Consider the following 72,089-nt stretch of genomic DNA (forward strand, 5'->3'; position numbering starts at 1 on the left):
AAATTATATTTTGTAGAAGGAACGTAGACCGGTAAGCAATATTATTCAAAAATATCTCTGTAAATACAGATGCGAATTTTACGCTAGCTAACGTTTGCTACGACTTGATAATGGTTTGCTAGCGTCATGACACGTCATGATATTTTGAATCTACGTTAGCTAAATTAGCAAACCTAAAGCGTTAACTACCTAGCCAGTAACGGCTTTGTCCATTGCGATTGTCTTTAACACCAGCAGTTTTGTCTATTTCTAAATAGCTAATTAAATAGGTGAGTTTTTCAATCTGGATCAATGGCTCTACCAACCCTCTCTGCCCACATTGGCCGAGTCGAGTTCGTTCTCTGGAAAGCCAGATGGTGCGGCAGGGGGAACAGGAGGCACGTTGGCGGCAACACTGGGAGCTGCACGCAATGCACTAAAGACAACAACAGAACATTGTAAGCATTAAGCAGGCACACTGGAGTTCTCGTCAATCATACCAGATGAGGCAGGCTAATTAACAACGCAACTGCATTTTCTGTCCACTGTTTCGTTGATACTTTTGAAACTGATCATTCCCTGAGACACTATGATGGGAACTAGTATGTTATTGCTAGTGTGTGTGTATTATATGTGTATGTATATATATGTGTATGTATATATATGTGTGTACAGTTGAAGTCAGAAGTTTACATACACTTAGGTTGGAGTCATTAAAACTCGTTTTTCAACCACTCCACAAATTTGGCTGATTTCTTTTTGCATGACATCAAAGTAAATCAGCCATATTTGTTGAGTGGCTGAAAAACGAGTTTTAATGACTCCAACCTAAGTGTATGTAAACTTCCGACTTCAACTGTGTGTGTGTGTATATATATATATATACACACACACACACGGGGTGGCAGAAAGCCTAGTGGTTAGAGTGTTGGACTAGTAACCGAAAGGTTGCAAGATCGAATTCCGGAGCTGACCATGTAAAATCTGTGGTTCTGCCCCTGAACAAGGCAGTTAACCCACTGTTCCTAGGCCGTCATTGAAAATAAGAATTTGTTCTTAAATGACTTGCCTAGTTAAATAAAAAAATCTCTCTCTCTATATATATATATATATACACACACACACACACAGTTGAAGTCGGAGGTTTACATACACCTTAGCCAAATGCATTTAAACTCCGTTTTTCACAATTCCTGACATTTAATCCCAGTAGAAATTCCCTGTTTTAGGTCAGTTAGGATCACCACTTTATTTTAAGACTGAAATGTCAGAATAATAGCAGAAAGAATGATTTATTTCAGCTTTTATTTCTTTCATCATATTCCCAGTGGGTCAGAAGTTTACATACACTCAATTAGTATTTGGTAGTATTGCCTTTAAATTGTTTAACTTGGGTCAAATGTTTCGGGTAGCCTTCCGCAAGCTTCCCACAATAAGTTGAGTGAATTTTGGCCCATTCCTCCTGACAGAGTTGGTGTAACTGAGTCAGGTTTGTAGGCCTCCTTGCTCGCACACGCTTTTTCAGTTCTGCCCACAAATTTTCGATAGGATTGAGGTCAGGCTTTGTGATGGCCACTCCAATACCTTGACTTTATTGTCCTTAAGCCATAACTTTGGAAGTATGCTTGGGGTCATTGTCCATTTGGAAGACCCATTTGCGACCAAGCTTTAACTTCCTGACTGATGTCTTGACGTTGCTTCAATATATCCACATAGTTGTCCTACCTCATGATGCCATCTATTTTGTGAAGTGCACCAGTCCCTCCTGCAGCAAAGCACCCCACAACATGATGCAGACACCCCCGTGCTTCACGGTTGGGATGGTGTTCTTCGGGTTGCAAGCCTCCCACTTTTTCCTCCAAACATAACGATGATCATTATTGCCAAACAGTTTTATTTTTGTTTCATCAGATCAGAGGACATTTCTACATAAAGTACAATCTTTGTCCCCATGTGCAGTTGCAAACCGTAGTCTGGCTTTTTTATGGCGGTTTTGGAGCAGTGGCTTCTTCCTTGCTGAGCGGCCTTTCAGGTAAATGTCGATATAGGACTCATTTTACTGTGGATATAGATACTTTTGTACCCGTTTCCTCCAGTATCTTAACAAGGTCCTTTGCTGTTGTTCTGGGATTGATTTGCACTTTTCGCACCACAGTACGTTCATCTCTAGGAGACAGAACGCATCTCCTTCCTGAGTGGTATGACAGCTGCGTGGTCCCATGGTGTTTATACCTGCGTACTATTGTTTGTACAGATGAACGTGGTACCTTCAGACATTTGGAAATTGCTCCCAAGGATGAACCAGACTTGTGGAGGTCTACAATTGTTTTTTCTTAGGTATTGGCTGATTTCTTTTGATTTTCCCATGGTGTCAGGCACTGAGTTTGAAGGTAGGCCTTGAAATACATCCACAGGGACACCTCCAATTGACTCAAATGATGTCAATTAGCCTATCAGAAGCTTCTAAAGCCATGACATCATTTTCTGGAATTTTCCAAGCTGTTTAAAGGCACAGTCAACTTAGTGTATGTAAACTTCTGACCCACTGGAATTGTGATACAGTGAATTATATGTGAAATAATGTCTGTAAACAATTGTTGGAAAAATTACTTGAGTCATGCACAAAGTAAATGTCCTGACTGACTTGCCAAAATTAACAAGAAATTTGTGGAGTGGTTGAAAAACGAGTTTTAATGACTCCAACCTAAGTGTATGTAAACTTCTGACTTCAACTGTACATATATATATACACACACACACACACATATATATATAGATCTATATACACACAGTTGAAGTTGGAAGTTTACATACACCTTAGCCAAATACATTTAAACTCAGTTAACAAGCAAGGGAGTCCACACGTTGGCAGCTATTTATTAAATAAAGTATTAAACTACAAAGGAAAACTAACCTGTGACGTGTGAAAGTAGGCATGTGAGGGGTGTAATGGAGATATAGGTCAAATGTGTGTAAGTGTTGAAGGGTGCACCTAATCAAAAAACAATCAACCAAATCACAAAACAAAATGGTGCTTATGGAGAGAGCCAGGACTGGGCACCAGGAACTTTTATATCGTAGATGATCCCAAACCCAGGCGCAACTTGTCACCTTAATGACCCAATCAGCTCCACCTGTCCCCAATCTGCAAAGAAGAAGAGTCAAGGGACACAAGCCTCATTTGAGGCTATTGCACTGTCCAACTAAAGAGAGCCCAGGATGAGCTCTCATGTCCCCCTTGTTTTTTTTAACTGCATGTGAATTGACACAATGGGATCATCCCCCTTCACCAAAGGGACCTCTGCTTGTAATGTCTGTGTTGTCCACCAGGAGGAGTACTGCAGACTCCTGCCAGACCTGTTGTAGTAGGAGCAGGGGGACCAGAGGCTGGAGAGGGCGGTGGCAGACGCCGCCAGGAAGAAGCATGTCATCGAGGAATAGCTCCAGTTGGAGAGGTGGTGGGAGGCTGTTTGCTGTCCTGTACAGGTTAGTAGTATCACCACTTATGACTCCCGCTGCCAGTCTAGGTCTGACTAAGGGGTGGAGATCTGCATTTGTGTTGCAAAGTGAATTGAATGTCTTGTCCTACCAGGGAGAAGTCCCAGCGTGTTTGGGAGAAGTTGGAGGCAGAGTAGGAGAGGAGAGCCAGGGAGAGGCTCATGCAGGAGGTGAGTGGACTTGAGGGGAGTGCATGTGCAACACACCAAGGAGTGCCAAGCTTGTCTTTGTAGTGACAGCAGACTAGAGAATCCCAGCTCTCTCCCTTTGCTCCCTGAAACCGTCAGGCTCAGAATGAGTCTCTGAGGAGGCGGGGGGAGGGCTGATCCAGGAGCTGGAGAGGCAGACCAGACGCCGAGAGGGAGGAGGAAGAGGGCCAAAAGACGGCTCGGATACAGGAATAGCCTGTGTTGACCGGGGTCAGTTGGCCGGGTTAGATGGAGTGGAGGGAGGCCCAATGATGTAGCTCATTGTTCTCTCTCCCCTGCAGGTGGCGCAGTGGGAGGAGCAGCGCCAGAGGGGGCAGGTGAAGGAGAGGGATGCTCTAAGGCTGCAGGAGGAAAAGCGGAGGCTGGAGACTCGTAGGATGGCCCAGCAGGGCTACCAGGACATGGTACTGGTCCAGTTCCATTAGGGCAAGCAAAGCCAACGTTTTTACCTGGTAGCTAAACAGATGACAATCAATTTGGCAAATATACATGCCCCTCCATATGTATTTGGAGGTAAAAATGGCTCATTTCTAAACAGTAAATCAGATATGCATGAAAATACCTTAATAAAAGGTGACATTGTGTACTGTTGTCTTATGACACATTTGATCTTAAATCCAAAATGCTGGAGTATAGAGCCAAATCTTGCATCACTGTCCAAATGCATGCGGAGTGGGATGTAAGCCTATTGCAGTCGATTTGCATTGCTATGTTTTTTTTGTGTTAATTGCTGAAGCATTGGATTCGTTTTGTCCCCTGTATTTACTCTTGCCTTCCTCCGCTCATAGATTTTTAGCAGACCTGATCAGCCTGGACATGAGGATACCGTGAGGCCAAAAGACAATCCTATCATGTTTTTATACACAATTATTCTTAACGGGTTTAAGATGTGTCAAGTATTCCTACACCATGCTTATATCAGCTGCTGCATGTGGTGGTTGTAAGGTATGTTACATATTTAGCAAACTGGTTTAAGGGTGTTGTAATCCTGGTGTGGTTTTATGTTTTTCTGATGGAATAGTTTTTCACATTAACATAATTTCTTTGCACGTTTCTCTACACATCACAGTTGCACAGTACGTGGCCAAATACGACATGGCATGAGGTTACAATTATAAATTAAGTTTATATAAAAAAAAAAATAAGGCTTCCCCCCCAACTGTAGCTATGTTTACTGCACAACTGACACCTGTTATGAAGTCCATTCAGAACATGAGTCAAGCAGAGGGACATTTCCTTGATTACATTTCAAGTATAACACAGCTCTGAACCATATGCTGACGACAACCAGCCACTTGTGGAAATATCTACAATCCAATTAGTTGCACATGTCATAAAGCTAGCAGCATTATAGAACGGAGCACAAACACACATGGAAGAGGGCAAATGATTATTTGCGCTGCAAATCTATCCACTGTCACAGTACTAACACTGTTCTAGCACAAGACTGTGTCTAGCATCTTAGCTTATAAATAAAAAATTCACTAGAACTCAATACAAGTACAACATATTGCTGGTGAAGAGCATCATTTGCCCCCCTGAACTAGTGTTGAAATGCAATAATAGATGGTTCTAGTAGATGCAGTTTGAAATGAAAGCAATTACGCTTGGACGGGGGAGACATGGGCATTGCAGGGATACAAAAATGTGCACAGATGAGTGATGGTTCATCAGATCCAACTCTCCCAACATTCCTCCCTACGCTTGCTGGAATTGTATTAAATCATACATTAGAATTCCATAGTTATGTAGCTCCAAGGGGAGTAAAGTTTGTTATACACTTACGGCTTATTCATAGCGTTCACCACATCCTTAACCATGTGGAATACTATACTGGATCGCATTTGGCCTGGGGGCTGCCAGTGTGAGACCCCTGGTTCTGAGAAGGCGCATCAAAGTGGATGAAAGGCATTTCTCAGGAGGAGGGTATAGGTGTTAGGGAGCTAAAAAAAAAATGGCTTCTTCGTTGGTGTGAGAAATACTGTATCTGGACGTATGTAGAACCACAAAACTAAGAAGTGTGGTTAGGAAACTGCATATTAGCAACAAAGGATCTCCTGGAAATGCCCAATCATCTTGTCAGTATTTGGCTGTACTGTGGATTCCTGTAGTAGCTCACAACAAACAGCTTCTCCCTTCCAGTTAGTAGAGCTACGGATGATTTCCCATAGCTGTTCAGTCTTTTTGTCCCAATATTTATACTCTCATTTTGTACATTTTGTATTTAAATAAATTACATGCAAATATCAAACACAGATTTTTTTTTAAACAACCACAGTAAAACAATGCATAAAAAAAAAACATAAGTTAATGGATGAACAATACATTAACAAAATGGAGACGTTACAGGGCCATACGGTATCTAAAAGCCCTGCGACGGTGGCCATGATGGTCAGTTGCTGTTCTCCTTGGTGGTGATGGTGACAAGCTGCTTGGCAGCTTTGGCAATGTCATAGGCACACTGGATAACCTGCTGGGTGACCAGCTGCAGGTCGGGCCCTGGGCCTTCCTCGGGGGGCGCTGCCTTCCGACACTCACCCTGGAGCCGGAAAGAGCTAGACGTCAACAGGCGCAGGGGGCCTCTCACCATCTCCGAATGGGGCCTCTGGAAAGCGTAAGGTGAGATGAGGTTAAACACATCATGCGACTATGAGCTGGGTTGTGTTCATTAGGCAATAAAACAGAAGAGAAAGTTATTTTCCGTTGCAAAACATTTTTAAATACCTTTGCATGTGAGTGATGGAACCATGGAGGATTTGTAAGCTTACCTTGGGAAAGAGAGCGGCCATCTCTGTCACGGCCACATATATTCTTTCGGAGCATGGTATAAAGCTGTAAAAGAAAAGGCATCAGGAGAGTGGTTAATAAGACAGTCTCTTAACATAATTATTTCATGGAGGAAATCCAAAACTTGGATTAAAAAGTTACCTTTTGCGATCCCAAAACAACACTATTCAAAACAAGTCACAAATAAAAACTTTTTAGTCTGGGTGAGGAGGGGAGGCAAAACACAACACTGGCCAAGCTACATGCTGGAATACAAACCGCAGTCCCAGGTTAATGCTTGGTTAATCTATTTTACTATTCCAAATATTGCATTCTGACATGGTCAGACAGCAGCTGCCACAATTCTTGTAGCCTGGATGCCAATCTGTTTCTGCACTATGGAGTAGGCAAGAGGCAGTGGCAACCAAGCTACTGTATAATTCACGGTTAAACAATAGGAGTGAGGGATTAGAGCTGATCATGTGATGAACTATCAGCTACACCAAAACAAGAAAATATATATATTTTTAATAATTGCTCATATGGATATTAGACTACAGGGCACAATTCCTTAACCTAAACGCATACATAAATGATCTAAAATTGATAAGACTGCTTATATTCATTATGCACTTGGTGATGGACTACTATGGATGCAACTAGCTCCAGCTCCACTCTAAACACAAGGAATACCACACATGGGTACCTTGAATATCAAAGCTCTTTGATGGGTTGTCTGAGTTTAGTTGAGGTAGTGGTGTTTGCGCTGATGTTTGCAACAGAAGAAATGAAGAGAGTAGGTGAGTGAGAGTTCATTAAGATCAGTCTTTCACTCTAATGCCTAGCAGACAACACACCATAGCAAAAGGAGGAAATCATCGGAATTGGGAAACAGCAGGGGCAGGAGAGAGAGAGAGAAAAGACACTGTGCCTGGGAGGCAGGGACAGAGGCTAGTAGAGTACCGGGAGGCAGGATCAGGGAAGCACAGGCTGAGGGGCTGCATGGGAGAGGGGGCCTTCTCAGCCCAGGGCACCAGGGTGCTGAAACAGCCCAGACTGTGCCTGAGCCGGCGCACACCCTCACAAGGTCTGCTTACAGGAATATGATAGGGGAGGGGGGAAGAGTCACCCCCACCCCCGAAAGAATGAAATGCCAGCACGAGGAGGGGAGAACACAGAAAGTGGAAGAGGTGAAATCATAGGGAAGATTATTATTATTTTTAAACTGAACCGAGAAGAACACATACTGTAAAAATGCAATAAACAGCGACAGTGGGGGAACTGAAGAAGAATCTAGAAAGTGGAAGTACTTTGAATACAAAAAAGGGAAAAGGCGACGCTGCTATAATGAATTCGGTTAAACAAAAGGGGGGGGTGACTATCTGGAACTTTTCAAGAAACACAGAAAAAGCCTTGTTTTATCTCCATAGAGATAGTTACAACAGAGTTTTATTTAATTCGGCTTCATTGTTCGAGCTTGTGGCCTGTCACTTCTTCCTCACCTGTCGTGCTTGTTCTCCTGCGCGGCACGGAGCAGCTCCTGGATGTTCTTGGTGATCTGCTCCGTCTTGCGGATGACATCCTCAGTGCTGGGGAGCGCTGAGTCGGGTTCTGCCCCCAGGTCATCCAGCTCAGGGATGGAGCTGCCCTCCCCCAGCCAGCCACTGCTCCTCAGCCTCCCACGTCTACTAAGGGGTAGACAGGATCATCCAGGATGTTACTACAACCTCTGCACCCCTACATCCAGCCCTAACTGTCCACCTGATGTGCAACACAGAAAGCAGTGGCAACTTCAAAGTGACACAGTGTGTGTTCCTACCCAGAGTCCTTCATCTCATGGTCATTGGTTGTGTTGTCATAGTCACTGTCTGGCATGCTGCTCTGCTTGTCCAGCTTGGAGGCCTAACATGAGGGAGAGAAAACGAGAGTAACAAAAATGTGTCACAGTGACAAATGCCAATGATAATGCAAGCAGAAAGAGGATATAGATTTCTAGATAAAATCCCAATTTCAATGCACTGCATCATACTCACAACATACAAAATAGTTTCTAGCAGTGTAGCCCAACCATTGCATTATATCTATCTCTAAAACGTAAATAGGAGCTGACAGAAATTTGACTTTGAAACAGTTTTACATCGTTGTATGGCAGTGACAAATGAAACGAACTAAAACCACGGGAAAGCAACATGGAGAACGACAACGCATTAAACAAGTCAACAAGCAAAAGCATGGAAGCACAACAGAAAATCATCGTAAAGCCTTTTCAATTTCATTGCCAGGGTTAGTAAAAATAGGTTATCCGGGGGTTAAAAACATGTTTTTCTACCCTCACACAATTGGAAAAAGTTGCAAGTTCAATGTCTATAAGCTAGTGTGACAGAAACCACACTGGACAAATGGAATGGCTGATTGATTGGTACCATGCCAAGTGGAGATGCAAGGCTGGTTCAATGTCTATTGCGTGTAAAAGATGGAGACTTTTGGACGATATTAAACCATGGCGATGAATCAAGGGCCAAATGCATAGTCCAGGAAAAGCTTCAAACACTGCCACGCTGGCTGCACCCCTTTTTAAAGCCATATGCCAAGACAGATGAAGTCAGGGATGTTTGAGGAGAGAGAAATCGCTGGATAGCTATCACACAGAAAGAAACAACCGCTACTGAATTACATCAGAACCATGATCCATTCCAGATCTCTGATCCAAGACTTTCATTAAGAGTCATAATAACTTTCATGACATGGAATCAAGGTTCCGATGAATTCGGGTCAAAAGTCAAGAGGGGGGAAAAAAAAGCACTGTGACAATGGACAATTGTGTGGCACAAATTCAACGTAAGTCATTGGCTAAGACGATGCTGATGGAGATACTGCTTAACAAACGTGTATTTGACCATCTAAAGTTGGCTGTACTCAATACGCAATACTGTGTGGTGCTCCACCCAGCCTGTAAGCGTTTGTGCTGCGTCACAAGACTGGTGCACAATATCGCTTGAGCTGTACTCTAATATCAGATAGGAAGCTTTGGGTGCACAGCACTGACCCCGCACTGTCACATCCGCGCAGATCCCGCCCTCTTTCTGCACAGAAGAGAAACTATGTAGGAGGAGGTGCGTTTTCAAAGAAAGGAGCAGAGACAAACACCAAGAGGGACACAGGCCACATACCGTACAGTTACATACCCTTTCCAGCCTAGCCCAATAGACCCGCTCAAACAACATCCTCTTCCTGTCTGCAGGACAAGATGCCAAGACCCACACAAACTACAGCAAACTGCCGAAAGTGGGATTAGCTCATACAGGTGTTTTGTTGATTTCTCTCCCACTGGGCTTGCAGTTCTGCGCATGTCAGTCAAAGGCCCAGTCCAGAAACAACCCCTAGCCCCTACCCCCTAGACACTTGTGGAGCTTTGATAGGTTTGAGCAATATGGTGATAGCTCCACCTTGCCCTCTGATAGGTTCGGTGGAATTGTTATCATATTGCTTTAAATCTTCTAAATCCTCTCAGATCTTCGACATGATTTCAGCAAGTGTCTAGGGGGTAGGGGCTAGGGGTTGTTTGCTTCTGGAAAGGTCCACAGTCTCAGTGAGGAACAGACTCCTGGATAACCGGAGAGTTTGGGTGTTACTAGAGGGGAGGGAGGGCGTGCTGGATGAAGCTCACTGGGCGACAGCCGTGTGCTGATTAGAGATGGAGAAAAGATGTCATCAATAAAAAATATATATAAAAAAAAGTACAGCAAAATGTTGGCTATGGAGGTGGAAGGAGCCCAAGGCTTTTTTTTGGTTAAAATTAACAGCATGAGGAATTTGGGAAAATGTAAGAAAGAAAAATCTCAATAGGCTGAGCGCTTAACCTGGCAGCTGGTCTCACGGAGAGTAGGCAAACCTTTACATCGAGATGGGTGTGTGATCTTGATGCATTGAAAACCTTCTAGCTGATTGTAACAGGCATGAGGATGAGGACAGTGATGGTGGAGATGCGTGTGGGTGGTGGTGCTTAAGAAAAGGCAGCCCATGGGGAGGGGGGGGGCTCATGCAGCAGGACAGGTAGGGAGCAGCATATGGAGGGAGGGAGGGGCTCCCCCAGTAAATTTGCTGCGTCCCGAGAGGCACGGACCAAGTGAGGAGGTACTTAACCCTTAGAGCACTTTTGTCCCGAGACCAGGACATGAAGGAGGGGAGGGATAAAGAGGCCACAAAAGCACCCCTTCCCATCTAGAAAGGGGTTCAAATGATATGTTTTAAAGAAATAAAACAATGGGTTTTATAAAAACTAGTTAGTGCTCTCAAGAATAAAGTCTTGTTTAAACCACATCATGGAAATAACAGGGTTTGGGAACACTAAAATAAAAATATCATTCAAGAAAACAAAACCATAGTAAGAATGAAGAACACCATAAATTGTGATTATGAAAAGGAATTACACTTAAATGACTGCATTTCAATTCCTTGTTGGATCTGAGCATACTGTACATCAAATCCCATACCTTGAACGTTATAAACATCTAGACAATGAACATATTTTATAATTTGATATCGCATAGTACACGTTTGTTTCATAGACATTGAAAGGTGCAATCCGGGATTCGAACGGCAACAAAGCGTTACCCACCACCTGTTTTGGTGAACAGCTGAGGGAATGGGGCTGGAGAAATGCAAACCCTCAAATTCACAGAGCTACAGATGAAAGGACAGACCATCCATGAGATTGCAGGGTAAAGTTTTTTATTTTATTTTAAGCTATAGACTATTGTTTACAATTACATTGTTAACAAACAATGGCGTGAAACAATCTTACACTTTGAGTTCTGACCGTGTAGAACAAATATATGTGCCAATCCCGAATTGCTCCTCTTGAAATACTGTACCAGAACTAAGAGATTCGTTACAATTAGAAAAACACAAAATTCCCATATATGTTTAAAAGAGAAATGACAATGCACCTGGATTTAGAACCAGAAATTATCTTGTTAGTCAGAGACAGAATCAAATAAACACTGAACAAATTTGAATGGGATGTTTAATTCTTATTTGAAGTTACATGAAAACCTACAAAATATTTCAGATTCAACCTTGAAATAACATTTGTCTATTGTCTACCTGAGAAAATGTTTGAACAGAGTACTCCGAATACCTTCAAATGCACCCGGCCTTTTCTTTGAGGAAATCGCTGATCTAAACACATTAACATTGGTGAAAGCAACAGAGTGGAAATGTTTGCACACGTCCATTCACGTAAAGATCAGGGATTATCTCAAGGAAGAGAGAGGAAGGATGCATGTTAAAGGTATTGGAACAGGGGCCAGGTGAACATTGTGGAAACCAACAGCCCTGAGAAGAATCCTATGAGACTGCAGCCATTCAGAGCAGACACCGAGTTGAGAGTGGCTATGTGTGACCTGTGTGACCTGTGTGACCTGTGTGCTTGGCATTATATTGGCTGATTATCACCATCAGGTTCCAAATAACAGCTACAGGCAAACACTACCAGTACACCAAAGAACAGATTTGAGTAAAAGTAGAAAGGAAAGGGAACAATCAGAGAGAAAAAAAGGACTGCAGAAACAGACACAATGAGAAAAAAAAGGAGGAGGAAGAGGAGAAGACACCTAAAAGATGGAAATGGGAGAGGAAATAGCAAAGGCTGGATGCGTGATTTTTACTTACATGAGGTGGGAGGAAGGGTTGCAGGGTGGGGACACCCTCCTCTGGGTAGGGGGTGTCCCCCTTAGGGAGGTGGGGCTTCAGACCTGAGCCAGTCTCATAAATAGACATGGACATGGGCCGGCTGGCCCGCGCCGACTGCCGGCGCTTCATGGCCGAGGGACTGGAGGAAGAAGGGTCAGTGTACTCTGACCCGCTGCTGATGGGGACCTGATAGATATGGGTGGTTGGGCCCTGCCGCCTGAGAGACGTGTTCTCGCTTTGCAGAGAATGCAGCTGGAAGAGACGAGTCAGCAAATACACTAAGAGGACGCTTTTCTTATCAGCGAGCAAGGTGACTTGTTTTTCTTGCTTTATTCTCTACTTGCTAAATGCTTTATTCTCTACAGGGCGAATCCTGACTTTCACTTAAGTTGAATTTCACTTGTCATGAATTGATGTCAATAGAAGACTAAGTGAAAATGTAACTAAAGCGGATGTTAGGATTTGTCCCCATTTCCCCTTCCTCTAAATGTTTACTTCAGGTGTTGGGAACTGTCAGCATCCATCTGTACGAAGCTAAGGCCAACGCTACTACTCATGTCTTTAGAACATCGTCTTGTTAAGCATTTCCCCGCTGGTGTTACTCATGCTAGGCATCCGAAAACTCCACTCAAAAAGCAAGGGGTAAGAGCAAGTAGAAAGTGTTGCAGGCAAGCCAAACAGTTCAGATAGATTAGACAGAGACGAGCTATCTGAACTAGATAGATAGATAGGACAGACAGGATAGATATATAGGACAGATAGAAAGCCCTCAATGGCGCCCTCTATCCAACTCTATGGTCTGTGCTATTTATTCAGAGAGGGCAACAGGGAAGTTCTCTGACGGCTAAGAAAGACAATCGAATGTGCCATCAGTTCAATCAATGCCAGCCCACACAGCTAAATCACATACTGTACACGTCCACCACTGAGGAATGCCAGTTTGACTTCTACTGTCTGTTCCATAGAATATTATTGAGAGCATTTTTTTTCTTTCTTTAAAAGGATGCACGACCCAGGATAAAGAAGGGGTTCAAATGCACGATCCGGAGCCTACATGTCTGCAACAACAGCTGTTCAAACCACGACAAGAGCATCTCACCACCTTGTAGAGTCATACCCTATATTTCTATGGTTACTCAATCGTTCTCGTAAAAGGCGTTTGTCACCATTTATGCCTTTTAGGTTGAACAGAGGCTGTTGATTGGGGCAACGACAGTTTGGTCTATTGCCAAATCAAGTGGTGGACCTGCTGTTGGGCTGAAACACACACTCCGGATTGTGACTTGAAAATCATTAGGGATTCCGTATGATAAATCATAGGGGTCATATGGATAAGAAGACTCCAATTTAGAGTCAAACGATAGTGTAACACTTTGTGTGGACCGACTGTGGAGGAGAACTCTGGAAGTGACAGTACTCCTGAGCATTTAAGATTATTATGAATGGACACAGGGGCCCTGATCCTAAATCAGCACTCCTACTCTGAGACGCTTTATAAATACAGCTTTGTTAGGAAACAATCAGACGTAAAGAGTCTTACTAAAACCACAGCAGAGGACCATTGGAATGTTTTCGAATGACAAAGGCAAATGCTGCGCCTGTGTAGCAATAAGAGCTGTGCTATCGAACACCTTCAAGGAGGAGTCTTCTGATGAGCGAACATCAAGGTTAAGAAGAAAATCCCGTATAATTGATAAGCTTGTTGAAATCACAATGCAGGGTCACACAGATAGAACACAAGATAACAACAATGCTATGCTTACTATGTTAGTCACCATACAAACGACTAGAGGAGGGAAATTCACAGTGCGAGTGATGTCATGCTGTTTACTTGAGCATGCCTGTTAGTCGTACCATAAGAAAGAACACCGCTTTCAGTGTATGATACACTGTATCCAGGGGGAGGGAGATAGTTTCCCACAATAGAGTGGAGCAAGAATGCATCTCTTGAACACAAGTAAAAAAAATAAAAATGCGAAGAATTTGTCAAGCCATAGAAGCCATTGTCTGAACATGGACTGAAACATGCTGGCCCAAATAGTGGAGCTAGATGGAGAGCAGTCTTGCCTTGCAGGAGAACCTTCCCAGCAGCCTGGTGGTTACCGGTTAGGATCCTCACTCGAACCAGTGTGTGAAGGGAGGTTACCGTGAGGGGAGGGACCAGAGCTCAGCTGACCAACCGCTGTGCCCCCCTCAGTCCAGCCCTCCGTCCCATTGGTCGAGTGGCAGACGGACCGAACGGTGTTAGTGATCTGATTGGTGGATCTCTGCAGTGGGCGGTACCTTTTTCTGCATCAGCCGCAGCTCGTCGCTCAGGTTGCTGTTGACCTTCATCAGCTGCTGGATCTTGGCCTCCGAGGCCGACAGGGCGTTCTTCACCTCCAGGAACTCCTGCACCGTGACAGGCCCGTCTGACAGGTCCGAGTCCAGACTCTGTAGGGGGAAAAGTCAGAGAGGGTGGGCTTTAGGACTTGTCTGAGTCCAGACTGCGGGCGCTCATTTTCAGGTTAAGTAAGTACTACTTCAAACCCTTTACTAGGTTTGCGTGCCAAGAGATCACATTAGTCACCTTGGTCCGGTCCTTGCCCGAGAGTGTCTCCTTATCCGTGTCCTCGTCAGAGGCCACGCTGTCGTAGTCCGGTTGGTCGTTGTCCAGACCATCGCCACCACTCCGGCTTTTTAGGATGAGTTCAACGTTTTCTGTAACCACAAAGCAAATGACCCCTTTCTCATTTCATATAAAGACATGCAATTTTATTTATGACCATAAGCCATGTGTGTCTGAGATAGTAGGTCCATTATCTTCCAGTACTTTACCTTTGGGACGTATCGTAGAGTTCCCCAGCTGTCGACGTTTCGAGTCGCTTAATATGTCGATGACAAGAGTTGCAAATTCATGTGCGTTAAATCTCGCAAGCTTTTGCCGTCCCTGGAGAAAAAATAAAAAAGCCTAGCAAAATGCATCCTCTCCTACTGCATCTGTTGAAACGTCACTGAGGGAACCGAGAATCAGTCATATTTAAAGGGAGAGAGAAAACCAGCAAGGGGGAATGTATTTAACTAAAGCAATCAGTATCAAAGTGTTAACTAGGGAAGGAGTTATGCAGCAGACTTGCCTGGTTTCGTGTGGATGAGTACTCTGGGTTCACAGGAAGGAAAGGCACCACTGTGGTCTCTGTCACCAGGGTGCTGTGGTTCTGTGTCGCCAGCCATACTGTGCAGAACATAGAGGAGTGTTGCATCAGGGCCATATTCATTAGGAAACGCAAACGGAAAACGTTTTGCAACGGACAACAAAAATGTGTGTTTCTTATTGGATAAGTCTAGGTAGTCCCTCCCTGTTTCAGTCCGTTTGGTGCCAAATGAACGCCACCCAGATGTTTGACTGGACATGGTGGACCGAATGCTTAAAAAAACATGCACCGACCATTACTCCGCATCACTGTCTGTCCGTCTTACCAGCATCGGTCTCCCTTCGGTCCACTTCGTCAAACACGTCCATCGCCAGCTCCTCAAATAAATGATTACTGAGCTGAAATGAAATGTGTGATTTGTAGAAAAATCAACCCAGAACTAGTTGTATGAATACGTTTTTGATTACATAGGTCTCTAGATTGTAATATCATACAACTTATCCATTCAAATCTTAAAGTGAACACTTACAGACTGGAGTTTCTTCTTTGCCGCCTTTGCCAGTTCTGATAAATCTAAACTGCTATACATGGGGGAAAAATAAATCTGCTTAGCCTCTCATGTTGAATGGGAGGGGAAATGGTCAAACCTAATTATGATAAAATACTTACATGTTCCTTATCCATCAAGACAGCAATAAAAAAGAGAACATGTTTTGAGTTCAAATATCAGAACTATGCTATAATAAGTTAATAATATGCTGTAATAAGACCAACCAAACTGTAGCAATTTAGCTCAGATATGTATTATTAATATTATGGTGCAATAACAATACTGGGTACATTCACACTAGTCATATTAATAAAATAGTTTGACTAAAACGTTTACATGCTTTGCAAGAAGAACAATTTCCCTAATAATCCGGTTTACATGGACACATCTGAAATCAGGCTACCTGAAGGGACTTTGATAAATGCAGAAAATTGTCAATCAAAATAAATGTTCTACCACAGCGACCATGTTCTTTTTTGGAAGCCATTTTGATTCTGAGTTCGGACATATGAAGTATGTACGTCAAAACCATTTCTAAGATGTATACTTTCAGTTTTTCCCGAACTCACTTCCCTCGCGCAAAAGGAGGTAGGCTTGCGCTGCTGGTGCTAACACATTCCCAGACCAAATACACCGCTGGAACTCAGATTAAGGTGTTTATATGTCCTAATAATTACAACAATTTCCCAGAAAACCTAGTGTTTTAATTGGCGTATGCTTACTTAAATGATGACCTTACACCAATTAATATAAGCAGAGTAAGGTGTTTACATGACTAATGCCATACTCGGCCTACTGCCATAATCTAATTATTAGTGCGCATGTAAATGTACTCAATGATTTAAGGGGAAGATTATGATCTTGACAACATGTAACAATTGCTTCAGCCTGTTTCATCTCATGCCTGATACAAAAAGGCACAAAATATATGTCCTAGCAGGCTCTAGAGTTGGATTGCACTGTCAAACAGCTCACGTTTTCTTTGCCCCCCCCAAAACACATTTAAAACTTCACCCACTTTACTTATCCTAGAACAAGCCCCCCCAAAGTGCTATTTAATTAGTCTGGTCCCAGATTGGTTTAAGCCGTCTCGCCAACTCCTACGGTCATTGTCAGTTGGCAATGACAACGACGAAAGGGTTCGGCTATTTTTCATTATACCTTTATTTAACCAGGTAGGCAAGTTGAGAACAAGTTCTCATTTACAATTGCGACCTGGCCAAGATAAAGCAAAGCAGTTCGACACATACAACAACACAGAGTTGCACATGGAGTAAAACAAACATACAGTCAATAATACAGTAGAAAAATAAGTCTATATACAATGTGAGCAAATGAGGTGAGATAAGGGAGGTAAAGGCAAAAAAAAAGGCCATGGTGGCGAAGTAAATACAATATAGCAAGTAAAACACTGGAATGGTAGATTTGCAGTGGAAGAATGTGCAAAGTAGAGATATAAATAATGTGGTGCAAAGGAGCATAAATAAATACAGTAGGGGAAGAGGTAGTTGTTTGGGCTAAATTATAGATGGGCTATGTACAGGTGCAGTAATCTGTGAGCTGCTCTGACAGCTGGTGCTTAAAGCTAGTGAGGGAGATAAGTGTTTCCAGCACAAAGCCTGGGACCAGGCTACTATTTTATACATTGAGCCACACAATGCTTCCTTACCTGTCGGCCATCTGTGGGACGATGAAGTGTTGGCCATTTTTATGATCTGAAAGCAAGCACGGATGGGTTGTGGTGATAAGAAACCTCATGGGAGACACTGTATGCGATCAGTTGAGTAACCCCTGAAACTAGGCTGCAAGCGTTGCGTGTGCATTGTTTCTTGTCTGCTATACCAGAACCGTAGAGGCAAACATCTAAAACGCATGCCACTTCTGTGTGTGCTTCAGAGAGGCATGTCTCTGCCCTAGACGTGAAGCGGAAAAATGAAATGTTTAGCGACCCACGAGTTGCTTCGCTGACGTGCTGCTTCTGTGGCTGGTGTAGCATTTCTCACTGATTACTGTGGGTTTGTTTCAGCTGTGGCTGACGGACGCTAGGATAAGCGGACACGCAACACTTGCAGTCTAATTTGAGCAGGCGAAAGCCTCTCCTCACTTACTAGGCTTTCTCCCACAGAGATAGAAAGCCAGTCTGTCAGTAAGTTCATACTGGATCTCTACCAGCCTATCAGCCAGGTCATGGTAGCCAGCTTGCCTGAGAAAGAGACACACAATAGAAATCAGTTAGGCCTCTCTTCTTGCCCATTAAGCCTGCCTGGTCACACAGCCACTAAAACATGAAAAAAATGACTTTGATAAAATAAGTTAACATCCTAAATGTTAAACTATCCCTTTAAAAGGCTGGATGTTGCAGTACCTTGCATAGTTGATGGGGGTCTTGGCGTTGGAGTCGGGGGCGCCGGGGTCAGCCCCGTAGACGGTCAGCAGCTCTGCCTGAGACACCTGCCCTGCCTTTGCAGCCACATGCAGCGGCGTATTTCCTTTTTCCTGGAGAGAAGGTAAGACACCACCCATACGTGAACAATTAAAACTGGGGGGGGGGAAATACTAAAATACATAGATAGGGTATGAGAAAAGGTAAGGGTCGGTTCACACTGCTTGCGGACATTTAACTTGTTGTAGTACAAGGTTGCAATTAATCCAATGAAAAGGTTTCCTTTTTGGCATAGTTTTTTTCCATAAGCAGTGTGAACGGTCCTTCCCTCTTTCTATTAAGTTGCTCTCGTACCTGTGTGGCAAAGCGGTATTTATGGAAGTAACACTGTTGTATTAACATGTTGTTAAGGATATGTTTAGAAGCTGGATGGGGGAGAATTGAGATCTCTTACTGGGTCAAAGAAATTGGCCTGGGCTCCAAGAGAGAGTAACCTCAGACATGTCTCCAAGTTACCAGTGCGGACGCTGGAGTGAAGTTGCTGAGGAAAAATAAAATCAACATTTATTGGTAAAATATTGCTCATTCAAGCTTGATACACCTTCATTAGGGAGTTGTGTGGGCACAGAGTGGCAGATGTCTCACCTTGCTTAAGTCCTTGGCTGTGAAGCTGTCGTCATCTCGACAAGGCATCCGGTGGACAAAAGCCAGCATTTGGTATTTGGCCTTTATGAACTCTGTCTTGTTTGGGCTTTGGGAATAACATAAAACAGACGGGGGTTAACAGAACAGCAGAGCATTGTAGGAGGATTTCAATTGAAGCACTTCCAACTTCAAGCAACAATCACTCTTAGGTTCAGGTGAATTGACCCGACCATAAGTTAACTGAAGCAATTCAGGTTTCTCCAGCATTGTGTGTTCCTGCTGAAACCCATACACTTTTCATGCTATCATGCTGAACCAAACCAGTACTTTGGTGGATGTGTATCCAGGCCAGTGCAGTTCAGCCAGTTAATTTCTCATTTGGGTCTCGAGCTGAAAAAGCTTAAGAACCTATGTACTAGTGTAACTGGGCCAATTGCCTTTCCTTCACTAGTGAACAAGGCTGCACTCCTGGCTCACTCGGCAGCCATCAAAAATACATGACTCACTGCACTTTGTCCTGAGGGTTGGCCTTGCGTTTACCACTCATCATCGGGTCCAGTAGACAGTGCTCCCATATCGAATTTGCACCGTTGTTGTATAACGTCTGAACCATCTGATTAAAAGACAAAGAGATATTATCCATTAAATGAAATATACAGACAGCCTATTCTATCACAAAAGCAGAAAAGGGGATACCTTTGACCAAGGTAAAGAATAGTGTGTGTGTGTGTGTGTGTGTGTGGAGATCTTACTTGTAGCTGTGTAGGAGCCCATGGTGTGTGAGTCAGGTGACGCACTTGGGAGCTGTGTCTGCCCAGACTCCGATGAACACTACAGCACTCGTCGCAGATCAGCACGCCCCTGTTCACAGAGGCCCAGCGAGGCTCTAAGCATAAAGGAAACAAATACGTATACTAAATAAATACAAAGACATTCATCTGAATATTTCATCACCTCAATTGCAAAGCCTTATTTAGCTTTCGTTCATTCATTTGTAATGCCACGTAGTAAATATACTGCGACGGACATGTGGGAGTAAATACACTGACAGTGCGTGTAACCTATTCTTATAACCTATTGCTTAATAGTCACTCATTTTAATAACTGGGCAATTCCACAGTAACAGAATTGCAAAAAGACAAAAAGATATTTCACTTAAAATATATTCCAAACAAAAAAAACATTGATTTCAAAGTGTAACTCTACGCACAAGGAGTACTTTTAACAATTTACACTGAACATTTAACAAAAACACATTTACTGGAACAACTGTGCAGATGCAAAGTTTGGCAACAGAATATCTGTCAACTTCTCTTTTTTGTTGTTGTGTGTGTGTAAACAACAAACTCAAATATCTTCTCTGAATTAAGATTCAAATATGTCGGCAGAAAGAATGGGGCTATGACTTGACATGCTTGACTCTGAAAAAGTTTTACACCAGGTAACGGAATTGCAGTAACGGAATTTCGTTGTGGGTCCCTTATCTGTAAGACACATAAATTAATAATTATGGAAAGGAATGTCATTACCTGCATAGTAATGTCCTGTACTTTAAATAGATACACAAATGTAGAAATATGCAATATCCACATTTGCATATTATTCTACACACTGGCTATTATTTTAATGAGCTCTCCTCCAAACAAGACCAAATTTGGTTGGTCCGAACGAACCAAATCTGAACCAATCATAGACATCTATGTTTCACAAGTTTGGACATCAACGTACAGCACAGTAAGAGTTCAGTGGAGTACAGTACAGTAGAGTCAGGGTTTCCATTAGGAAAATGTTGCCTGTCAAATGTCCAGCGCCACATATTCATTTACAGGACTTTTGGCGTAAACTAATTAGGGCGTCCATCCACGGTGCTCAGAATTACATAATTTCCCATTTAGAATATGGTAGGCTAATTCATATTAACAGAACATGCAAGTCTAGGATGCAACCATTCTTACTGAATTGTGATGTGCACTTTGAACATGTTAGAATAACTGCCCACACTTACTTTTCCTCGAGTACCAAAAAGCAAAATCACTAGGCTACGTCAATCTACTATAGTAGAAAAGTTTAGGCTATTCTATTGGTCAGTTTGTCGTGAAAAAAATTGCCTATTCCAAACACTCTGGGAAAGTTGTGGGACGACAGATCCCAAATTCATACAACCTAGAACCATTAAAAAAATTCAAAAACACCTTTAAAATAAATAAGTTTGATGCAACAGATCAGAACGTTTAGCTTAACATGTTGATAAACTATTATTTCTTCACATTATATGCGCAGCAATGCACACAAGGCAGTATGTTACACATGAATGTTCGTTCTATAATGCAATTAGCGGGAAAACGCCGCTGTCAAAAGGGCACCGCACACGCGAGTGGTTTCACGTGACAGAGGTGAAAATATCTGTAAGAGATTTTGAAAGAGAGTAGACATAATAGGCATTCCTCATAATATGTATGAAAACGTTCAGGTTTCAAAACAATTAAGTATAGGCTATTTGTATGCTGTACGCTTCTGATTAATAAGATACATAACTAATATACTGTACACGCACGCCAATTTAATGCCACAAAATTATGCAAACTACCTAAAGACGGATAAGCATGACCTGTCAAATGTATTTCCATCGACTGGTATTTCCATCAATGAATAAGCTAAAAAGCATTATTTCGCAATGGGATTTATTCTTCTCCCAGACAGTTGGCCGGCGCCTATTTATTTAAATCGGCTTTTCTATATATCCTTTTTAATTTGTTAAAATCGGACAAAAGCCGGCTATTACCGGCTAATGGAAACCCTGAGTAGAGTATAGTACAGTATAGTAGATTTCAATACATTAGTGTACTCAACTCTAATGTGCTCTACTGTGTACTGTACTGAACTCTACAGTACTCTGCTTTAATTTACTGTACTCTACTGTGCTATCCAAACTTGTGAACGCAACCGCAGTTTGCAGACTACTATGATTTCCCATCCCCCCCATTTTCAAACAGTCCATTTATATTTTCCAACTGGCCTATACATTTGGGTGAGTTTTTTTTCTCTCGCCTGAGTAGCCTCGTTTCACTGCCAAAAATAAAATTAAACCATCTAGTGTTCAGCGAAATAACAAAAATGTTAAATACAGGTAAAGCCTAGTCAAATAATTAACATCCAATCACATTAACCGGTACTCTCGCGCAGGAATTCCACTAACGGTCTGTATGTAGCTGCTGCTCATTCCGTTTGCTCGAAAATTGATAAATGGTAAAAAAAAAAAAAGTAAGGCCCGCGTCCTGCTACTACCAGCAGTACTACACCTGCACCTGTTGACGACACAAGTTTTTCTGCTTCCACGAGCACATCCAATGCTAGCATCAGTAATTCTACATTTGTTGTTAGCCCAGCTAGCATGGACACTGACAGTTGTGAATCTGATGCAGCCGAAGAGCTACTGCCCCCTTACCCGGGAAAACACCGAACAACAGACAGGGACGTTGGACCATCGAAGAGGCGCAAATATGATGGGAACACATTGATTTGGGGTTTACTTGGAGTAGTGCCTTTCCTCAGGCACAGTGTGTTATGTGCAAAAGTACTCTCACAACTTGATGAAGCCTTCATTCTTGCGCAGACATTTAGAAACAAAACATGCCAATTTGAAAAATAAGCCACGGGAGTTTTTTGGGTGAGAATTAAGACGATTTTCGAGTAGTTAGACCTGTATAAAAGCAACAGATACCATTAATAAGTAGGGTCTAGAAGCGTCTTATATGGTGAGCTACCGAGTGGCTAGGACAGGCAAGCCCTATACTATTGTGGAGGACTTAATTCTTCCTGCTGCTGAGGATATGGCTGGGACAATGATGGGGTAAAAGGCCAAACGGGTAATGATTTAACAAGCGCATTCGCGATAAAAGCACTGTCGTTGCTCCAACGTGTACCTAACCATAAACATCAATGCCTTTCTTAAAATCAATACACAAGTATATATTTTTAAACCTGCTTATTTAGTTAATATTGCCTGCTAACATGAATTTATTTTAACTAGGGAAATTGTGTCACTTCTCGTGTTCTGTGAAAGCAGAGTCAGGGTATATGCAGCAGTTTCGGCCGCCTGGCTCGTTGCGAACTGTGTGAAGAACATTTCTCTCTAACAAAGACCGTAATGAATTTGCCAGAATTATACATAATTATGACATAACATTGTAGGTTGTGCAATGTAACAGTAATATTTAGACTTAGGGATGCCACCCGTTAGATAAAAATATTTTACTGAAAGAATAAACGTTTTGTTTTCGAAATGATAGTTTCCGGATTAGACCATATCAATGACCTAATGCTCGTATTTCTGTGTGTTATTATTTTATAATTAAGTCTATGATTTGATATTTGATAGAGCAGCCAGACTGAGCGGTGGTAGGCAGCAGCAGGCTCGTAAGCATTCATTCAAACAGCACTTTACTGCGTTTGCCATCAGCTCTTCGCTGTGCTTCAAGCATTGCGCTGTTTATGACTTCAAGCCTATCAACTCCCAAGATTAGGCTGGCAATACTATAGTGCCTATAAGAACATCCAATAGTCAAAGGTATATGAAATAAAAATGGTACAGAGAGAAATAGTCCTATAATTCCTATAATAACTACAACATAAAACTTCTTACCTGGGAATATTGAAGACTCATGTTAAAAGGAACCACCAGCTTTCATATGTTCTCATGTTCTGAGCAAGGAACTTAAACGTTAGCTTTTTTACATGGCACATATTGCACTTTTACTTTTTTTCTTTTCCAACACTTTGTTTTTGCATTATTTAAACCAAATTGAACATGTTTCATTATTTATTTGAGACTAAATAAATTATGTATTATATTCAGTTAAAATAAAGGTGTTCATTCAGTATTGTTGTAATCGTCATTATTACAAATATATTGAGAAGGGAAAAAAAAAATCGGTATTGGCGTTGAAAAATCATAGTCGGTCGACCTCTAATACAGACAATGCGTTCATCAAACAACACTGTTTCACGACACATCAGTGACAATGCAGGAGAAGTTTTGAAACAATTACTGCTTCGCATACAAGCCAGTGAACTCTATGCGTTACAGCTGGATGAGTCAGACGAGGCGGGCCTGGCACAGCTCCTGGTATATGTCCGTTACGTTTATGGGGGGTCAATTAAGGAAGACATCCTCTTCTGCAAACCACTGGAAACCAGGACAACAGGAGAGGATATTTTTTAAGTACTGGACAGCTTTGTGAGATCAAATGGACTTTGGTGGACTAGATGTGTTGGTATCTGTACTGATGGCGCAAAAGCCATGACAGGAAGACATAGTGGAGTGGTAACACGCGTGCAAGCAGTTGCTCCCGACGCCACTTGGGTACACCGCAGCATCCACCGAGAGGCTCTTGCTGCCAAGAGAATGCCTGACAGCTTGAAAGACGTTTTGGAAACTACAGTGAAAATGGTTAACTTTGTTAAAGCAAGGTCTTGAACTCTCGTGTATTTTCTGCATTATGCAATGATATGAGCAGCGACCATGTAACACTTTTACAACACACAGAAGTGCGCTGCTTATCAAGGAGCAAAGCATTGACATGTTTTGTTTTTTTAAATTGAGAGACGAGCTTAAAGTTCTTTACTGACCATCATTTTCACTTGTCTGACCGCTTGCATGATGACAAGTTTCTCACACGACTGGCCCATCTGGGTGATGTTTTTTCTCACCTGAATGATCAGAATCTAGGATTACAGGGACTCTCCGCAGTTATATTCAATGTGTGGACCAAAATTGAGGCTATGATTAAGAAGTTGGAACTCAAGCTTACAGACAATGTCAAATGTCATATAGAGCAGCACCTGAGTGAGTTTGGTACGCAATTACGCAGGTACTTTCCGGAAACGGATGGCACAAATAACTGGATTCGTTATCCTTTTCATGCCCTGCCTCCAGTCCACTTACCGATATCTGAACAAGAGAGCCTCATCGACATTACAACAAGCGGTTCTGTGAAAATTGAATTTAGATCAGAAGCTACTGCCAGATTTCTGGTTTGGGCTGCGCTCAGAGTATCCTGCCTTGGCAAATCACGCTGTTAAGACACTGATGCCCTTTGCAACCACGTACCTATGTGAGAGTGGATTCTCGGCCCTCACTAGCATGAAAACTAAATACAGGCACAGACTGTGTGTGGAAAATGATTTAAGACGGAGACTCTCTCCAATACAACCCAACATTGCAGAGTTATGTGCATCCTTTCAAGCACACCCTTCTCATTAACCTGTGGTGAGTTATTCACAATTTAATTTAAAAAATAAAGTTTTAAATGTAAGATGGTTAAATAAAAAGAGCAAAATTATTGATTATTATTTGTGCCCTGGTCCTATAAGAGCTCTTTGTCACTTCCCACGAGCCTGGTTGTGACAAAACCTCACACACATTTTTATGTTTAATAAATATCGTATATTGTGTGTGTGGCAGGCTAACAATGATGGCAAAAAACAACATTTGAGAGTGCGCTGACCCTGGTGCTAGAGGGGCTACGCAGCTGGAGGTTGAATGTTTGAAGGGGTACGGGACTATAAACAGTTTGGGAATCACTGCCTTAGACCTATCAATTAGTTAGTGTTTATCTTTACTTGTTACTTCTGTGAACTTTCATTATTCTCACTCATGAGGGAGAGAAATTAGAAAATATCTTAAAGATGTTGGTTTTGGTAACGGAATTTCATGTTTCTTAAAACTCACAGAAGGCAGACACATTTCTCCAAAAACAAATTGTTGATATTAGTTGGCAGGGGTCTATTTACTTCAACATTGTGTTTTGATGTATTTGTAAAACTTTTAAAGACTTAGTCCTGGTAGTTGTTTACCAAGACTCCTTTTCCATCTATTTGACCAGAAATCAAAGTATTTGCTTACTCCACATTTTTAGGATGGAAAATGGTTGAAAAATGTATATGCGCCTTAACTTCTCAAAACGTATAAACTCTTATCTTTCATTTGACACCAAATTTGACATGCACTTCATGTTAATGCTCATGGGTCCTTTTACATGGAAATGACCAAACTGCCACTTTTAATATCATCAATATTCTACAGTACATCAGCAGTCAAGCTTTAAAGGAATAATTTGGATATTGGTAATAAGGCCCTTTATCTACTTCCCCAGAGTCAGATGAACTCATGGATACCATTTTTATGTCTCTGTGTGAAGTTTGAAAGAAGGTGCTAACCAGCGCTAGCGCCATTGCTAACTAGCGCTAGCACAATGACTGGAAGTCTATGGGTATCTGTTAGAATGCTAACAGACACCCATAGACTTCCAGTCATTGTGCTAACGCTCAATAGCATTGGCTTGCAAAACTACCTCCAACTTCATACTGGACACAAACATAGAAATGGTCTCCACAAGTTCATCTGACTCTAGGGAAGTAGAATTAGGGCCCCATTGCCAAAATCCCAAAGTGTCCTTTTAAGTCCAGAGAAGTTTCTGAAATCCATCTTCAAGCTAACACTTAAGGCGTCCACATGCTTCCCAGCCGAAACAGTTCGGAAGTTTGTGCATATAGCATGACAACATTTTGTGGCTTTCTCATTAGTTTTTTTTAACTTCGGTAAGGGTTTTTTCGGGTTGTTCAGGCACAAAACATTTCTTGAGGCAAGCCGGAGTCGGTATCCGAAGTCTACACCCCTTCGTCAGTGATTGGTCAGCAGTAAGGATTCTTCAGTAAAGTCTTTGTCATTCAACGAGAGACGACTCGTTTTCATGCACGTTTTTTCATTGAGAAATACTGCACCAAACATCAGTCAACCGAGAGTTTGATGTTCTGAAACTGGGTATTTACAAAGTGTAGCAATGGGAATGGAAGGTTTTTGCTTTTGAGTCCTTACTAAAAAGACTAACAAGATAAACTAACGGAATATGATAAGTAAAATTGCGTGACTAAGATCTCCTCAGCAAAAACATTATAATTAGTGACATATTTCTTGAATTATCTTAGATTATTTCTGACTATTTTGAGGAAGTGTATACTGTCTATGGCGTTTCAAAATGAACAAACAGTGCAATTGCCACTTGAAAAAATATATATAGTTTTTCAAGCAAAGGTCTTTTAAGAAAGGATCCAAGCACACTTGTTTGGTTCGCCTAGCCGTCTTCGGCTAGCTGATCTGAAGCATGCTGATGTCTTTACACAATCACAGCTTATCTTGGTTTCTTACACCTTCCTTATGACTGGGTTTTTCCACTGCTCCTCACATTCATTATTCAAATTTCTGGCATGCCGCCTTTGGCATCTAGGCCACTTCACGTCTCACTCAGCTGCGAACTCACTCTGGCCCCAGCCTCTCCATTCTTGTGGCATCCCAGTTAGGCTACATTGACGGGACAGCCGTCCCAGACACACCTTTGGAACCTATACGCCTGAGGTCTAACTGGTCCTGTTTAGATGCCTTTGTTGATTAAGGAAACCCTATTTAGGCTCATGTAACCTGGAGACAACCTCGGGGAAAACTATTCTGATAGCAGATAAGAGTGAGGCATCTAGTCTGGTCAGTTAACTTATTGTGACAGTTTTTTTTCACAGCTGTCATATGCAGTGCATTCAGAAAGTATTACGACCCCTTGACTTTGTCCACATTTTGTTACATTACAGCCTTCTTCTAAAATGCATTAAAAAAAAAATTGTCATCAATCTACACACAATACCCCATAATGACAAAGAAAAAAGTTATCTTGTGCAAATGCAAGTATTCAGAGCCTTTGCTCAGGACTTTGTTGAAGCACCTTTGGCAGCGATTACAGCCTCGCGTCTTCTTGGGTATGACGCTACAAGCTTGGCACACCTGTATTTGGGAAGTTTCTCCCATTCTTCTCTACAGATACTCTCATGCTCTGTCAGGTTGGATGGTGAGTGTCGCTGCACAGCTATTTTCAGGTCTCTCCAGAGATGTTCGATCGGGTTCAAGTCCGGGCTCTGGCTGGGCCACTCAAGAATATTCAGAGTCTTGCCCCGAAGCCACTCCCGCATTGTCTTGGCTGTGTGCTTAAGGTCATTGTCCTGTTGGAAGGTGAACCTTCACCCCAGTCTGAGGTCCTGAGCAGATTTTCATCAAGGATCTCTATACTTTGCTCCGTTTATCTTTCTCTCAATCCTGACTAGTCTCCCAGTCCCTGTCGCTGAAAAACATCCCCACAGCATGATGCTGCCACCACCATGCTTCACCATAGGTATGGTGCCAGGTTTCCTCCAGACGTGACGCTTGGCATTTAGTCCAGAGTTCAATCTTGGTTTCATCAGACCAGAGAATCTTGTTTCTCATGATCTGAGTCCTTTAGGTGCCTTTTGGCATACTCCAAGCAGGCTGTCATGTGCCTTTTACTGAGGAATGGCTTCCATCTGGCCACTCTAACATAAAGGCCTAATTGGTGGTGTGCTGCAGAGATGGTTATCCTTCTTGAAGGTTCTCCCATCTCTACAGAGAAACTCTTGAGCTCTGTCAAAGTGACCATCGGGTCCTTGGTCAGCTCTAGGAAGAGTCTTGGCGGTTCCAAATTTCTTTCATTTTAAGAATTATGGAGGCCACTGTGTTCTTGGGTACCTTCAATTCTGCAGAAATGTTTTGGTACCCTTCCCCAGATTTGTGTCTCGACACAATCCTGTCTTAGAGTGCTACGGACAATTCCTTCGACCCCATGGCTTGGTTTTTTGCTCTGACATGCACTGTCAACTGTAGGACCTTATATAGACAGGTGTGTGCCTTTCCAAACCATGTCCAATCAATTGAATTTACCACAGGTGGACTCCAATCAAGTTGTAGAAACATCAAGTATCATCAATGGAAACAAGATACACCTGAGCTCAATTTCGAGTCTCATAGCAAAGGGTCTGAATACTTATGTAAATAAGGCATCTGTTTTTAATTTTGTATAAATTAGCACTTTTTTTTTTTTTTTTTTTTTACTGTTTTCGCTTTGTCATTATTGGGTAGTGTGTGTGTAGATTGATAAGGAAAAACATTTATTGAATTCATTTTAGAATAAGGGTGTAACATAACAAAATGTGGAAAGAGGTCTGAATACTATCCAAATGCACTGTAATTACAATGCTAGTAATAAGAAATAGCAAATAGCTCCCATATAAACTGGACACTGAGTGTATTAGGTATACCATCCCGTTCACAAAAATGGTTTGCTCCTACAGACAGTGAGTCACGTGGCAGTGGTTTGCTATATAAAGCAGCCATACAGGCACCCGGTTACTGTTTGATTGAACGTTAGAATGGGCAAAACGAGGCTGTAACTGTGTGGAATGTTTTCCTGGCACACGTTAAGTCCCTTGATGCCAATTGAGCAACGTTTCCATGCCCCAGAGAATTCGGGCTGTTCTGGAGGCAAAGGGGGGTCTGACCCAGTACTAGATGGGTGCACCTAATAAACTGGCCACAGTGTATAGGCCTATAGCTATATATATATATATATATATATATATATATATATATATATATATATATATATATAAATAACTCTAAACTGTGCAACCCCCAGTTCACTACATTTAGGTAGTGACGTCATGCAGAATGCAAAGGCGAAGTTAAACCACACACTTCCATATATGGACAGTGTCAAAGAGACTGCACCAACATCTCATCCTCTTATGTTTTGTAGCTGAGAGAGCAAAAGAGACATTTCCTCTTTCACTGACTTCCGTACAACCAGCCACAAAATATATGCACTTCACAGGCATGTGCACTCCACTAACCAATATATGGGGATGGTAGTCTCATTCTAGGCTCATGGTGTATTGCAGGGGTCTGAGTGGATATAATGACAAAAGGACTGTGCAAGAGACATTCAGCGTAGATCACACAGGGCTTCAAAGAGGATCGCTAACTGCAGAGAGAAATGAAACTTGTTTGAACTTGTGCATACCGTGCTGCTGGTAAAGTAACAGCAAACACACAGAGACAGAGGGATAGGCCTTCTGAGACAGACAGTCTCTACAAAATTTTAAAAAGTCAGTATTAAAAGGCTTGTCATTAGATTTCTCTGACTTCTTACTTGAAGCAACAGTCGTTCCCCTAATTTAATTTCTTTGAAGGTGTGGCGCAAAGGCATCCAAAACATGCTAATGTATGCTAATCTTTATTTGTCAATTGAAACCAATAGAAAGCAAGCTTCCTTTGAGGTAGGGAGCAACAGAATTAACACGAGGACTGCCTCAACGCCCCAGGCATGCATTCTCCTCATGTGACCCCATAAGCCCAAGGAGAGAAGTGATCAACTGATCTGCATCTCCATTTAGAGAACTCTCTGTATTCTCTACAACTGAGCCCTAGAGTCAAAACTAAATAGGCTAGGCTGTGGTTTCCCTGCTAAACCAGTTTATAAAAATACTGAACAAAAATATGAACGCAACATGTAAAGTGTTGGTCTCATGTTTCTTGAGCTGAAATAACAGATCCCAGAAATGTTCCTTAAGCACAAAATGCGTATATCCACCTGACAGGTGTGGCATATCAAGAAGCTGCTTAAACGGCATGATCAATAAAAGGCCACTCTAAAATGTGCAGTTTTGTCAAACACCACAATGCCACAGATGTCTCAAGTTGAGGGCTGACTGCAGGAATGTCCACCAGAGCTGTTGCCGGAGAATTCAATGTTAATTTCTCTACCATAATCCGCTTCCAACGTCATTTTAGAGAATTTGGCAGTACGTACAACCGGCCTCACAACCGCAGACCACGTGTAACCACACCATCCCAGGAGTCTGGACCTCCGCATCCGGCTTCTTCGCCTGCAGGATCGTATGAGACCAGCCACCCGGACAGCCGAGGAAGGTGTGGGTTTGCACAACCAAATCATTTCTGCACAAACAAACTGTCTCAGGAAAGCTCATCTGGGTGCTCGTCGTACTCACCAAGGTTTTAACCTGACTGCAGTTTGGCATTGTAACCGACTCCAGTGGGAAAATTCTCACCTTTGATGGCCACTGGCATGCTGGAGAAGTGTGCTCTTCACAAATGAATTCCGGTTTCAGACGTACCGGGCAGATGGCAGACAACGTGTATAGCGTTGTGTGGGCGAGCGGTTTGCTGATGTCAACGTTGTGAACAGAGTGCCCCATGGCTGCGGTGGGGTTATGGTATGAGCAGGCATAAGCTATGGACAATGAACACAATTGCATTTTATTGATGGCAATTTGAATGAACACAGATACCATGACGAGATCCTGAGTCCCATTATCGTACCATTCATCCGCCGCCATCACCTCATGTTTCAGCATGATAATCTACAGCCCCATGTCGCAAAGATCGGTACACAATTCTTGGAAGCTGAAAATGTTCCAGTTCTTCCATGGCCTGCATATTCACCAGATATCACCCATTGAGCATGTTTGGGATGCTCTGGATTGATGTGTACGACAGCCTGTTCCAGTTCCCGCCAATATCCAGCAACTTCGTACCGCCATTGAAGAAGTGGGACAACATTCCACAGGCCATAATCAACAGCCTGATGAACTCTATGCGAAGGGGATGTGTCGTGCTGCATGAGGCAAATGGTGGTCACACCAGACACTGACTGGTGTTCTGATCCCCGCCCATACTTTTTTTTTTAAAGGTATCAGTGACTAACAGATGCATATCTGTATCCCAGTCATGTGAAACCCATAGATTATTATACATTTATTTCAATTGACTGATTTCCTTATATGAACTGTAACTCAGTAAAATCTTTGAAATTGTTGCAAGTTGTGTTTATATTTTTGTTCATTGTATGTTTTGAGATTAGACGTTCACCTTCCCTGGGTGACTTGCTCTTTCACTTCCTTGTGGTTCAATATAGAGATGTAGAACCTTCAGTCAAGAATTTTGGCGAGTACTGCAATGAATGTCTAAATACAATATTGGTGGCAGTGTGTTAGCTTAAAATACTGTTTGTGGCATTCTATTGAGCTGAATGTTGCTAGCTCAAGTTACACTGACAAACTTACCAACATATACTGTTGGTTGGCTGCCAGATTGACCGACAAACTAGCAAACAAACTAGCAAACAAAATTGCAACTCATAAACAGACAAGCAAAAATTGCAAATGAGTGGCAGTGGGGTTGTCATGTCTCCCTGGCGACAGCTGAAGTGTGTGTGTGTCGGTGTTAGGGGAGGGGGACATGGGCCGAGGACCAGGCTCTGACACCTGGTCCACCGTTCTTTTTTTATTTAACTAGGCAAGTCAGTTAAGAACAAAATATTATTTACAATGGACGGCCTACACCGGCCAAACTCTCCCCTAAGCCGAACGACACTGGGCCAATTTTGTGCGGCTCTATGGGACTCCCGATCACAGCCGGTTGTGATACAGCCCTGGATCGAACCAGGGTGTGTATTGACGCCTCTAGCACTGCGATGCAGTGCCTTAGACCGCTGCGCCACTTGGGAGCCGGAGTTCTGTTTGTCTCTTCGTCTTCCTATCCAGTGAGAGATTGGTGTTGTCAAGCCCAGTCAACAACTGGTAACAGCCCCACAGAGGGGCAGTCCAGGCCAACTGGTGTTGGGAGGGAGGGACCTTGACAAATTCATTGTGATGGTCAGAGAATTGGATATAGAAATATGCTGAAATGGATGTAATGAACTGCAGTGAGTGGTAACCCTATCTGTTGGTAAATACATTGGGGAAAACCCATTAGAAACCCTTTTTACAGCATTTATTTTCTATTTTTTTGCTCATGGAAGAAATGGTCAGAATGTGACTTTTTGGAACTGAATGCCAAAACATTCCAGAGATAAAAGTGTTCAAAGTTGACCCATTTTGCATACCCCACCATGAGATCCATGTCTTCATCACTGGAAAAGATACACTGTTGACTTTGATATCATTTAAAAGCTTACCAACAGGGTATGCAAAATGGGTCAACTTCGAGCATCTTTTGCCATTCAGGTCCAAAAAGTCACTTTCTGAGCACTTTGGAGTTGTGGCTGAACAAAGACATGGATATTATACATCTAGCTGTTTTTTCTATGCATAGTCAAGACTGAACGGCAGCTTCGGGTAAGGAGGGAGGTGTGTGTGTCTCTTTGTTAACAACATTAGAGATTGCGCACCAGCTGTTAAGGAAGACTAAAGGTTTTGCTTGCCTGTGTTAGAATACCTCGTGATAAGCTGCAAACCATACTATTTATCAAGAGAGTTTATCTATATTTTTCATAGCCGTCCATTTACCACCTCAAACCAATGCTGCCACTATAACCACACTCAACGAGCTATATAGGCCCATAAGCAAACAAGAAAATAAACATCCAGAGGGGGCGCTCCTAGTGGCCGGTGATTTTAATTAGAGGTCGCCCGATTAATCGGAATGGCCGGTCATTTTGGACGCCGATTTTGCCGAATTTATTATTATTATTATTTTTACACCTTTATTTAACTAGGCAAGTCAGTTAAGAACACATTCTTATTTTCAATGTCGGCCTAGGAACGGTGGGTTAACTGCCTTGTTCAGGGGCAGAACGACAGATTTTTACCTTGTCAGCTCAGGGATTCAATCTTGCAACCTTACGGTTAACTAGTCCAACGCTCTAACCACCTGCCTCACGAGGAGCCCTGCTAGCTAGCATTAAACTTATCTTATAAAAAACAATCAATCAATCATAATCACTAGTTATAACTACACATGGTTGATGATATTACTAGTTTATCTAGCGTGTCCTGCGTTGCATATAATCGATGCAGTGCGCATTCGCGAAAAGGACTGTCGTTGCTCCAACGTGTACCTAACCATAAACATCAATGCCTTTCTTAAAATCAATACACAAGTATATATTTTTTTAAACCTGCATGTTTAGCTAAAAGAAATCCAGGTTAGCAGGCAATATTAACCAGGTGAAATTGTGTCACTTCTCTTGCGTTCATTGCACGCAGAGTCAGGGTATATGCAACAGTTAGGGCCGCCTGGCTCATTGCGAACTAATTTGCCAGAATTTTACGTAATTATGACATAACATTGAAGGTTGTGCAATGTAACAGGAATATTTAGACTGATGGATGCCACCCGTTAGATAAAATACGTAATAGTTCCGTATTTCACTGAAAGAATAAATGTTTTGTTTTCGAGATGATAGTTTCCGGATTCTACCATATTAATGTATGTATTTCTGTGTGTTATTATGTTATAATTAAGTCTATGATTTGATAGAGCAGTCTGACTGAGCGATGGTGGGCACCAGCAGGCTCGTAAGCATTCATTCAAACAGCACTTTCGTTCATTTTGCCAGCAGCTCTGCTGTTTATGAATTCAAGCCTATCAACTCCCGAGATTAGGCTGGTGTAACCGATGTGAAATGGCTAGCTAATTAGTGGGGTGCGCGCTAATAGCGTTTCAAACGTCACTCGCTCTGAGACTTGGAGTAGTTGTTCCCCTTGCTCTGCATGGGTAACGCTGCTTCGAGGGTGGCTGTTGTCGATGTGTTCCTGGTTTGAGCCCAGGTAGCGGCGAGGAGAGGGATGGAAGCTATACTGTTACACTGGCAATACTAAAGTGCCTATAAGAACATCCAATAGTCAAAGGTATATGAAATACAAATCGTATAGAGAGAAATAGTCCTATAATTCCTATAATAACTACAACCTAAAACGTCTTACCTGGGAATATTGAAGACTCATGTTAAAAGGAACCACCAGCTTTCATATGTTCTCATGTTCTGAGCAAGGAACTTAAACGTTAGCTTTCTTACATGGCACATATTGCACTTTTACTTTCTTCTTGCATTGTTTAAACGAAATTGAACATGTTTCATTATTTATTTGAGGCTAAATTGATTTTATTGATGTATTATATTAAGTTAAAATAAGTGTTCATTCAGTATTGTTGTAATTGTCATTATTACAAACAAAAAAATATATATAAAAAAATAAAAATCGTCCAATTGATCGGTATCGGCTTTTTTGGTCCTCCAATAATCGGTATCGGCGTTGAAAAATCATAATCGGTCGACCTCTAATTTTAATGCAAGGAAACTGAACTCCATCTTACCTAATTTTTACCAGCATGTCACCTGTGCAACTAGAGTTGAAATAACTCTAGATCATCTTTACTTTACACACAGAAATGCATACAAATCCCTCCCTCGACCTCCATTTGGCAAAGCTGACCATAACGCTATCCATCTGATTCCTGCTTACAAGAAAAACTGAAAACAGGAAGTACCAGTGATGTGCTCAATACGTAAATGGTACGATGAAGTGGATACTAAGCTACTGGACTGTTTCGCAAGCGCAGACTGGAATATGTTCCGGGATTCATCCAATAACATTGAAGAGTTTACCACATCAGTCACCGGCTTCATTATTAAAATGCATCAACGACGTCATCCCCACAGTGACCGTACGTACATATCTCAACCAGAAGCCATGGATAACAGGCACCATCCTCACTGAGCTAAAGGTTAGAGCTTCCGCTTTCAAGAAGCGGGACACTAATCCGGACGCTTATAAGAAATCCCGCTACGACTAAGATCGAATCCTACCACACCGGCTCTGACGTGCGTCAGATGTGGCAGGGATTGCAAACTATCATAGATTATAAAAGGGGAACCCAGCAGAGAGCTGCCCAATGACGCAAGCTTACCAGACAATCTAAATTTCTTCTATGCTCATTTCGAGGCAAGCAACACAACCATGTATGAGAGCACCATCTGTTCCAGACAACAGTGCGATCTCGCTCTCCATAGCTGATGTGAGTAAGACCTTTAAACTAGGGCGGAATACCGGTATTGATGCACGGACTGGTTTGGGTTTTAAATTGACCTTATATAACGGTATTTGAATTTTTGGTTTGTTAAATGTGAGATGCCGTATGTAACATCCATTTTTACAGTTTACTCCACTACTTGAGTCATCTCTCTCCACGCCGCTTTCCACACAGACCTAGCCCCGACCCCTGCCCTTCCTCGACCACGAGACACTTGTGTTCAGTCTGCATGGTCAATGCAGCACATGCAACAATGTTGATGACAACGATGCCGTTTTCACTTTGCTTCTTAATATAAATCCACTAGCATTCTAAAATTACACTATTACTTTTTTTTTTTTTACATCTGCAAACAGCTAGTTTGTCGTTTCTTAGCAAGTTGGGCCTAAATCGTGTCAGCAACTAATGCTAATTGCTAGTTAGCTAGCTAGCTAATAAATGTACTGAGTCAGAGCAAACGTAACTAGCTATACAGCCTGATAATACCAGTGATACTGCAGACCTAAATCAACATGCTGTTTGTGCAACAGTATCTTCAAAATCAAAGAGGAATACGCGAAGCATGAATATGTTAGCTACATGAAGTAGCTAACATATAAGACAAAAAAACGTAATGTAGCCAAAGATTATAGGGCCCCCTAGGAAACATTCCTACCCTGTCACAATAACTCCTCCCTGGCATTTCCATTCATTGTCATGTCAAACAACACTAAGTGCCCACTATTATATTCTAACTATTTCCATGAATTCTACAGTCCACCCAAGAGTTTGGCTCTAAATCACAATTGCAATATTTGGTTAAAAATAAGGCCTAAATTGTTTGCCCATATCGTGCATGGCAGTATGGAAATGATCTCAAATGAGAGCAGGAAATGCAGAAATGGATCAATTATTTTTGGTTGAAGTTGAATTGAACAGTATAAAACAATCAGAATGTAGAAAGACCCATTGAAATCACATAAAATGTATGTGTTGCCACCCTAGGGTCACGCACTATTCATAGAAAATGTATAACTTTTATTATTCAAAAACATAAATACAGTCATACCGTCAACTTCTTTTTAAATACCGTGATAGGACATTTTGGCCATGTCGCTCAGCCCTACTTTAAAACAGGTTAAGATTGACAGATTACTAGGAAGCGTACTCAGAGCATGCGCTGACCAGCTGGCAAGACCCTTCACTGACATTTTCAACCTCTCCCTGACACAGTCTGTAACACCTACATGTTTCAAGCAGACCACCATAGTACCTGTGTCCAAAAACTCCAAGGTAACCTGTCTAAATGACTATCACTCCGTAGCACTCACATCTGTAGCCATGTAATGCTTTGAAAGGCTGGTCATTGCTCACATCAACACCATCAAAGACCCACTCTAATTCACATACCGGCCCAACAGATCCACATATGACGCAATCTCTAATGCACACCACACTGCACCACTTCCACCTGGACAAGAGGAACACCTACGTGAGAATGCTGTTCATTGACCATAGCTCCGCGTTCAAAACCATAATGCCCTTCAAGCTCATCACTAAGCCCAGAACCCTGGGACTGAACACCTCCTCTGCAACTGGATCCTGAACTTCCTGACGGGCCACCCCCAGGTGGTGAGGGTAGGCAACAACACATCCGCCACGCTGATCCTCAACACGGGGGCCCCTCAGGGGTGCGTGCTCAGTCCCCTCCTGTACTTCCTGTTCACTCATGACTGCATGACCAGGCACGACTCCAACACCATCATTAAGTTTGCAGATGACACAACAGTGGTAGGCCTGTACAGGGAGGAGGTCAGTGACCTGGTAGCATGGTGCCAAGACAACAACCTCTCACTCAACGTCAGAAAGACAGGAGCTGATCGTGGACTACAGGAAATGGTGGGCCGAGCACACCCCCATCCACATTGAAGGGGCTGTAGTGGAGCGGATCGAGAGCTTCAAGTTCCTCGGTGTCCACATCACTAAGAAATTATCATGGTCCACACACACTTCCCCTCAAGAGGCTGAAAAGATTTGGCATCCGACCGCAAGGCGCTACAGAGAGTAGTGCGTACAGCCCAGTACATCACTGGGGCTGAGCTCCCTGCCATCCAGGAACTCTATTTTATTTAACTAGGCAAGATAGTTAAGAACAAATTCGTATTTACAATAATGGCCTACCCTGGCCAAACCCTAACCCGAACGACACTGGGCCAATTGTGCGCCGCCCTATGGGACTCCCAATCATGGCCGGTTGTGATACAGCCTGGAATCGAACCAGGGTCTGTAGTGATGCCTCTAGCACTGATATGCTTTAGACCGCTGCGCCACTCAGGAGCTCTATACCAGGTGGTGTCAGAAGAAAGCTCCAAAAAATTGTCAAAGACTCCAGCTACCCAAGTCATAGACTGTTCTCTATACTACTGCACGGCAAGCGGCACCATTCTACCAAGTCTGGAACCAACAAGACCCTGAACAGCTTCTACCCCCAAGCCATAAGACTGTTAAACAGTTAACCAGACTATTTATATTTATCCTTTTTTTTAATCAAAATTGGTGCTGTCAAAAAGTGAATGAATTGAAGTGTGGGGAATTCCATTGGGAACAGGTTGGTATGGGCTAGCCTACTTCAAAATGACCCTAGGCTAATGTATACAGCTTAACCTTGTACCCAGGTTCAATTGAGAGAGCCGGCTATAAGACAAGACTACATACAGCTAGGCCTACTTATTGTCACAATAATTAGGTTAGGCCTATTTCCCAACAAGGATATCCAATATTCTAACCAAGCAGTGTTCCTCTTTTAACTAAGAACATCAACCATTGACAAATTACATCTAACCTCCATGTTTAAAAATAAATAAATAAAATGTTTTAGACAAATATTTCACAAAAAGGAAACGTGAAGATGCTTGTTCAATAGGCCTAAACTGATTTAAAACTCCCTATGATAGAAGAACCTACTGAGAGCAGTGGAAGAAAAGTACAAAAATAGCTGAGGCACATTTTATACTAAGTCAAATACAATAGCCACAATTCTCACTGCATCCTCAGCATCCAGTCAATTCACTCAACATCCTGTTTTTCTTCCTGTGCTCATTGGACATCACGTCATTCCTGTACGAAATAGTCTAAACATTATGCAAAACAACCCTCATAACACTTAGCCTAAATCTCACAGCTAAGCAGGAAGTTACATGATTTCTACACATTTTGGATGAGCTCTAAATTGTTAGGAAATGTTCATTATTCTATCAGATAAACAATGTATGGTATTTGTAGTGGATTTCGTTTACTAACCACTGATAAAGAGCCTCTTAGTGGAGTGACAACATCAAATTGGACGGCACACCAGCATCATTCTTAAATCGCAGGTTGACAGTTGGTTCATTTCCCCAAAATGAACAGCAGTGTGAGGCTGTAACTAGGGGACCCATCCAAAGTTCAGATGTGGAAGCAGTGTGTACCTGGTCAGCTGTTCTCCTACTCTTGTCAAAACTCATACCAGAAGGCAATTGAAGGGAAGCACCTCAAGGTAGTAGAATCTAAAACCATGACCACTGGGGCAAATTCTTCTTCCCTCTGTAACGACTCTTCAGAAGCATGCAGCCAGACAGACACAGGAAGACAACCAACAACACTAAAGCGCCACAATCAGGTGTGCAAAAGGGCAAACACACTGAACTACACCACATTGTAACCATCTTCTGATATTTTATAGCAGAAAGAGACTTGATTGTTGTCTGTATCCCATGTCATACACATTTTACCTGGGCAGATGAGAAAGGGGATTTGCATGCCCTAACTTAAACTGAGACTAAGAGACAATGGCCTGTCTGAAACTGAACATATTACTTCACTTGCCAACCCGATTAAATACATTGTGGCAGCCCTTTGACAGGAAATCGTATTTGAAATGGTTATTCCTGCAAAATCAAAACACCACTACATTGAAATAACCGCACCGTGATCACATCACGCAAAGACTTGCATGACTCACGCAAGGACTCAGGAGATATCTTGATGGTTTATTTTATAACCAATGACCCAGCAGTAATTACATTTTACACTGTAGTTGATAATGTTGGCTTCATAGAGAGAAGACACCGCTTGTAAAACTGTCATAACTAGCTAGTTTAGTTAACCTAATCGCATGCTTACGTTTGAGCTCAGTGCTAGCTTCAAACACCAACACATCAACTATTTTACTGATCAACGCTGGGTAGCTAGAAGCTAGCCAAGCCATACAAATAGATCTATCAGCTATTACTTGCTAGCTAGCAAGTACGCTCACTAGTAATAGCTGATAGATAGATCTATTAGCCATGTTAATAGAAGTATTCTGCCTGAATAATGTATGGCGTGGCTAGCTACCCACCTTTGATCAGTAAGTGACTTACCTGGGACACTGCAATCCGCGCAAACCTCACTATTCCTTAATCGTTTAGACATCCTTTGCAGAGAAAAAAAAGGCCTTCAAAAAAAGTCAAGGGAATTGATGTGCTTCTATACTCATTTGATAACCGGAAAGAATTTATCTATGCGAATTACATATGACCAGTTGTTTAAAAAAGCAGTTGATTGGCGAGGAGCAAAATAGTTCCCTCTTCAATCTTAGTTTCTTGCCCCAACCAAGCTACCGCTAGCTAGCTTGCGCACAACAAGCAGCTGCGATTGTCAGGAAGGAAACTCTTGCCGCAAGTGGTCTGTAGCCGGATTTTCACTAGTTACTCCAGCCACAGTCAAACCTCGTCTATTTCTCAAATATATCCTCTAAAAATCTGATTTTAAACCAAAACATAATCACACTGCTAACCTTATACCCAACCCTAACCTCGATTGAAGACCCAAAAGCAAATTTTTGTTTTCATGAATTTTTACGATACAGTATAGCCAATTTTGTTGGCTGTGGTAACTAGTTAAAACCATGTAGCCGAGTGGTTACGAATTATCCGTGGACAGCAGTAACACTAGATAAAACATACTTTGTAGATTGTGATCAATCGGCAGTCGCCCAATGTTAAACGACTAGTCAACTACTGACATTCGTTTAATTTAAAAAATAGATGTAAACTGGTAGAGTGTGCCAAAGATTTGCGCAAACTAGTACCAAAGACGATGGACAAATTAAGATAGTTCACTCAGGCCGTTAACCATTGACAAAAATGGTCAATTCTGGGGTACTTAACTCGGCGTGTCCATATACACCAATGTAATAGCAACTGGGTCTAGTCTACTTAGTTCATTGACTTGCATTGAACCAGGAGAAGAAAAACAGCGAGTGGGGTGTCTCGCTTCCTCTTCCCTCTCTGCTAGTACTAGCTGTGGTACAAGTAGTCGGAAGAGGAAGCGAGACATCTTACTCCCTCATTTGTTTCAGTGGAAGTCAAGGAACTAAGTAGACCAGTCCCAGCTGTTATCACATTGGTGTCTATGGGAGAGCCACCCCTTAACTACACCGGCATTTATATTTTGTTCAATGGTAAACGGCCGGAGTAAACTATTTTCATTTATCAACCATCTTTGCTATTAGCTAGTTGTTCAGTGGTCATGGCTAGAAGGCATCCAGATTTTGTCAAATTCATTTCAGATTTGACGTTATGTAGCAGGTTAGGAAAATGAATGTAGCAGGTTAGGATAATTAGGTTAAGGTTAGGAAAAAAGTTGGGGTTTGCTATACTGAACAAAAAAATATAAACGCAACATGCAAAGTGTTTGTCACATGTTTCATGAGCTGAAATAAAAGATCCCAGAAACCTTCCATATGCACAAAAAACATATTTCTCAGAAATGTGCACAAATGTGTTTACATCCCTGTTAGTGAGTATTTCTCCTTTGCCAAGATAATCCATCCACTGGACAGGTGTGGCATATCAAGAAACTGATTACAGCATGATCATTACACATATGCACCTTTTGTGAAAAATCTAAAATGTGCAGTTTTGTCACAATGCCACACATCTCAAGTTGAGGGAGCATGCAATTGGCATCCTGACTTCAGGACTGTCCATCCGAGCTGTTGCCAGAGACTTGAATGTTAATTTCTCTACCATAAGCCAACATTGTTTTAGAGAATGTGGCAGTACATCCAACTGGCCTTACAACCGAAGACCACTTGTAACCACGCCAGCCAAGGACCTACACATCCAGTTTCTTCACCTCCTGGATAGTCTGAGACCAGCCACCCAGACAGCTGATGAAAGTATTTGTCTGTAGTAAAGACCTTTTCTGTGGTGAAAAACTCATTCTGATTGGCTGGGCCTGGCTCCCGAGTGGGTGAGCCTTTGCCTTCACAGACCAACCGATGGCTGCATCCATGCTCAGTCATGTGGAATCCATAGATTAGGGCCTAATTAATTAATTAAAATTGACTGATTTCCTTATATGAACCTTAATAGTAAAATCGTTGAAATTGTTGCGTTTATATGTTTGTTCAGTATAAAAAAGCAAAGAAATAAAACACTTGACGTCCATTTGACAAAAGCTGGATCCCTTCTAGCCATGACCTTCGTAAGTGCTTGTTGTGGTTAAGGGATGTGACGTCGATGGTAAATAGGATCACAGAAATTGTTGTCATTGATTTGCAGTTTAATTGCGCAAATATGCACTACTTGAAGTAGCTTTCTATATTTACAATACTTAAATTATATGTACGAAAAAGTATTTGTGTTTGGCACAAATTAGTAAAGCCTCGCTTCCCCCGGCCATAGCGTAACATGGTCACGTCCTTGCTTGAAAAAATATATATTTTCGCGAGGATTTTTTTTTTTTTTTGCAAATATTGCACTTAAAAACGTGTCTTTATTTAAGAAATATATACATGTAATAATATGTATTCATAAATATAGTCATATATTGGTCTTTATCCTCAAATAGTTTATCTCAAACACCCCTACCACAAGTCTCAACGTGACACTTCCTTGTTTTTCGAAAAGTTTTATTTGGTAGTAGTTGGCTATCTATGGCTAGCACAATTTGACATGGATCCTATTGGAATATGAGATGAGGTGCATTGATTAACATTTATTCAACTTTAAGGTTTAGCTTTTAGGCTGTCCATGGCTGTAAATATAGGCTAGATAAATTGAGAAGTTTAAACTAGTAGGGGAAGATGTTATCCGCGGGCAACGAAGATTTCAGGGTGAAGTTTCCACTACATTCCTTAGTCTGGGAAAATGATTACAGGAAATTGGAAAACGACTCAACAAAGGTAGCTATGTCAAAATATGGACAATGAGCTGGCTATAGGTACTTTTCTGTTTTGCCGCCTTTAGCTAACTACCGTAACTACAGATTTATCTGCTTCAAAATGTCTGAAGCTAGCTAGCACGTTACTAACTTGGCTACCTTGATAGCTAACGTTAGCTACTTGGCCTGACATGGATAACCATATACTTTGATTGGCGTAATTCCTAGGCTATGTATGCTCTGCCAGTTTAACCGTTCATGGAATGCCATGTTACATTATTGATCATATTAACTACAGTACACATTTCATTCAGCATAGCTAGCCGCCTTGTTTACGTTACTACCTGGCTACTTTGTTCGACATCTGGCACAGACTGGCCACTGATTCTTGAAGAATATAAACGCCTTAAGAGCTTAGAAACGGTATTTTCCTACTATAATAACCTAGCTGAGAATTGATGTGGAGTGGATAATTATCAGCAAATCATAACCCAAAGATATGGTTGCTTTACGCCATTCTAAATGTGTTTGTGGTCAGTTGAGTATTTGTTATTAACAGGAAATGAGGGAGTTCTTTTAACCTGAGCCGCGGTGAACCGGTCTATGGCCCGTGGAGTGCAAAAGTGGTGAGGGAGGAGCGCCTTTCACAAATGAACAGTAATCTGAGCTGCTCGGTCAATGCAGCATTTAGCCTCTTTTAGAATAGGAGAGTGAAATACACTCTCGTCTCTAACATGTAGGCTCAGCATTCCGGAACAGTCTCATTACAAGTCAGAATGTTGAACAAACTCCATTTCAACTTACTTCACCTGTTGTCTTCCGATTTTGCCACTATGTCTGAGGTAATCGGATACAAAATATCCACAGGGAAGTGTTATTAATCAGACCTTCAGTATGCTGGTCTGTATATTGATTTGTATTTCCGGTTTTTATTTTCAATACTGACACAATTCGCACAAACACTTGCACAATATGGCCGAGCCAAACCGAACCACAGGGTGCATGTTGTCCCGCACAATCAGCTGGCAAATTTTACTAACACTTCCAGATTGAGGAAACGTGCTTCGGATGATACGTTTGGTTACATTTGGCTATTGTTTACATATTGTGCAATGTGTCAGGAGATTGAAAATAAAAGCGGCAGAACCTACCGGTGCTGCAAAAAGTTGGGTAAACAACACTTTCCTGTGTATACCCTATCTCCACCTCCTAACTTCAAAAGGACCAACAGCATGTACAACCGGTAAAGTAAGTGTGAATATAATTTTATTAAACATTCTGGCTTGTAGATACTCGTTTGTAAGCAGATTTCTTTCAGACTGAATATCCATGGGGAAATCTAATTCAATCACTTTTCACCCGGTGCAAACTCCTCCCACCTGGGTAACCTGGGCCAGATGATTGAATCTCCTCAGTGTAGCTATAACTTCCAGTGTGTATGATGTCGATCTCGAGAGATTCTCTTTAGGTAGCTAGGCTATTTGTTTTTGAAGGCATTGCAATGCTTGTTTGTTTATTTCTCTCAGAACGACGTCGAGGCTGTGGATCCCAGGGGAAGGACACCGCTCCACCTGGCTGTGTCGCTGGGCCACCTGGAGTCGGTGAGAGTGCTTCTGAGACATGGCGCTGAAGTTACCAAAGAGAATGCCAAGAATTGGACAGGTTAGGCCGGCTATCCTCCATGACATACTGCAATTCAGACCTCTGTGCTTTGCCTTCATTAGCCATATAAATAGTATGCCAAATTCATGATATTTATAATAAACATTTACGTTTTGATATTGTCTTTTTTATTTATGTAATGAATAAAATATAACGTATATCCAAATGTAAATGTTTATTAAAACCTGTTGAGGATAGAGGGCGCTATTTTCACTTTGGGGAAAAATCGTGCCCAATTTAAACGGCCTCGTACTCTATTCCTGCTCGTACAATATGCATATTATTATTACTATTGGATAGAAAACACTCAAGTTTCTAAAACCGTTTGAATTATAGCTGTGAGTAAAACAGAACTCATTTTGCAGCAAACTTCCTGTCAGAAAGTGAAAAATCTGAAATCGAGGCTCTGTTCCAGGGCCTCCCTATCAATTTGCTTGAAATGTATGACTATACATGCACTTCATACGCCTTCCACTAGATGTCAATAGGCAGTGAGAGGTGAAATGGGGAGTCTAGCTATATCTATGGTCAAAAGAGAGGTCTTGGAATGACAGGACCCCAATTTCCTTTGTTCAGGAAGACGCGGGAAGGACATCAGCTTTGGCTTCTGAAAAGCTTTCCTTATAGACGGCTAATATCTCCGCTTGATTTATTGATAAATGTGATAATATCATCGTAAAGTATGTTTTTCAATATAGTTTTATCAGATTATTGAATTTTTTTCGGGAGTTTTGGCGTGTTCCGTTCTCTGCGTTTGGTGACGAGGACAGCTTCGCGCACTTGGCAAGTTTTGGTTGCTAATTCGAGAGGGAAAAAGGACATTCTAAAACCAAACAACGATGTTCTGGACAAAGGACCCCTTGTGCAAGATTCTGATGGAAGCTCAACAAAAGTAGGACCCATATGATGTTATTTCAATATTCTGTCAAATGTTTACTATAGTTCTCGCCCAGATTTTGGGCGCTCTCTCGCTATAACGTAAGCTGTATGTCATACTAAAGTTATTTTTAGAATTCTAACACGGCGATTGCATTAAGAACTAGTGTATCTATAATTTCCTGTACAACATGTATTTTTTAGTAAAGTTTATGATTAGTTATTTGGTCAGAATAGGTGATGCAGAAATATATCCGGAATTCTGGAAAATAGTTGCTACGTTTTCACAATGTATAACCACGGATTTCAGCTCTAAATATCACATTTTCAAACAAACCATATATGTATTGTGTAATATGATGTTATAGGACTGTCATCTGATGAAGTTTATGAAGGTTAGTGAAATAATTAATATCTTTTGCTGGTTTTGTCGCTATCGCTACTGCCTTGAATCAATGCTGTTGTGTGGTTGGCTATTGTAGTAAGCATATATATGCTATTGTGTTTTCGCTGTAAAACACTTAAAAAATCTGAATATTGGCTGGATTCACAAGATGTTTGTCTTTCATTGCTGTACACCATGTATTTTTCATAAAGTTTTATGATGAGTATTTAGGTATTTCACGTTGGTCTCTATAATTACTCTGGCTGCTTCAGTGCTATTGTTGATGTAGCTGCAATGTAAAACTATGATTTATACCTCAAATATGCACATTTTTCGAACAAAAACTATAGATTTATTGTAAATAACATGTTATAAGACTGTCATCTGATGAAGTTGTTTCTTGGTTATTTTGGTTGGTTCTTGGTTAGTTTGGTTGGTTTTGTGCAAGCTACCTGTGCTGTGAAAGAAATGTCTGTGCTTTTTTCTATTTGGTGGTGAGCTAACATAAATATACGTGGTGTTTTCGCTGTAAAACATTTTAAAAATCGGACACGTTGACTGGATTCACAAGATGTTTATCTTTCATTTGCTGTATTGGACTTGTTAATGTGTGAAAGTTAAATATTTCTCAAAAATATTTTTTGAATTTCGCGCTCTGCCTTTTCAGGGGAATGTGGGAGGAGTTCCGCTAGCGGAACCCCGGGGCTAGACAGGTTAATACCATTACTTTGGCAAACTATTTATATGGCTATGGCTTCATCGGACGCGCCTTGGTAGAGGTCTATTTGTTGGTTGTTAAATTGTGTGATCAAAGTCACTTCCACAAATTGACCTTGGGGGTTTCGGTAACAATTTCACACAATATGTACGCTTGAATCAATAGGTGTCTTTTCCAGTCGGAGTGGGACACTATTTCTTTCTACTGCTTCACACAATACCTCTTGTTACTACACACACAGCTTACTAGTTGATGCTGGCCATAACAAATGTATACAAAAGTAAGAATTGTTATCACAGAAGATGTTATATGTTAAAAATATCTTGTTGTAAGCATGTGTTTGTGTGTAGTGCTGCAGGAGGCAGTCAGCACCGGCGACCCAGAGATGGTGCAGCTAGTGCTCCAGCGGCGAGACTACCTCAAAGCCTCCACAGCTCTGGGAGGAGTGCCTGAGCTTCTGAGCAAGATCCGTGAGGTGTTCTCTCTCTCTGTTTGCTCCCCTCTCTGAAATGTTTTTCACTCATCACAAAAAACTAAGAACTGCAAACTCAAGCCTCTTTTCAATCCCCCCCAGTCCCCAGATTTCTACATGGAAATGAAATGGGAGTTCACAAGTTGGAGTAAGTTCTACTTGAAAATCCCCCTTTACAATTGGCCATGTGTGGATGTTTGCAACGTTGTAGTTTACATTGCTTTCCCATCCTTTCCCAGTCCCTCTCGTTTCCCGGGTTTGTCCCAGTGACGTGTGTCGGATCTGGAAGAGTGGGGCCAGCCTGCGTGTGGACGCCACTCTGCTAGGCTTCGAGAACATGACCTGGATCAGAGGTCGTCGGAGCTACATTTTCAGGGGAGATGGTGAGTCCCTTTTTCCCTGAGTGAGGCTTACACACAGCTGTGTCCTCCTGACCTCTGTTTTAGCAGGCCGTCTCATCTTTGATCTCGTCTTTTGCTCTGTTGGCTTATGTTTCATAGTGTGTGTTTGTGCCCATTGGCAGATGCCTGCACAGAGTTGATGGAGGTGAACCATGACGAACAGGTGGTGGACACGGAACGCTTTGACATCTCCAGGGAGATAGAAGACGTAACGCTGGACTCCATGCAACCTGCAGAACAGGAAGTGGCCAAGCGGCTGACCACGCCCGTTGTCAATACCTTTCTGGACACCAGGGACATTGCTTTTGAGAGGCAAGACCCAAACCGTACTTTATCTTGTTTCTCTATTGTGTAGTATAATGTGTCTGTTGAAGGATGTGTAAACTTGTATAGGGATTTATAGTAACATGACATTAAATTGTTTTTCACAGAAATAAATCTGGGTTTTGGGGTTGGAGGAGTGATAAAACGGAAGTTGTCAATGGTTTCGAGGCTAAGGTTTGTGCATTTATTAAAGCATTCTTGTGTTGTTGATATTTAATAATTTTGTTGCTTGTCTATGTTTGCTGACCTTACGCAAGTCCCTTTCTTTAATTTGACAAGATCTACAGTAGATTGCCAGCTTTTTTAAAAATAGTTAGTTGTTTTCTTTTAGTACCAGTAAACGGAAGAATAGTATGCGGTATACTGCACGAGTTGTTTTTCTTTTCATTGCAGGTTTTCACTGTGAACAATGTAAGCGTGGTGATCCGGACGAGGACAGAGCATCTCACCGATGAGGAGAAGGCTAGAATAAAAAGTATACACTCTTTGATCCCTCGAGGAGGTGGTAGAGGGACATACCAGTTAGTCTGTATCTGAAATGGCACCCTGTTCCCTACGTAGTGCACTACTTCTGACCTAAGAGACATGGTCCATATCTCAATGTTTAATAAGCAGAGTTTCAGTTGCAGTGTAACGCTGGGAGACTCTTGCACAGCTATAATAACCCAGAGAGACCTGTCTCGGTTTAGAAGGGGACTTGTTGGAGACCAGCGCTCTGTCAGACACAATAACGCTTTGTGTGGATTGTCTCTTTTTTTGGCTTCTAGGTGAGAGGAATGTTCTGGAGGCTCTTCTGGGCACAGTGGAGCAGCAGATAAGTGCTCAAGGGGTAAGAGATCAGCAGACCTGAATTTGAGGTTATTGCGGGATTATCCCATCAAATTTCTGTAATACCTACATAGACAGAATCTTACTTGCCTATTTGGTTTATAATGGCTTCAATAAGAATGCTCTACTCTGGTCATATTGTGGATAGGACCTCACGCTGGAGTACGCGACAGCCAACAACCCCACCGCTATCACACCGGAGGAGTACTTTGACCCTGCGTTTGACCTTGAAGACCGAGACATTGGCCGGCCCATTGAACTTACCATCCGAACCCAGAAGTAAGAAAATTATGCTGCAAAACCCAAGAGAGAGCGAGACTTTCTGATCAGTATTCATGTCATCAGAAGTCTTGATTGTTTTTATAACAGGTTCCCTCTCAGTTCATATGAAGGTGTTGGTGTTGAGGTTTTAGCATAAGGGTGGTTGTATTGAGATGGGACTACTTTGCAGTGTGCATAATCTACAAATCGCCATATCTACAAATGACTACTCATGATGGGATCAAGATTAGCGATTCTGCGCTTCCTCAAACTGATCCCTCAAACACGATGAGAGTGTTTTCTGGTTCGTATTCATTAGGCACCAAACAGAAGAAAACGGGACTGAAACAGGAGGGACTACCGTAACTTGTCCAATACGAAATTCTTATTTTCATTTTCCGTTGCAAAATGTTTTGCTACGGTGTACAATAATGAATACCACCCTGATGTGTTCAGGTTCAAGGGTACATTGTGGATGAGCGAGGAACACCCCCTCTCCCTGGTGGAGCAGGTCACCCCCATCATCAATCTCATGGCCCGGACCAGCACCCACTTCGCCCGGCTGCGGGATTTTGTCACCCTCAAGTTCCCTCCAGGGTTCCCTGTAAAAATAGGTACAATCACGCCTCTGGAACAGCGTGACGAAATGAGAATGTTGACACAAAATGCTAGTGCCAATCAGCTCATTCAAGCACAACTGTATCAAGCGTCTCAGAGGAGGTCTGCTGATCAAGGATCAGTCCTGTCCATATAACCTTATTCCTTGTGAACTAAAAGGCAAAATGGACCCCAAATCAGCACTCCTACTCTGAGACGCTTCATACATACAGGGCCTGATTGAGGGAAAAACTGCACATACACATACAAGGTATCACAATGAAAAGCCCACCATAGAGACGTTTGCTTATAGATAATGGGATCTGTGGAGTGACCCGTCTTTGTTTCCTCTCACACAGAGATTCCCCTATTCCATGTGCTCAACGCCCGCATTTCATTTGGCAGTGTCAACAAATGCAGCACGGGCGAACCCTTGGAGACACCCCCCTCCGCTGCCACACCCGAGGAGGAGGCGGAGGAGGTGGAGGAGGTGAGGGAGGAGGGCGGCTGCAGCAAAGCTGCAGGTAGGAAAAGCACACCCATGCCGCTGACCAGGGTGACTCCGGCATTCGTCCCCATGGGGTCTGAACAAAACAAATCGCACATTTAGTCATTTCTCAAATGTATTTCTTCAGTTGCATCTAACAGATGAACAACCAATACTAATGTTTCTATCCGTATCACTTTTGGTCGAAATGTCAATATTAACAGCCACCACTAGTAACATCATTCTGTATGACTGTTCCCTCCACCCAGTTCCCCCTCTATTCCAGGTGTGCCCGTCGGTGTTTGAAGTGCCCCCACACTACCGCCACCGAGGAGGGGGTGGCAGCCGCCACACGCCGGTGTCAAATCATGACGAGGAGCTACTGCAGTATGCCATCCACCAGAGTCTGCTGGAGTCCGGTGGTGGAGCCCTGGGACAGGTCCTAGATGCCACACACACACACCCCTCCTACTCATCTGTTTCACTCCCTATCTGGTCCTCTTGCGCTCACGGCCATCCGCCTTAGTGTTCATCTGTTCGACCGGTGGGCGGTCTGTTCAGGAAGCTGCAATGTTGTAAAACTTCCAGATAGAATGTATTGCGTGGAAAATATATTATTGTCTGACATAAGGAATCGGGAACTCTGTCCGTTACATTTATGCAAGTTTTATTTGCGACGTGCCGGGAGTTTCACCTCGCTAACTCCACCTTTTTGTTTTGTCCTCTAGGAAGTGACCTGGGAGGATGCCAATGGTGACCTCACAGACCCCATACTCAGTAGCCAGAGTGACGGGTACACCAAGTATTCATGCATATCATTATCTACACTTTTCACTTTTGTCCAAAGTGACTTCCAGTTAGCGCATACAAGTATATTCAGACTATATCCATATCCCTCTGTTGTTCCAGAAGCATCCCAGAGGGGGTGCTGGTGGACTTGGGAGACACCACGTCAAGTCAGGCGAGCTCGGGCACCTCGGCCTCCAGCCCCGACACTGACCTCCGCATGGCCATGGAGCTGTCGGCCCGGGCCCAGGCCGAGGAGGAGAGGAGGAGGAAGGAGGAAGAGGAGGAGCTGGAGAGGATATTGCAGCTCTCGCTCACAGAGAAGTAAAAAAAGGAAAATAGGAGGGAAAAAAATAATAATTAAGGCCATGCCTTGCCATAACTGCATTAACTGTTCATTGATCAAGAAGCGGCCACCACCACACCCCCAATCCAGCCCCACCCCACTCTCCTCCTTCACTACAATCTGCCATGACACCGGAAAAACATCCATGTAACATATGTCAAACACAACCATCTGTATTTAATACTTTAATACCTATTTTTGTTTAAAAAAAAAATATTTAACAGATGTATTGCTAGATTTGTATTTCTGTATAACACTTAGGCTCTGTCTTAAAAGTGTAGAAGCTGTCAAATCCTTGATTCCTCCCGTCCTTTTAAAACAGAGCCAAAGCCACTCCGCTCTCCCGAAGAGGTATCCAGGTATTCTTTGATATTATTTTGGGAAGGATTTCCATTGGAGTGTAAGGGTTCCAACAAGTGATTGTGTTTGTTGGGTGTTGTGAAGAGCAGGTTAAACTTGGGACCGGTAGCTGCTTTAGTTGTGGCTCTGGAAGGTTGTTGTTTTAGAGCCCTGGGTCATGTTCATTAGGCACCAACTGGAAGGGAGCAGAATGAAACCGGGAGGGGCTACCTGCACATTTTCAGTTTCCTGTTGCAAAAAGTTTAAAACATGTTTTATTTTTTTATTAAGATGACCCTGGAAATGGCATTCGAGTCACACAGCCATTCGGAAAAATTGAATATCTCAGGGTTCCATTGTTCTACAGTTCCTCTGAAACTAGTGAAAGTGCAGTATGTTAGTTTATTGTAGACACATCGAACATGGTTTTCTGGTCATCAATATGGATTTTTTTCAAACAATATGACTTGCTGGTGCTTCCAACCCTTTTTCTTCTCGTGCTGCAAGAATTCATGTTTTGGATTTGTGTTGTCATTGACGCAATGTTAAAATGAAAGTGAACTACATGATCATTCAAACAGGTTTTGACTTGCCCCAGAAACCAGGTTTTATTCAATTGGGCTAAGGGCTTGTTATGTAAGAGGGTTTGATCTTGTTGGCCATGGGCACCATCAAGCATCAGAACCTCAACAAAGCAATAGCAGAAGCCGCTGTGCCTACCTGTGGATGACAAAGGAGCATACACACGGTTCAGTGGTGCTCGCAAACAAACAAGGTCGAAACATTGATTATCGTAGGCTATCCATTGTATAACACGTTTTCCTTTCTTAAATGTCAAGGAATCTGTCCATTAGACTTCAAACTCAACAGGGTTCTAAGTTCTCCTGTTAGGGCTGTCTTTTTTTTCTTTCTATCTTGAAACTACAGAGACCTGTGAACTGAGTGACGTGTGAGATCTGCTCCATGTAGCATCATCATTTTGTACTGAAGGAAGCGATCCCCTCTAACGTTCCCAATCCCAAATGGATCTTACCTACAGTGCCTTCGGAAAGTATTCATACCCCTTGACCTTTTCTACATTTTTAGTTACAGCCTTATTCTAAAATTGATTAAATAGTTTTTTTTCACTCATCAATCTACACACAATAACACATAATGACAGCAAAAACAGTTATTTATAAATAAAGTATTCGAACCCTTTACTCAGTACTTTGTTGAAGCACCTTTGGCAGCGATTACAGCCCCGTGTCTTTTTGGGTATGACGCTACAAGCTTGGCACACCTGTATTTGGGAAGTTTCTCCCATTCTTCTCTGCAGATCCTCTCAAGATTTGTCAGGTTGGATGAGGAGCATTGTTGCACAGCTATTTTCAGGTCTCTCCAGAGATGTTTGATCGGGTTCTGGCTGGGCCACTCAAGGACATTCAGACTAGCCCCGAAGCTTCTCCTGTGTTGTCTTGGCTGTGTGCTTAGGGTCGTTGTCCTGTTGGAAGGTGAACCTTCGCCCCAGTCTGAAGTCCTGAGCGCTCTGGAGCAGGTTTTCATCAAGGATTTCTCTGTGCTTTGTTTCGTTTATCTTCCCTCGATCCTGACTAGTCTCCCAGTCCCTGCTGCTGAAAAACATCCCCACAGCATGATGCTGCCACCATGCTTCACCGTAGGTATGGTGCCACATTTCCTCCAGACGTGACGCTTGGCATTCAGGCCAAAGAGTTCAATCTTGGTTTCATCAGACCAGAGAATCTTGTTGCTCATGGTCTGAGAGTCTTTAGGTGCCATTTAGCAAACTGCAAGCAGACTGTCATGTGCCTTTGACTGAGGAGTGGCTTCCGTCTGGTCACTCTACCATAACGGCCTGATTGGTGGAGTGCTGCATAGATGGTTCTCCCATCTCCACAGAGGAACTCTAGAGCTCTGTCAGAGTGACCATCGAGTTCTTGGTCACCTCCCTGACCAAGGCCCTTCTCCCCCGATTGCTCACCTTGGCCGGGCGGCCTGCTCTAGGGAGAGGCTTGGTGGTTCCAAAATTCTTCCATTTAAGAATGATGGAGGCCACTGTGTTCTTGGTGACCTTCAATGCTGTAGACATTTTTTGGTTCCCTTCCCAGATCTGTGCCTCAGCACAATCCTGTCTCGCTCTGCGGACAAATTCTTCGACCTCATGGTTTGGTTTTAGCTCTGACATACACTGTCAACTGTGGGACCTTATATAGACGTGTGTGACTTTCCAAATAATGTCCAATCAATTGAATTTAACACAGGTGGACTCCAATCAAGTTGTAGAAACATCTCAAGGATGATCATTGGAAACAGGATGCACCTGAGCTCAATTTTGAGTCTCATACCAAAGGGTCTGAATACTTATGTAAATAAGCTATTTCTCATTTCTAAAAACCTGTTTGCTTTGTCATTATAGAATATTGTGTGTAGATTGCTGAGGATTTTTTTTGTGTGTTATCCATTTTAGAATAAGGCTGTAACGTAATAAAATGTGGAAAAGTCAAGGGGTCTGAATAATTTCCAAAGGCACTGTATGCTCTTGTGCAGACCTGAGAAGATTTGATAGGTGTACGTGATATGGTAATACATTTAACTTGCCCTCTGATGTGCTAGGGGAATAAAAAATAAAAAAGTCATATTGCCAATTACAGTATATCACAAAAGTGAGTACACCCCTCACATTTTGTAAATATTTGAGTATATCTTTTCATGTGACAACACTGAAGAAATTACACTTTGCTACAATGTAAAGTAGTGAGTGTACAGCTTGTATAACAGTGGAAATTTGCTGTCCCCTCAATAACTCAACACACAGCAATTAATGTCTAAACCGCTGGCAACAAAAGTGAGTACACCCCTAAGTGAAAATGTCCAAATTTGGCCCAAAGTGTCAATATTTTGTGTGGCCACCATCATTTTCCAGCACTGCCTTAACCCTCTTGGGCATGGAGTTCACCAGAGCTTCACAGGTTACCACTGGAGTCCTCTTCCACTCCTCCATGACGACATCCCGGAGCTGGTGGATGTTAGAGACCTTGCACTCCTCCACCTTCCGTTTGAGGATGCCCCACAGATGCTCAATAGGGTTTAGGTCTGGAGACATGCTTGGCCAGTCCATCACCTTTACCCTCAGCTTCTTTAGCAAGGCAGTGGTCGTCTTGGAGGTGTGTTTGGGGTCGTTATCATGTTGGAATACTGCCCTGCGGCCCAGTCTCCGAAGGGAGGGGATCATGCTCTGCTTCAGTATGTCACAGTACATGTTGGCATTCATGGTTCCCTCAATGAACTGTAGCTCCCCAGTGCCGGCAGCACTCATGCAGCCCAGACCATGACACTCCCACCACCATGCTTGACTGTAGGCAAGACACACTTGTCTTTGTACTCCTCACCTGGTTGCCGCCACACACGCTTGACACCATCTGAACCAAATAAGTTTATCTTGGTCTCATCAGACCACAGGACATGGTTCTAGTAATCCATGTCCTTAGTCTGCTTGTCTTCAGCAAACTGTTTGCGGGCTTTCTTGTGCATCATCTTTAGAAGAGGCTTCCTTCTGGGACGACAGCCATGCAGACCAATTTGATGCAGTGTACGGCGTATGGTCTGAGCACTGACAGGCTGACCCCCCACCCCTTCAACCTCTGCAGCAATGCTGGCAGCACTCATACGTCTATTTCCCAAAGACAACCTCTGGATATGACGCTGAGCACGTGCACTCAACTTCYTTGGTCGACCATGGCGAGGCCTGTTCTGAGTGGAACCTGTCCAGTTAAACCGCTGTATGGTCTTGGCCACCGTGCTGCAGCTCAGTTTCAGGGTCTTGGCAATCTTCTTATAGCCCAGGTCATCTTTATGTAGAGCAACAATTCTTTTTTTCAGATCCTCAGAGAGTTCTTTGCCAKGAGGTGCCATGTTGAACTTCCAGTGACCAGTCAGTATGAGGGAGTGTGAGCGCGATGATACCAAATTTAACACACCTGCTCCCCATTCACACCTGAGACCTTGTAACACTAGCGAGTCACATGACACCGGGAGGGAAATGGCTAATTGGGCCCAATTTGGACATTTTCACTTAGGGGTATACTCACTTTTGTTGCCAGCGGTTTAGACATTAATGGCTGTGTTGAGTTATTTTGAGGGGACAGCAAATTTCCACTGTTATACAAGCTGTACACTCACTACTTTACATTGTAGCAAAGTGTAATTTCTTCAGTGTTGTCACATGAAAAGATATACTCAAATATTTACAAAAATGTGAGGGGTGTACTCACTTTTGTGATATACTGTATATCTCCACAAGTGCATAGTAGGGTCTTGATTCCATTTGGGCTTGGGACACAGACATGATTTGGTTGGTAGGATCAGTGTTCTACTGCTACTTAGGCCAGACCTACTAAAGACAGCAGAGAACATTTGAAATGTCTCATCTTTAAAGCTGTGATCAAGGGGCTTAAAAAAAAATCCCGTCCAGTGGCGTTGCTGGACATAAAATGAATTAACCAATGTAGTTAATTACACTGATAACCAACAGCACTTTGGGCATGTTACTGATGCGTCTTTTTGTATGTTTTCTGGGGGCTTGAGCTCAAAACGGCTAATGATCAAGTTGCCAAACAGCAGAACATTCTCTAAAGTACCAGAGTTCACTTTGATTAGATTTCTGGGGAACAGTCTTCGTACTGCTTTATTTGCTAGCAGGTAGGCTTATTTTTTTTTAACAGAATTCAAGAAAGCATTTGTTAACTGATGTTGGTTTCAAATTGTTTTCTTTCTTAAATAAATGCACTTTATTTCAATTTGGTTGAACTATGGCTTATTCTTTTACAAGTAGCTGTTTCCTAGCCTGCTTCTTGCTAAGAATAACAGCAGATGGCGCAAACCCATTCCTTTTTCTGATCATAAAAACACAATCGTTTTTCAGACACAAATCTGCCCTGATCATTGACTGGTGAATGACCCCTGAATTGCTGTAAATTTTCAGATTTCACCGTTTTACAGGACTGGATTAATTGGTCACTGCAATGCCCTTTGTATTGTTTCATCAATAATCCTTGGTATATATGGTTAGATTATCACATAGATCTATGAATGGGTGGTATGTTTTGTTTGGCTAAATATAGTCACCGCCTTCATTCAAATCCTGACATCTGCTCTGTGCGTACCACACTGACCAATTAGAGCATCTGAACTGTTTACCGTAATCCAATTGGATGCTATAAAAAAATATTATGGTGGTTATACACAGGCACCATATTGTGTAAGAGGAATCAACTCTGAAAATGGAATCGAAAATTCTATTAGCCCTCTCCATGAACTGAGAGCGATTATTCATAATCAGATACCTGTCATCTTTCCAAATTTCACATTTAAAAAAACTAAATTAGACACAAAATGAGCAACAGGGAAATGGTTTTGGTGTCTTCAACTATTTCTATTCTAAATTGATTTTATTACAATTTGACATTTTAGTCGAGGGATCTGGTTTGAGGTAGATTTTCATTTTAGATGCTTGTAGTAATGCTGTCACCTTGTGTATTATTGACCTTTTCTAATCTTGACAGCATGTGAGTGAGTACCAATTGTGAATCTCTTTGAAAGCGACAGCTACATCATGGTGTCATATATGTTTTAAGCACCATGCAACCAGTCTCACTTCGATGTCTCCTGTAACACTTAAAAAGGGAAAAACAGGCAACAACAAAATATATAGGCATTTGAACACTAAGAAGGTGATTACACACTGATGTAGCTTCCAAATGGTGAAAAAGTACTGTGGATAATTGCACTATTCACCTTGTTTACCTATTTGGCAACTATGAGAAGTCCCTTTTTTTTTAATTATCCATTTAAGTGTATTTTCTAGCCAACTGTTACCTGATAAAGGTGTGCGTGCTAACTTGTCTAACAATGAGAAGGGGTCCCATTTTGTAAGATACCTTAATGCTCTGTCACAGCTTGGTGTTTGGGGTTCTTTTTCACATGCATTAATTCTTTAACTCTCAAGCCACCAGATGGCCCATCTCTAATATGCTTCTCTACTATTCCAAATTATATTTTTTCTCCCAATTGGGAAATTTGTTGTGCAGTCGGGGTTCAACACTAAAAAACATTTAAAACAGTGACAACCGTACAACCGATATAAACACAACATGAAACAATGAGATGGATAAAAAGGAGTAATCATTGTGCAGAAGTGCAGCAATAGATGGACATTTCATGTGCAGTTTCAGAAAGTTAATGGCCTGCGGGATAGAAGAGTTATTGTATATGTTGCTATTGAGTTTGGGAAGTCTTTGATGACCTGAGGGGAGAAGCGCAAAATGGTCAAGGAGGGGGTGACCAGGACAGTCTGATACAGTTAGTTCTCTTCACCACTTGCTTTCTGAACGTCACTGAGCTGTGCTTGTTGCCTTCTGATGACCTTGCTGGCCACCTTAACCACCCTGTACAACCTATTTCTGTTGCAAACATTAAGATTGCCAAACCAGGCCACCTTTGAGAACATCAATACGGATTCAATAAAACTGCCGTAAAACAGTGTCATCATTGTCTTGCTGACAAAAGAGTTCATCTTTCTCAGATGGTATGTGTTCTCCTCAAACGTCAACTTGTTTTCCAGCACTGTTCCCAGGTACTGACCAGCTCAATGTCATGTCCCATGACCACAGTGGGTGTGGGGTTCAGTGACAGCCTTCTAAAGTCAATATCTTTAGTTTGGGAGACATTCAGTTGGAGGAAGCCGTTCTCACACCATGACACAAAGTCATCTACCACAGGCCCATGCTCAGACTCTCCATCCTGTAGTAGACTGACGATGACAGTCATCAGCAAACTTGATGTGCCTGTTTTCATATTCGCTACGACAGTCATTAGTGTATAGTATGTACAGGAGAGGAGAGAAGACACAACCTTACCAACCGGTGGAGGAGCAGAGCTGCTTTGACATGACGCCTTTTACTCACACTTGTTGGGACTGGTCGGTAAGGAAGTCCACTATCCAGCCCACAATGCTCACATCCAGCTTGATGTGGGAGAGGAGCTTCTCTGCTAGTATGTGAGGCTGGATAGTATTGAAGGGAGACGAGAAATCCATGAACAGAAGCCTCGTGTGTTTTTTTTTGGCCCTCCAGGTGCTTGTAGAGGAAGTTGAGTAGGGTTAGAGTGRGGTCCTCCATCCCTCKCTTGGCCCTGTATGCAAACYGCAGGGGGTCCAGGGWATACTCAACCTGACGCAGTACATCCTTCTTGATTAACTTCTCAAAATGATTTCATCACCAAGGACGTCAGTGCCACTAAAGTCATTTAGCAACTTGGGGAATTTGCTTTTTGCCACAGGAACAACAGTAACATGCTTCCAGAGTTTAGGCACCTTCTGCAGCTCGAGTGAAAATGCGATGAAAAATTCCACTGAATTGTTCGGCACATGACGTAGGTACCTGTCCATCAATGTTGTCTGGTCCTGCGCTCTTTTTAACTTTGGTCTGTCTGAATAGGCTCGTGACACTGGATGCCAAATTCAATTTTGGGAGTAGCAATTGTCCTCATACGCATCTCAGTAATTCCTCCACTAAAGGTCTGATTGTCAAATCTGAGATAAGCTAAATGGTTTTATCAGCCAGTCCTTTGAGTTAAAACCATCAACCTGTATCATCTTGTTTCCCTTGTCTTGTAGCCCAACCACAGTTCTCATTCCATTCCAGGCAGCCCTCAGATTGTTGCTACTGAGTTCATCCTCAATCTTCTCATATTTCAGTCTAGATTCCCTTTTAGCAGTCACATAGCCCTCATAGAAAGCAATATTTATTTTACACAATAAGCCCTTCAAGGGATAAATAGTAAACATTTTGCTAGGATTGCTGTATTTTCACAGAAGGAGATGTAACTGCACACCACATCAGTGAGTTCATCTATATTGGCGCTATAGAGACTCAGACTCTGGGATTAAAAAGGTTTAATCCAGAATATAGTAAATATGCTAAATACAATTATAAAGATGACCTAATGTAGAGGAATAAAGTTCAGACAACTTTTAGATTTCTAAATATATAGCCCTGGGAAGGTTAGTATTTGACTCAATCCCCATCTGGTGGTTTGAATAGAGAGCCAACAATGGGGGCATGTGTTGATCCCTCCCTCGGGCTCTCGGCACATGTCCAAATTGCTTGGGACATGATCAGAACTCCTACTGTACTCTAAGCTTTATGAATATGGGCCTGGGTCCCGTTTTCCACCACTTTAACATGATAGAAGGGACCAGATCCAACAGAGCACTCTGTTTCCATGACTTTGGATTAAGGGGATGAGTTCACTCAACCACCTTAACCTGTTTTTTAATGAATGTAAGAACGAATGTAAATCTGATGCTCATTGATGAGTGGTGCACATGTGAAAAGAGGCTTTGTTGAGTGGCATGCCCCCAAAAATTACTGTTTGTCTGTTGCCCTCTCATTCACATTTACACTGATGCTTCAGTCCATGTCTCAAACCTGAATTCTGTTTTTATTTTTTATTTTTAAGTAACTCGCTTTGGACTCAATAATGCCTAACTCTTTATAATAACTTTAATGAATAAACATGAATAGACTATAAACTATGAATAAGTAACATTAATAATCTGTTAACATTTTTAAACATGTATACGCAGTTAATAAGCATATCAAATATGTAAACCATTTAGAATGGATTATTCATGAGTTATATTATACTGAACAAAATGAGGAACGCAGCATGTAAAGTGTTGGTCCCATGTTTCATGACCGGAAATAAAAGATCCCAGAAATGCTCCATACGCACAAAAAGCGTATTTCTCTCACATTTTGTGCACAAATTTGTTTACATCCCTGTTAGTGAGCATTTCTCATTTGCCAAGATAATCCATCCACCTGATAGGTGCGGCATATCAAGAAGCTGATTAAACAGCATGATCATTACACAGGTGCACCTTCAGCTCTAAAATGTGCAGTTCTGTCACACAACACGATGTCACAGATGTCTAAAGTTTTGATGTAGCATGAAACAGGCATGCTGACTGTAGGAATGTCCACCAGAGCTGTTGCCAGAGAATGGAATGTAAATTTTTCTACCATAAGCCGCCTCCAACGTTGTTTAAAATAATTTGGCAGTACGTCCAACAGGCCTCACAACGGCAGGCCACTTATAACCATGCCAGCCCAGGACCTCCACATCTGGCTTCTTCACCTGCAGGATCGTGTGAGACCAGCCACCCGGACAGCTGATGAAATTGTGGGTTTGAACAACCAAAGAATTTCTGCACAAACTGTTAGAAACCGTCTCAGGGAAGATCATTTGCGTGCTCGTCGTCCTCACCAGAGTCTTGACCTGACTGCAGTTCTGCATTGTAACTGACTTCAGTGGGCAAATGCTTACCTTCGATGGCCACTGGCACGCTGGAGAAATGTGCTCTTCACAGATGAATCCCAGTTTCAACTGTACTGGGCAGATGGCAAACAGCGTGTATGGTGTTGTGTGGGCGTGAAACAACTGACGCCGGAGACAAGAAGCAGGTACGGAGAGTTGATATTTAATTAGCAACCCACGGATATACAATGACAAATGATAATCAATGCAGCAGCGGGGAACCGAGCTGGGGAACTGACAAATATAGGGGAGGTAATAAACAGGTGATTGAGTCCAGGTGAGTCCAATAATCGCTGATGCGCGTGACGGGGGGAAGGCAGGAGTGCATTACGCACACCTGGTGGTAGGAGTGTGCAATGCTGGGGAGCCTGGCGCCCTCGAGTCCCGGGGGGGAAGAGCGGGAGCAGGCGTGACAGTGCGAGCGGTTCACTGATCTCAACGTTGTGAACAGAGTGCCACATGGCGGTGGTGGTGTTATGGTATGAGCAGGCATAAGGTACGGACAACGAACAATTGCATTTTATTGATGGCAATTGGAATGCACTAAGATACCGTGACGAGATCCTGAGGCCCATTGTCGTGCCATTCATCCGCCATTATCACCTCATGTTTCAGCATGATAATGCACGGCCCGATGTCGCAAGGATCTGTACACAATTCCTGGAAGTTGAAATTGTCCCAGTTCTTCCATGGGCTGCATACTCACCAGACATGTCACCCATTGAGCATGTTTGGGATGCTCTGGATTGAAGTGTACGACAGCGTGTTCCAGTTACCGCCAATATCCAGCAACTTTGCACAGCCATTGAAGAGGAGTGGTACAACATTCCACGGGCCACAATCAACAGCCTGATGAAGGTGTGTCGCGCTGCATGAGGCAAATGGTGGTCATACCAGATACTGACTGGTTTTCTGATCCATGCCCCTACCTTTTTTTTAAGGTATCTGTGACTAACAGATGCATATCTGTATTCCCAGTCATGTGAAATCCATAGATTAGAGCCTAATGAATATATTTCAATTGACTGATTTCCTTATTTGAACTGTAACTCAGTCAAATCTTTAAAATTATTGCATGTTGATTTTATATTTTTATTCAGTGTATATAAAGTGTTACCCAATAATTTGGGTCATTTGCATACAGCATGCCTGGAGAAATGGGAGTCTTTAAGTAAAGGAAGCTAATGTTCATGTCACTCAACACCCACACACAGTATTTCATTCACTTAATGAATTTTGTCAAAATAAAAACCTAAATAAATAATTACTTATGTTTGTTTTCCCTTTTAAAACTTCTTATGGCTGAGATCCCGTTAACGGGATCGACTTGACAACAGCCAGTGAAAGTGCAGGGCGCCAAATTCAAACAGAAATCTCATAATTAAAATTCCTCAAACATACAAGTATTTTACACCATTTTGAAGATAAACTTGTTGTTAATCCCACCACAGTGTCCGATTTCAAAAAGGCTTTACGACGACCATCTGATTATGTTAGGTCAGTACCTAGTCACAGAAAAACACAGCCATTTTTTCCAGCCAAAGAGAGGAGTCACAAAAAGCAGAAATAGAGATCAAATTAATCACTAACCTTTGATGAGCTTCATCAGATGACACTCATGGGACTTCATGTTACACAATACATGTATGTTTTGTTCGATAAAGTTAGTTTACATTGGCGCGTTATGTTCAGTAATGTTTTGCCTCCAAAACATCCGGTGATTTTGCAGAGGGCCACATCAATTTACAGAAATACTCATAATAAACATTGATTAAAGATACAAGTATTATACATGGAACTTTAGATAAACTTCTCCTTAATGCAACCGCTATGTCAGATTTCAAAATAACTTTACGGAAAAAGCACACCATGCTATAATCTGAGTACAGCGCTCAGAGACCAAAACAAGCCATACAGATATCCGCCATGTTGTGGAGTCAACAGAAGTCAGAAATAGCATTATAAATATTCACTTACCTTTGATGATCTTCATCAGAATGCACTCCCAGGAATCCCAGTTCCACAATAAATGTTTGTTTTGTTCGATAACGTCCATAATTTATGTCCAAATACCTCCTTTTTGTTTGCGCGTTTAGTTCCAAAATCCAAATTGATGATGCGCAGGCCAGACGAAAAGTAAAAAAAATCCATTACAGTTCGTAGAAACATGTAAAACGATGTATAGAATCAATCTTTAGGATGTTTTTAACATAAATCTTCAATAATATTTCAACCGGAGAATTCCTTTGTCTGTAGAAATGCGATGGAACGCAGCTACCTCTCATGGGGGCGTGCCTCGTGGCACTCTGCCAGACACCTGACTCAATCAGCCTTAATTCCCTCATCCTTCACAGTAGAAGCATCAATCCCATAGAACATTTGTGGGCAGAACTGAAAAAGCGTGTGCGAGCAAGGAGGCCTACAAACCTGACTCAGTTACTCCGGCTCTATCAGGAGGAATGGGCCAAAATTCACCCAACTTATTGTGGGAAGATTGTGGAAGGCTTCTCGAAACGTTTGACTCAATTTAAACAATTTAATGGCAATGCTACTAAATAATAATTGAGTGTATGTAAACTTCTGACCCACTGGGAATGTGATGAAAGAAATAAAAGCTGAAATAAATCACTCTCTCTACTATTATTCTGACATTTCACATTCTTAAAATAAAGTGGTGATCCTAACTGACCTAAGACAGGGAATTTTTACTTGGATAAAATGTCAGGAATTGTGATAAACTGAGTTGAAATTTATTTGGCTAAGGTGTATGTAAACTTCCGACTTCAACTGTACATGAGACAAAAGTCCCTAGAGGACTGACAAGATATGACGGCTTATTACACAAAGATGGAAAAGGGGGTGGGGAAAATAGAAAGATAGGGAGAAAGGGACATTTTTCGTACATTTGGTAACTACGCTCACAGTAACCATATACTTTGCACACGAGCCGCTGCCCGTTTTGATAAGAAATGCAATGTATTTACGTGTAGATGTCTTTATCTGTCGTCTCACTGCTGAAACCAATCGATCCTTCAATGGGGAATGGCTCGATGGGTGTAAGGCTCTGGTTGTCCACCAGAGGTCACAATGTCCTTCTTCTTAGTTTTGGTCTTGTAGTGGAGTGTTCAAATAGATCAGATACTCTGTGATTGTCTGAGATGGGATTTTCTTCCTTCCCACCTTGTGTCTTTAGTCAAAGTTCTAGATCCCTTTACATGCACAGCTGCAAACTCAATGTTTTGGTCTAGTGAGTTTTTCTTCACCCCGTGTTGAGTTTCAGAGTTTCCAACCATTTCAACGTGTGGCCACGGCTTCACGTCTGCTGTTCTCAGTTCAAAGTTTCGAACCATTTCAACGTGTGGACCACAGTCTCACGTCTTTTGGTCTACATGTTCATTCTTAACGAGTCCTTTTAAGCACTCTGGTTGAAAAGAGCGGTTCCATCACACTGACACGCTCTTCTGACCTCATTCGGGTGTGGCTTAGTTAATGTGCAAGGGACATGAAAACTATGATCTCGTTAGAAAACTAAAATCACATTCCTATCTTAACAAAATTAGGCTCATCATTATGCATATTGTATTAACATCATAATGGATGGGGTTACGTTTTTTAATAACACCACACAATGAAAAGCAATATGACATGATTATTCTTTAGATCCCCACTAACCATTCTTAACATTCCTATCTTAGAAATATTGTTCCAATATTCACTTTTTGGACGTTATAGTTTTGGTGGCAAAAGTTACCTGGAGGACAAAGGCGTTCCTTTGGTTGGTACTGAAGAGCAGGAGAGGGTTCTTTGCTGCATAAAATGTACGATTGGCGTGAGATGTCATACAACTGGCCCAGCACCCCCCTCTCCTGTGAGAGAGAGGGGGTCTGGCTATCTGCCTGCCCTCGACCTGCCCTGGCCTGTCCCCTCATAAATATTATGAGAACTGTACAATCCGCCTCCTGTGTCTGCATCTGGGTCATATCCTGAGTCGTCATAGTCCGGGAGGTGACCAAGAACCCAATTGCTCTCTACAGTAATTCAACAATCTTGGCTTTATGGGAGAGTGGCCAGACAAAAGCCACTCTTGAGAAAAAGGCACATGACATCACGCCTGGAGTTTGCAAAAAGGCATGTGAAAGACTGAGACCAAAAGGCAAAAGATTCTGGGGTCCGATGAGTCAAAAATGTAAGTCTGGCCTGAATGCAAGGTGCTATATCTGGAAAAAACCAGGCACAGCTCATCACCCGTCTAACACCATCCCTACCGTGAAGCATGGTGCTGGCAGCATCATGCTATGGGGATGTTTTCAGAGGCAGGGACTGGGAGATTGGTAAGGATAGAGGGAACAATGAATGAAGCCAAATACAGGCAAATCCTTGATGAGAACCTGCTTCAGAATACAAAACGACAGACTGGGGTGTAGATTTACATTCCAACAGGACAATGACTCTAAGCATACCGCTAAAGCAATGCTGGAATGGCTTCAGAATAACAATGTGAAAGTCCTTGAGTAGCCCAGGCAAAACTCAGACTTGAATCTTATTGGAAATCTGTGGAAAGGCTTCTTGATTGCTGTTCAATGCCGCTCCCCATCTAATTTAACAGAGTTTAACAGAAAATCAGCAAGGAAGAATGGAAGAAAATCCCTAATCCAGATGTGCAAAGCTGATACAGACATACCCAAGATGACTCCCAGCTGTAATCGCCACCAAGGTGGTTCTACAAAGCATTGACTCAGGGAGGTGAATAGTTATACAAATGAGTTTTCTTTATTTATTTTCCACTAAATTGGCAAAAATGTCTAAAAACATGTTTTCACTTTGTAATCATGGGGTATTGTGTGTAGATGGGTGCGGGGGGGAAATCAAATCCATTTTGAATTCAGGCTGTAACAACAAATGTGGAATAAGTCAAGGGGTATAAATACTTTCTGAAGGCACAACTAATCATCCAGTATCTCAGGGCAACTAAGCAAATATCTTCAAATAAATACAACAATGTTATGAAATAAAGATAAATAACGTGAACAATCATTTAACAGCAGCAGGAATATTACGTCACATAAAAAAATACATCAAATCATATCAAATAATATGGTCTAACCGAGACAAACAATCCAGTGGTATGAACTTTATTAGGCTAAACAAAACAAAAAAATTCAAATGAATAAAAGGTTTATACAAATGATGGACCCTGTCCCTGATGTTTTATATTCCCGTTTATCACATCACATGCTGACTAGACCGGGCATGCGTGTGCGTCCTCGTGCGCATGTTGATTTTGTCCATCCACACCAGACGCGATCAGGACACACAGGTTGAAATCTGACCAAATTCTATTTTAGCGCCTGAATACGGTTGTTGACTCACGTGAGCAGTTTGGATAAATTGATTGAATGACATGTATGTGTAAATGGCTTTCGCAACGCTCACTCACGCAACGCGGGCGGTGTGGTCAGCATGTCAGACAGATACAGCAAGCTATGCGTATGGATTTTTGATTGTTGAATCCCTTGGTTGTTGATTCCCCTGGATCCAGTCGGACAGGAGGTACCTTAGCATGACGTCGCTGCACTGCTTCACCAGTGATGCAATGGGTTATATACACAAACTGCCATGACAATCGTCACCACCAGGGAATTTGTGTGACCGGACCTTCTCAAATAGTACTTGAGTAGCCCTGGGCAACAGTAACCCGCATAAAAACTTTACACAAATGTTGATTCTGTAGGACCACATATGCCCTGAAAAAAAAGTCCTACAGGAATCCTGCAGGAATTCAACCATTTGTGAAGGAATTGTTCAGGTGTCCTGCACGGATCCTGTAGGATTGACAAAATCCTGCAGGAAAAGTCCCTGATGCTCCTGCAAGAGTATGACTTGTCCTGCATAAATGTTGAAAATCTTGCACAAACATGACAATTCATGTAGGAATCCTGCAGGACCGAACCCTGCAGGATTTTGATATTCCTGCAGGATATGGCAATTCCTGCAGGACCAAGTACATTCCTGCAGGAATCATGTAGGAACAAAACGTGCAGGATATGGCAATTTCAAGTTAACTATAGGATTTGAGATACAGTATGTTGTGATAACAGAGAAAATAGACTTTTGAAATATAGTGCAATATCAGACACTTCAACTCAACAAATGAGAAATGTAATAAATGACCATGTCCAAACGCAATAAATATAGTGTGTTATTTGTATTTGATAGATACCAACACAATTGATAATGGTTTCAGTAGGCCCACAGTTCAGTCAATGTAATAATGCATTTATATTTGGGTTCCCAAGTGGCGCAGCAGTCTAAGGCACTGCATCTCAGTGCTAGAGGCGTCACTACAGACATTACAGATTCCAGGCTGTATCACAACTGGCCGTGATTGGGAGACCCATAGGGCGGCGCACAATTGGCCCAGCGTCTTCCGGGTTAGGGTTTGGCCAGGGTAGGCCATCATTGTAAATAAGAATTTGTTCTAAACTGACTTGCCTAGTTAAAATAAAAATATCATGCTGCCAGTTTAAGAAACACCTTCATTCATACATACTCTGAATAAATAAATATAATGTAAAGAAAGTTGTATACAGTTAACTCCGTTTTATGTATTTGTTCGAGGGCCTACTGTATACATGAGGCCAACTTACCATATTATACCGGAGGCATAGCTACTAACACACCCAGTCTCATTACTTTGCGTGAATGATATCTCTCAACTTTAAACAATGCAAAATTCGAATACAAAATCATTTGTTTCGCTTCTTTCTTTTCAAACACAAAGGAGAATTCAGTGATTACAATTGTATACTTCATCTTTGTGGGTTCCTGAGGAAACGGTAACATCCATTACTGTAGTTAGGTTAAGTCAACCAGTACTCTATGGCTCAGCGGTGTGCTGATTCCAAGATCCAGACATGAGCGAGTGCTCGGCTCATTCTGACACTGTGTGCACCCGTACGCATGCTGAAATCTACACCCCAAATGACATGTATTTAAGTATTTTTTGTTGTAGTGGGGACAGCGACAGAACTTTGAAAAATGTTTTTATATTCTTATTATTATTATTACATTTTTTATGTTTAGCTCACATAGTAAAGGTATGCATTAAGGTGTCTGTACTAGAATAAGTGTTGCAAAAACAAGTGTAGACATTAAGAAATGCATTTCTATACCTTCAAACTTATTTTATACAATTGTGGGGGATTGCCAAAATGGAGGCACGGTGGCTTCAAAACACAGTATTCCAGTTGCGTAGCCTATCTATCACTCAGTATCCTCTAGTCGAGTAATTCTACTCAGATTCTTATTTAATTAGGCCTAGAGTGTGACTTGCGGTTAAGATATTTTTTGCTTCATTGTGATTTTACATTAGATACTGAATAGGAAATTGTGTACAGTAGGGTTATCATATCGGATAGAATAGCCGTAAAGAAAATGCCAGTTATTTGTACTATACTGGATAACTTTGCAAGACTAGCCTATTCTGTGTTTCTCTTTGAGTATGTTGGTCTCTTTTCTCTTATATTATGAATTCTATAGCCTACTAAATATCCGTTAAAGAAAGAAAACAATTCAGTAATTATAGATCATGTAAGTGTGGGCTCCCATCATTACATTCCCTACATTGATTAATGTCAACGAACCAATGGGGTGATGTCATAAAGGTCAAGATGCTTGGGGTTACAGACTCTAACATAATAATGCGAATGACTGATTTATTTGGATTTTACCACTTCATCTGTTGCAACAAGTAAAGCAGATGTACCATTACAAACACTCTTTTCTGCTCTTAATGACGAGCCCCAGAAGCGTAATGTGTTCTGGAGAGTGTCTCTACCACATAGGGCTGGAAATGAAATTGGAGGCTTCCTGGCCCCATAAATCATCACTGCAACAAGGAACCTCGGAAACAGTAAAGAAGCACTCTGGAACTAGACTTCTCCACCAGTGCAGCCATGCTGCGTGATTTTGTGGCAGGGTTAAGATATTGTTCAGAGACAAACGAGTTGCTGAGTTGATGTTATATTTTGCAAGGACCTGGGTGATTGTGGCAATTATACATTATGCTCGCTTGCTCTCGCTCTCTCGCTCTCTCTCTCTCTCTCTCTCTCTCTCTCTCTCTCTCTCTCTCTNTCTCTCTCTCTCTCTCTCTCTCTCTCTCTCTCTCTCTCTCTCTCTCTGTGTTGTTCACTGTTGCTTTCGTGGTTTGACCGATGATGAGAAGGCAGGCACTCAGGCTCTGGACTAGATTATCCATTTGCAAGCAATCACTCTGTTTTTGTTTTTAATGTTGTTATTTTTCTATATTTGGAACATGAACTTAGATCTCAGGTTAACATTGTATCTCTCTTCTTCCCTAAAAACCAGATGGTCCATCTACTCTGTACATGCGCTTCATATTGATTGACAGCCTTGAAATGGAACTTGAACAGATTACATATTGGGTAGCCTAGAGGTTAGAGAGGCTGGTTGCTCGTTCAGATCTCAAGAGTGATTTCCCTGATCTTAAAATGACAAGAGACAAAGTATACTCCTTGTGTGTCCGATTTTAGTCTGACATTGTGTCACGCTGTGTAGATCCTCTGGTTACAGTGTTGCCCTTATGTTTCTCTGGTGTTTCTTCATCGCACAGTGAAGTTTGCCGAGCTGTTCATTTCTGATGGTAATAAAAGAGCAGCCATTGAGCCAGCGCTCCTTTCATGTGTCTCCTCTGCAGGTCTGTTTGAGAGACAACTCTACCGCAACGGTCCACACAAAGGAGCTTTGATGTGTGTCACTCAGCTTCCCTCTGTAGAAATACCCAAATGAGCAATTGTCTAATCCCATTGATTTTCTCTGCTTCTCATACCAGAGGTCCTTGACGTGATCAAGCCTTGCTTAGCAGGGTTGTGTGCGGGGGACTATGGGTTCTGGGGGGGTTCTGTTTAATAAAACATTTCATTAAAACCATTTGAAGCGGTTCTATTACCTTGCATTTTGATCGTTTCTGGATATTGCAAATCAGGCTGTTAATTAGAATCTCTCATTGAGGTCTACAGCGACAGCTACCACAATGACATGAGAGGGACAGCTATCGGTAATGGACATCCCTACTTCGGGCACACGTTCGGCTCTGCGCATTTATTTACATTTACTGTTTCAGTCAAGTTGAACAGCAGCAAGCAATCGAATCGGTGGCAAATGTGGTTTGTTGAAATGTGGCACGTTAAGATGGTTTTGTTGTTCTAAAAATGAATAGTTGGCTCAAGAAGGACAAAAACATGAGGATGTAATACACGTTTATATATTTAGTATCTTTTTAAACTTCTCATTACATGTATACGAGAAAGTTGCCGTCACATCCTACAAATACAGGGACCTGCTTCCTTTTTTATTTAGAAAGGTAAGACTGAAATCACAAAACATTCCAAATATTATATAGCATAATTAAAACGACTCGTCACATTATTCTCTGGAGATAAATGAAACAAAGGTTGAGAGTAAATGGAAACGTGTTACAATCCCTGATAGGCTTTGATTTGGGATTGACTAACAGTTCAAACAGTCTTATCACATAGAGAAAATAAAACCTTTTTTTTGTTTGTCTGGAGAGGCATAATATCAATACAGAGTCTATAATGCTTTGACGTATCTACAATATTTAGGCAGATTTAAGGCAGAATACACCCGGAAGTTGTTTATCCCAACAACAAACACTTAGGAGAAAATAAGTTAACAATTTATTTTGTAGTCCCAATGTAACTGGGAATATACCAGAAACTGCTAAAAATGGGTACCAACCAATAATGTATATAAACCCTGGATTGCTGACGCTATGTATTGGCCATTAAGCGGCTTTGAAGCCACCAGTCAGCCATATTGGCACTCCCCAGTAGGAGCAATCCTCCATAGGAATGAATGGAATTCTACAGTATTTCAATTCAATGTTTAACTGACAAAATTACATGTATTTATGTATTTTTTGTTGTAGTGGGGACAGTAACTAAAAATGATACTTTCCGGGAAATGTATGAATTTTTTAAACGTTATGTTTAGCTCACATAATATAATTTAAAAGATTGCATTAAGGTGGGTAATAGAATAAATGTTGCAAAAACGAATGTAGACATTAAGAAATGCATTTAGAATATTTTTTTTCTCAACGGTGGTGGAGTGCCAAGATGGAGGCACAGTGGCTCCGACACAGCGCCCACAATTAGACATCTAGTGTATATCTAAATAATTGGTACCAACTGGTTCAAAACAATTGGTAAACACCCAGGATACCAATTACGTAACAATAATTATGTCATTACCATTTTACCTTCATTTCCAAGAAAATTACAGGTAAATAGCGGACTATGAAATAAAGCATAACCTAAAAGGAAAGACTTTTAGCAGCGTATTTGGTCTCATCCGCTAACTGCATTCTTTGAGGTAATCCTTTTAACTTGCATGTTGGTGAGGAACTATGGTCGGTTAAAATCTGTTCAAAAAACCTTTAAGACATCAACCATTCGTCAGCCACACAGTGTAACTTTTTACTTATCACACAGAACAAATGACATTATCTGCTATACTTTGTATGAAACCCAGTTATTAATAAAGGTTTTTCTGGTTATTGATCTTATCTTCAACACACAAGATACTTTTCTTAAAAAATCTCCACTGCATGCAATGTTTTGGGATTTTAATGAGACAATTTCCAAAGCTGATTCTCACTGTGGTTGCTTAAAAGGGTACATCATTAAAAAGAAAACATGCAAGGGTAATTTAATGTGACTGGGTCATGTTTTTTGACTGTTAATAATGTAGCAGAAAGAAGTATGGATGGCAGGTAGCCTAGTGGTTAGGTTGTGATCAAATCCCCGAGCTGACAAGGTAAACATCGGTTGTTCTGCCCCTGAACAAGGCAGTTAACCCACTGTTCCCTGGTAGGCCATCATTGTAAATCAGTATTTGTTCTTAACTGACTTGCCAGGTTAAATAAATAAACAAGTAATTGGTGAGAAGTGACTGCCTTATCTTAATAGCTGTAGAAGTCTGTCTTGTGATCAGACCTACATTTTTCTGTCCAAAATAAACTGTATACTGACAGTATTTGAAGGACGCGTTCACACTGAATATTAATTCATATGAAATGTTTTCTCTTTACATTAAGTCCCCCCTTGCAGACAATTTGTGTTTATTGTACTTACTGAGCTACAAAAAAAAAAGACTTGTTGAACACTCCATGAGATCGATCTGTATCTGCTGAGTTGGTTCTCATTCAGGAGCCTATTGGTAGAACATGATGTGCCTGGCTGGGTTCTTGGCAACGTAGGCGCTTCTATGGAACAGGACTCATGTTGAGGGAGTCTGTGTGGATCTCTGGCATAATGGTCCTCTCAGGTCTCAGACATACGGCTAGGCGCTGGGAACAACAACAGGTAGAGACCAGATAACAACAAGTGTGTATGATTAATTAAACCATTTGCCATACACTCATCACATATT

At 42.0% G+C, this 72,089-nt stretch overlaps 3 protein-coding genes across 9 annotated transcripts in view; 1 reads left to right on the plus strand and 2 right to left on the minus strand.

Moving 5' to 3' along the window:
- Window positions 1-4,820: 4,820 nt before the first annotated feature.
- LOC111957525 (ARF GTPase-activating protein GIT2) lies at window positions 4,821-40,706 on the minus strand. Of its 6 annotated transcripts, XM_070437030.1 has the most exons (21): window positions 39,967-40,706; window positions 19,611-19,744; window positions 19,365-19,471; window positions 18,859-18,964; window positions 18,668-18,754; window positions 18,196-18,326; window positions 17,939-18,033; window positions 17,500-17,545; window positions 15,810-15,861; window positions 15,606-15,678; window positions 15,263-15,360; window positions 14,964-15,075; window positions 14,716-14,846; window positions 14,430-14,579; window positions 12,126-12,398; window positions 10,596-10,673; window positions 8,272-8,354; window positions 7,955-8,140; window positions 7,416-7,541; window positions 6,455-6,518; window positions 4,821-6,291 (listed from the first exon to the last, which is right to left on the minus strand). In XM_070437030.1, the coding sequence occupies exons 1-21, from the start codon at window positions 40,016-40,018 to the stop codon at window positions 6,079-6,081; spliced, it is 2,397 nt and encodes a 798-aa protein (XP_070293131.1). In that variant the 5' UTR covers window positions 40,019-40,706; the 3' UTR covers window positions 4,821-6,078. The 6 variants fall into 6 exon arrangements, with proteins under 6 accessions (XP_070293131.1, XP_070293129.1, XP_023834141.1 ...); XM_070437028.1 differs by lacking the exon at window positions 7,416-7,541 and having other exon boundaries at window positions 7,955-8,137; window positions 39,967-40,703; XM_023978373.2 differs by lacking the exon at window positions 7,416-7,541 and having other exon boundaries at window positions 15,810-15,858; window positions 39,967-40,702.
- A 1,782-nt stretch (window positions 40,707-42,488) lies between these two features.
- Window positions 42,489-51,200, plus strand: LOC111957968 (ankyrin repeat domain-containing protein 13A). Of its 2 annotated transcripts, none has more exons than XM_023979087.2 (15): window positions 42,489-42,776; window positions 44,281-44,416; window positions 46,746-46,870; window positions 46,970-47,015; window positions 47,107-47,250; window positions 47,391-47,580; window positions 47,700-47,766; window positions 47,986-48,067; window positions 48,360-48,421; window positions 48,569-48,699; window positions 49,138-49,295; window positions 49,638-49,802; window positions 50,035-50,204; window positions 50,494-50,558; window positions 50,675-51,200. In XM_023979087.2, the coding sequence occupies exons 1-15, from the start codon at window positions 42,678-42,680 to the stop codon at window positions 50,877-50,879; spliced, it is 1,845 nt and encodes a 614-aa protein (XP_023834855.1). In that variant the 5' UTR covers window positions 42,489-42,677; the 3' UTR covers window positions 50,880-51,200. The 2 variants fall into 2 exon arrangements, with proteins under 2 accessions (XP_023834855.1, XP_023834854.1); XM_023979086.2 differs by lacking the exon at window positions 42,489-42,776 and adding an exon at window positions 43,755-44,002.
- An 18,716-nt stretch (window positions 51,201-69,916) lies between these two features.
- LOC111957988 (sodium-dependent serotonin transporter-like) overlaps window positions 69,917-72,089 on the minus strand; it is a 16,888-nt gene continuing 14,715 nt past the window's right edge. The window contains exon 13 of the mRNA XM_023979132.2: window positions 69,917-72,006. Coding sequence (XP_023834900.1) covers window positions 71,923-72,006 — 84 coding nt within the window. The 3' untranslated portion in view covers window positions 69,917-71,922. The remainder of the gene's footprint in view (window positions 72,007-72,089) is intronic.

The sequence above is a fragment of the Salvelinus sp. IW2-2015 genome, linkage group LG33, assembly GCF_002910315.2.
Source record: "Salvelinus sp. IW2-2015 linkage group LG33, ASM291031v2, whole genome shotgun sequence".
In the NCBI taxonomy this organism is placed as follows: domain Eukaryota; kingdom Metazoa; phylum Chordata; class Actinopteri; order Salmoniformes; family Salmonidae; genus Salvelinus; species Salvelinus sp. IW2-2015.

Excerpts from the sequence above, each read along its gene's own strand:
- LOC111957525 (XM_070437030.1), bottom strand. The coding sequence starts at position 40,018 with ATGTCTAAACGATTAAGGAATAGTGAGGTTTGCGCGGATTGCAGTGTC. Across the intron at positions 18,755-18,858 it reads CAGCCAAGGACTTAAGCAAG|CAACTTCACTCCAGCGTCCG; the intron begins GTGAGACATCTG and ends ATTTTTCCTCAG. Across the intron at positions 14,580-14,715 it reads CGGGCAAGGACCGGACCAAG|AGTCTGGACTCGGACCTGTC; the intron begins GTGACTAATGTG and ends TTCCCCCTACAG.
- LOC111957968 (XM_023979086.2), top strand. The coding sequence starts at position 43,823 with ATGATACGTTTGGTTACATTTGGCTATTGTTTACATATTGTGCAATGT. Across the intron at positions 49,803-50,034 it reads CGGCTGCAGCAAAGCTGCAG|TTCCCCCTCTATTCCAGGTG; the intron begins GTAGGAAAAGCA and ends CCCTCCACCCAG. Across the intron at positions 50,559-50,674 it reads CTCAGTAGCCAGAGTGACGG|AAGCATCCCAGAGGGGGTGC; the intron begins GTACACCAAGTA and ends CTGTTGTTCCAG.